We start from the raw sequence: 72,089 nt of genomic DNA, 5'->3' as shown, positions 1-72,089 counted from the left end.
AAGGGTGATTGTCCACCTCCTTCAGCCTGCTGCATTATCTAAAATGGCGTATGTGCTGCCTCCTTGCAGAATTGTCCCATCCTCCCAGAATTGTCCCATGTACCTCAATAAGGAGGTGATTCAGGAGGTCTGGGTGAAGGAAAAGTGTCTTACGTAGTTGCTCGCAAGTTGTTGGCAAGTCAGAAACCCTGTATGCTACCATATGGCACCTACAGTACTGTTCTAGCTACAGCTCACTCCACAGAAGAAGTGGCCAAGCAGACATGCAAATTCAAATTTAGCACCATGGTTGTGAAATCGCCCAGTGGTATGGTAGGGTATCCATCTAATCCTTCAAATGTGCAATGCACCATCAAATGTTCACCTCATGGGACAAATACCGCAGCTATACAACCGGCAGCATGGAAAGGACAGAAGGAGTACTCTTGATGTGTTCCTATGTTGCTCCAGCTACCCAATATCCACGTCTCTGTCTGGTAACCAGAAAGATTCAAAGAAGTTAAACAAAGGCAAGCAGTCTTTCCTTCACTGACTCGAAGATCGTCTTTGACGGTGTTGCCACATGATATCCTCGTCAGTCCGATATCTGTGTCACTGGTGCACAACACCAGCCATTTTGTTGCACTGTACTCTACAGGCCAAGAGCAGAAAAATGCCGATGCTCCTGCAGACCTAGTGGATTGGGATCCTCCTGCCTTTATGCCCTGAAGCAGAGTGTCTCTGAAGGCTGGCACTTGGCAACTGCCGAGGTGATACCCCATCATATTTTTCTCATCATGAGTATCCTCCAAGGCGTTTCTTCACAGACTGTTTTGACCTTCCCCCCCAAGGTCGGCATTCCATCTCATGGGGGAGCCATGCTGCTCATACAGGATGACATTCATAGTCAACCTATCTCCCTGACTTTCTGCCTACAAGCTGCTGCAGTTCGCCTTTTCCTTCCTTACTTCAAGTTCTCCCTTTGTACAGTTCACATCCCTCCACCATTTGATATCAACAGGGCAGACTTCCTCTAGCTTATTAGGCAGCTACCTCTCTCCTTTCTGCTGCTCAGTGACTTTAATGCACACCGTCTCCATTTGGTTTCTGCCAGAACTTGTCTGAGAGATGGCTGACTTTCTCAATCACCATAATCTCTTCTGACTTAATACAGGAGCACCCATCTTTCTTTCAAAATCCACACACTCCTATTTCCATTTCAATATACTCTTCTGTGCTGCCCAGCTTGCCCATCTTCTCGAGTGATCCATTCTCTCTTACGCATACTTGAGTGACCATTTCCCATGTGCTACATGTTTACTGACTCCTCCCCATCTATGTGAACACCCAAATGATAGCTTACTAAGACTGACTGGAGGCTTTACTCCTTCCTGGCAACCTTCGACAAACATCATTTCCCCTATTTATGATGACCAGGTGCAATATCTTAAAGATGTTATCCCAACCTGCAGAATGTTACATACTTCACACTTTCTCTTTACCGCGGCATGTCCCAATCCCTTGATGAACTGAGTCATGCTCAGATGCAATTTGTGCATGGGGACATGCTCTCCACATTTTTAACCATCATCCTATGATAGTAAACTGCATATATTATAGAAAGATGCATGGTCAGTGTCCTTGCATTCCTCAGGATAGCAAAGAAGCTAGCTGGATTCATTCACTAAGTCTTTTAATAGTTCCACTCCATCTTCTGTAATGTGAGACAACCTCCAATGGCTCTCTGGGATCAACATCCATTCACCAATTCCTGGTCTGACAGTAGCAGACGATGTTATCATGGATCCTACTGCTATGTCCAACACCTTTGGCTGCCATTTTGTGAAGATTTTGAGCTCCTCTCAATATCAGCCTGCATTCCTCCATCAGAAAGGATTTGGAGGTGGCTCAAGCGATACCCTTCTCTTCTCAGCATCGTGAGTGACACAATGCTGCCTATGCGGGAGCTAAATCATGCTCTCACTTCAAAACATGTTATGTTGAATTTTTACTTTTTTGCATTTTAAAAATCTACATAGTTTCCACTTTCAATTCATACATAGTTTCTTCAGTTCAGAAGACTAAAATGATTTTTAAAATATTTTTGAATTTTCTTTTGCATGGGTGTGACCCACTGTGATGCTGTTAAACTGCTGTCAAATCTTGTACTAATGAATGTAAAAGCATATGAGAGAGGAAATGTGTTCTGGCCAACCTGTAATAGTTCAGTGTATATCACTCGCTCGATCATCATGTTTTTTTATGTTTATTTACTCTTTTGTAACCCTGAAAATATTCATAGTGAATTCTGTTCATTGAAGTTTCTATTTTATTGAAGGATAATCATGGGTGAACCTAAAGTGGCTAGAAATCCTCTGAAGGCTTTTAAGAAAATAAGAAATGTAGGAAAGCCAATGGTAGATGTTATTACCATAAACAATAAATATGATAACGAAGTGTGTGAACCTAACTATCTTGCTTCAACTGCCCATTGCAGTGAAAGTGGAAAAGTAAGTACTTGGAAGAGGAAGCTAGGTTCAGTTAGTGAAAAGTATGAATATTTTATGGGAAAATCAGATGTGACTGAGAGATTTGATATGTCAGTTCTCAACTTAATTTTTGCAAACTGTGTAAGATGTACTCAGTGTAGTGAAGTTGGTCTGGAACACATTGTAAAAAAATCATGTAGGACTTGCCAGTGAAATGGAATTGAAGTGTGGTAAGTGATCATACATGACAACTTTCTGGAACAGTGTTTCAATAGCTCAAAATGACGAAAATGGTAGCAAAATCTATGAATGCAACATTAATGTGTCTATGCCTTGCATACAATCCATAGGGTGCTACAGTCGGTGCAGTTTCCTGAGGCACAATGAGTCTTCCAAATAGCACTTTAGCAGTAATATCTAAAAATTGTAGATGTCCTCAAAAAACAAAGGTACACTTGAAATAATTTTGCAGCTAACTATAGTGGCAGTAGTGGAGGAATGGAAGTGGCATGTGTTGCTAGCATATTTCAATGTTTTGTTGCGTGTGGTAAAGTGTGATATGTGAATTAATTTGGTGGCAGTGATTCTAAAAGTTTCAGACATCTTCAAGGACTGAACTGGTACACCAATGATGTAGTGTGGAAATTTGTGTGTATTGGACACATACAGAAACGAATGGGATCAAGCCTTTGGTGACTGAAAGCTTCATACAAAAAAACAAAACCTCAGTGATGGCGAAGGATAAGATGGGAAGGGAAGGTTAACTGACAGTGTAACTGACAAAATACAAAACTATTATGTATTTGCTATTAGGCAAAGTACACACAATGTTGAAGTGGAGGTGGCTGTTTGGGTTTTTTTCAACCAACAAAAGTCCCCATCAAAGGAGAAAACAGCTGGTGCAACTACAACCAGGGATTGCTAACTGGTGATGTGCACACCTATAAACATAGTCTGCCTGATATTGTAAAGGGGTGATATAACCTGTTTCCAGAGACTTAGCGGCACCATAACTGTGGAAAAAGTATGCTCACAGAAAAACTCAAAACCCCAATGAAAGTATAAATTAAACTGTATTTTGGTGCCACATGGTGATCACAAACTCGTAACAGACTCAGCATCAAAACATGAAATAATTAGTGTTGCAAGAGGATAGAAACGTTCTGTTAGCGAGAATCAGTGAGCTAGAACAAGAACTAATCAAATATGTAAGCAGTGAAAAGTGGTGTACCGTAAAAAGCGCGTCGAACACACACAATTTAAAATCGCAACTAAAAATGCACTTGTGTTATAATGTATCTACAATGCCAACGGTATCCAGAAAAAGTGTGTCTCAACAAGTGCAGCTTCAGATAAAGAAACTGTTCTGATGTCAGCTGGTAAAGAGCCAATGCAATGTGTAAGTGTAACTGAAGTCAGTGTTTACACGGCAATCAGCGAAAACGAAACTGTAATGAACGATTCCAATAGTGTTCCAGAAGATAAAGCACCTGAACATATGAAACAAAGTTAAGAGTTAAGGAATGCATTACGGAATCTGAAAGTCTTATTAGTGAGTGACGGCCAAGACAGGTACTGCAGAAACATTCTGGACACAAAACTAGACACAAAATATGACATTCAAAGTTTTATTGAACCAAATGCTCCTATCCGTGAAGTTTTTAATCGAATTGACAAATTAGCAGAAGACTTGAACGCAAGTGATACTCTTACATTAATGGCAGGGTTGTGCGATACTGGAGACTCCTACAACAACATGTGTTATCAAGTGTTCTCCAACTCAGTAACAAGACAAACATCATTTTGCATCCAGTTCCCAAAAGATTTGACAAAGAACATATAACCGAAAAAATTGACATGTTTAATCATCATTAAGTTCAAACAGTGAACTGCTCAAAATTTTGCAACAAAAGTAGAATATCCATAAACTTTGAAATGGAATGACTGTCTCGTGATAAATTCACACGTCACAGATTCCACTTGAACAGACAGGGGAAGGAGCAAGTATGCAATAGACTGTCTATGTTAATTAAAATTAACAATCGTACGAACCAGATGCATGTATCCCTGAATCAACCAGTCTACCCGAAGAAATCAATGTTTCACCAAAATAAATACAATGTGAAAACCAGTGCAGTAGAAGTGCCTAAAATGAAACAAATGCTACTTGACAAGTGGATTACCATTAGAAGCACCACAGTACATGAAAGGCAGGGCCTAGAATCCAGGGAACTAGCTAGCAAGAAGACACCACCCACACCTCAAATCAAGGAGGATTTTTTACAGCTAACAATAGTAGATGTAAAAAAGAGGTAAGTGGTCTAGCAAGACACAATATAGTCCCTGTTTCATACTTTAAATTGTTCCATCAGAATGTTCAGTCTCTTTCCAATAAAATGAATGAAATACATATCTTGTTAAATGATATGAGTGATATTTCTGTTTTATGCTTTACTGAGCACTGGCTAAATAAAGACATGATAGAACTAGCACACCTACCTCAGTTTAAATCAGCTGCCACATTTTGTAGAGAAGTACGCAGGCATGGTGGTAGCTGCATATATGTTCGAGAAGATATAGACTTCACTAACGCAACCAAATTTGACAACTTATCTAAAGAAAGAGACATAGAACTCTCTATAGTAGAACTGCCAACTAGCAATTCTGTAATCATCTGTGTATATAGGTCACCAGATGGTGATAAAAAAGTTTTTTATAATAATATGGAAGAGCTGTTAGAGGACTTCAACACTGTTAAAAAATATTATCATTTTTGGAGATTTCAATGTTGTAAATTTAAAGAAGAAATCAATGACATACTGAAGTCCTTTAACCTAAAACCAACTATAACCAACACAACTCGTATTACCACTACTTCTGCAACAACCATAGATCAGGTGTTTGTAAATACAGATAAATATTTCTACAACACAGAGACTGCAAACACTGGTTTTAGTGATCACAATGCCCAAATACTAACAATCTCTATTCCAGGAAACATGAAAGCCCAGAAAACTAGACCTATTGTGAGGAAGTTTAATAATGAAAACATAGATTACTTTTGTTCTCTCTTGAGAAGAGAAATATGGACTGATGTTTACAGTTCAAACAACACAAATGACAAGTTTGATAAATCTATGGCCACATACAAATATTTTTTTGAAATAGCCTTTCCTAAACAAACGTCACTTATAAATTCTGTGTACAAACCAAATAAAGGGTTCACAACAGGAATAAAAATATCATACCAGAATAAAAGGAACTTATATCAATACTCATACCAAACCACAAATCCTGTATTTATCAATTACTTTGAACAATATAAACAAATACTTAGACAGGTTATGACAAAAACAAAGAAAATTGAAAACAACAAACAAATAAAAAATTCCAGGAATAAGACTAAAGACACCTGGAGTATCATAAAAAGAGAAACAGGTACTACATCATTAGCACCCAAAAATATAGAATGTCATGAAAACAACAATAAAATAATCAACCCCACAGTAGTGGCTAATAAATTTAACAACTACTTTTATAATGTAGCACACCACCTGATTATCAAACAATACAACTCACAATCAGACAGCAATACACTCCAGTTAGATACAAAAATTCTTACAAGAACCCTATTCATGTCTCCAACAACACCTGAGGAATTATCTGTCATCATAAAAAGGTTACCCAATAAGTATTCAGCAGGTACTGATGAAACATCAGGTAATATCATCAAAGCAAGTGTAACATCTATCATAAAACCATTAACGGATATTTTCAATTCATCATTTGTGAGTGGTGTATTCCCGAAAAATCTGAAAATGGCAAAAGTGACACCACTGAACAAGAAAGGGGACAAACATGAAGCTGCAAACTATAGACCTGTATCAGTATTGTCAGGCTTTGGTAAAATTCTTGAAAAGCTATTTCTTAGAAGTCTGACAGCCTTTCTAAATAAAGAAAACATAATAAGTGATGCACAACACGGATTCTGAACTGGAAGATCAACACAGTCAGCTATTTATACCTTCTTAAATGAAATTCTAATTGCAGTAGATAATAAGCAACATGTGTCTGGCATATTTCTTGACCTTAGTAAAGCCTTCGATGTAATTGATCATAATACTCTGTTGCAGAAGCTAGGTAACTATGGAATACGAGGCCTGCCAAGCAAGTGGATACATTCCTACCTTCATGACCGTCAACAGATCACTCAGATAAAATACAAAGACATAAAAACACAAAAAAATTGTAATTTTTACAGTAATGCACAAAACTATACATATGGAGTTCCTTAAGGATCAGTCCTTGGGCCAATTCTTTTAATTCTTTATGTTAATGATTTGTCAGAAATATAACTAAAGGGACAACAGTACTTTTTGCAGATGACACAAATATCCTAATCAAATAATGTGATGAGGAAAGCCTACAAAAAACAGCTACAGGTATAATACAAAATTTGACACAATGGTTCAGAACAAACAAGCTAATAATAAATAATGAAAAAACAGTGACAGTCAATTTCCGAAATTCTCAGAAACTACATCCTGCAAGACCAATTTTTAAAATCGAAGGAAAAATTGTATCATCGGTGAGTGATACAAAATTTTTAGGTATACATATTCAGCAAAACCTAAACTGGGAGACACATCTTAACCATGTAAATAAAAAGCAAAACACACTTACGTACGCAGTAAGAATCCTTACACAAAATACAAGCTGTGCATCTGTGATCACAATGTACCATGGCAGTATTCAGTCACTGCTGATGTATAGCATTATCTTTTGGGGGAACTCCGTGGGTACAAACAAAATATTTAGGCTACAGAAAAAGATCGTTAGAATAATAAACCATGCTAAGTACAGAGGCTCCTGTAGACCAATATTTAAAAATCTCAATATATTGCCTCTTCCTTGCTTATATATGTATGAAATATTAAATTTCACAAAAGGAAGTATTTTAAAAGATGGAAATATCTTCAAGTATAACAGTGATTACCACCCTCGTGATACTAGGTGGAAGCATTACTTGCATGTCAATACAGTAAGTACAAACATTTGTGAGAGAGGAGTGTATCATACTGGCATACTGTTGTACAATCACATGCCATCCTATTTGCAACAGATGCAAAATTTACAAAAGTTTAAAGTGAAACAGAAAGAGTACTTGCTTGACCACTACTTGACCACTGCTTCTATTCTGTTTCCGAGTTTTTAGAGTATCAGAAAAGTGTAGTCTAACTGCTCAAATAGTCTATCATTTTATTTATTTATATTGAATTTGTCATCAATATTCAACATGTATTGAATAATTTTAAATTATTTTTCCTTTCAAAATAACAATGTGTATGATGTTGTATATACTGAACCAACCTGACTTGTCCTACATCGTTCGTGCAAAATATGTACCTAAACATGATTTACAGGACCAATAAAGAAATACAAATACAAATGCATAGCCAAGAATTCACAAGACTGTATTTGTGAGAAAAGGAAACAGTTCACTTTGGTGTGTGTGATGCTGTTCCTACTTTCAATGATGGCAACATTGTAAGGTGCAAAGTATTTCAAAACATAGGAATGAAGGTAGGTTTCAACATGGTATGAATGATGCTTGCCTTAGGTATGTTACATCTTCAGGCTACTGACAGGAAATAGCCTAAAGAAAAAACAAGCAAGAGAACAGAGAGAAAGCTGCTAGAGGAGTTTGTAGAAGAAAAGGTAATCCATCTTATGAATCTGGAATGCACTAAAAAGGTGATCCAAACTTTGTTGCTCAATTCCTAAAAGTTTTATTTTTTCATATACGTTCCATGTTTTCTCAAGATCTGCCAAGCCATTTTGCTTCAGATCTTCAGGAAATGTAATACAGTCCCTTCCACATAACTTAACACAGTCTCTTTCCAGAAACCTTTATATTTCTTTATAAACAAAAAATGGCAAAAAAGTAGAGGAATTTCATTCAAATGGAAGAAATTAATCTCTAACAACTGAACTGAAACTTTTAAAAATTACTCTGTTAAGCCGTAGCCAATACTCCAATAGATAACCTACCAAAATTTCAACTTGCTAGGTCAAATACTTTCTGATTAACCATGTTAAATAAGTGCTGTTTTAACGTTGTAAAGATAGCGCTTTCCAAAGACCCTTAACCCTGTTAAGACATTGATAACTCAGCTGACTCCCGTATTCATTAGTGGTAGCAAAACCTGCAAACATTGAAATGAAAATGTACAGTGGTATCCGAAATAGAAAAGTATGAGGGTTACTCCAAAAGAAATGCACAACATTTTCATAAAAATACAATTTTCATTCTGCATGTGTGAAAGTTTTACAGTGTGTAGATACATCCTTCCCACTTGATTCCAAACTTAGTTCAACCTGTTCCCGTGAGTGGTGCCGTCACAGCATGTCTTCTAGATGGTTGCTACACTTGATGTTCGTCAGAAGCAACATACTGTCATAGAATTCTTGTGCTGTGAAAACGAGACAGTGGGAAACATCCACAAGAGGTTGAAAAAGGTGTTTGGAGATGCTGCTGTCGATCGCAGTACAGTTAGTCAATGGGCAAGCAGGTTACATGATGAAAGCAGGCACGGCAGTATTTAGGATTGTCCCTGCAGTGGCAGGCCTCGTACTGCACACTCTCAAGACAATGTGCAGAGAGTTAACGAAATGGTGACTGCTGACAGATGCATCACAGTGAACGAATTGTCACGCTACCTTGGGATAGAGGAAGGAAGTGTTTGCAGAATACTGAAAGTGTTGGCGTTAAAAAAGGTTTGAGCTAGGTGGGTTCCCAGGATGTTGACAGTGGCTCACAAAGAAACAATAAAAACGGTATGCAGAGAACTTTTGGAACAGTACAAGAATGGTGGAGATGAATTTTTTGGAAGAATTGTGATGGGTGATGAAACATGGCCCTGTCATTTTTCATCAGAGATGAAGAGGCAATCAATGGAGGGGCATGATGCAAATTCAACAAAGGAGAGGGGAGGGGGGGGGGGGGAATTCAAAACCTTACCTTCTGCTGGAAAAGTTATGGCTACGGTGTTTTTCGATTCTGAAAGACTCTTGCCTGTGGGCATCATCCCAAGTGGAACCACCATAAATTCTGATGCATATGTAATGGCACTGAAGAAACTTCAAGCTCGACAGAGTCGTGTTTGACCACATTGGCAAAAGCAGGCTGTTTTGCTGTTGCATGACAATGCACGGCCACATGTTAGTCAAAGAACCATGGAAGATCACAAAACTCGGATGGATAACACTGAACACCCTCCTTACAGCCTGACCTGGCTCCATGTGACTGTCATCTCTTTGAGAAACTGAAAGACTCTCTTCATGGAACAATGTTTGATGATGATGATGATGATGATGATGATTTCCTTGTGCCTTGTGCACACCGCCAAACAGTGGAGCCAACAGGTTGGTCCAGAATTTTACCATGTGGGTATACAGCCGCTGATTCCAAGATGGCATAAGGCAGTTGAGAGGAGTGGAAATTATGTGGAGAAATGAAAATATTGTTCCTAAAGGATGTATCTACACACTGTAAAACTTTCAAACATGTAGAATATAAGATGGGTTTTAAAAAAAAATAGTGTGCCTTTCTTTTGGAGTGACCCTCATACATAGTTCAAGCATTTAACACTGTGATTAGGAAGAACCAGAATTTCATACAAAAATGAATTTAAATTCAGTCTGCTATTAAATTGCTGTGGTTGGCAGCAGTCAAAATCATGAACCTTTACCAATATCTATCCAGTTTTATTAAAAATGAAACTCCTCCAGCTGTGTTTAAGATTTTATATTTATTGGGCTACTAGTTATGACATTGCACCAACGCTATCTTCAGGCACTATATAACAGCAGCATGCATAAAACTAACAATGTCAGACATCAGTAGTGTGAGCTAGTGTACAAAATAAATACATTATAAACATATTATAAATATGATGAATTCATTAAAAGTAGTTACATTTTGTTCATAAATAAGTGAATAGTCAATATATTTAAACTAGTAATTTTATACAAGAACGGGTTTATATGGATAGGTGAAATAATTGAGTATTATGGTGTAGTGATGATATGAATGTTAGACTTTGGTCATCCAAGTAAGTGGGTGACAAGGCATTTCAATGATTGTTGTTAACTTATGTCAACTCTTGACTGGATTATGTATAACAATATGAGAGTTATACTTTGCGTACCTTGCGCTGTACTCTTCTTCAGTAATTAGATATTAGAGGAACTAAAAGTATTTTAGATATGTGACGAGCTGCTTTGATTGACAACACCCTGTTTACTTCAATTTGGAGCATCGTTATGTACTTCATTGTTCTTTTACATTAGATTACCTTAGACCTGGGTCATGGCCTTAGTGAGGCACCGACATTGAAACGGTACATTATGGTGGCATGTTAGCTTATGTTTCTCTTGTTGGAATGAGTAGATTAATTAATTGATTCATATGCATTTATTTTACACCACTGAATACCTTTTAATATATTAACTGGGTTCCAAACCATTCTTCCAGTTCCTCCTCACTTGTGTTTCATATTGTTATGAATGATGATGTTTCAGTAACCTGTTCCACTTTGTTACTTTATAGTGATGATGATACAGTGTTATGCAAACTTAAATCCTTTCCACCTTTCCCACTATTCACTATTTATAAACAGTGGAATCAAACCCAGAATGAGATTTTCACTCTGCAGTGGAGTGTGCGCTGATATGAAATTTCCTGGCAGATTAAAGCTGTGTGCCGGACCAAGACTCGAACTCGGGACGTTTGCCTTCTGCTGACAAGTGCAAGAGCACTTGCCTGCGAAAGGCAAAGGTCCCGATTTCAAGTCTCGGTCCGGCACACAGCTTTAATCTGTCAAGAAGTTTCAATGGAATCATACCTTACATATGTCAGATTGGCAATGCGTATTTTCCTTCCTGTTAGTTAAACTATGCACACAAAGAAGAGTTTTAGGGTATTCTTATTTGCTTTTAACACAATTTTAGTACTGTTTTATGCCTATATTATTCTCTCTAAGAGTAATGGCACGTCACCCAGACTTACATACACCCCCATTTTTATTCTAATGTCTGGTATTGATCTGTAACAGAAATAACTGTGCATAATTAACATCATTTGTACCATAAAAATTGTTAATGTCAAGGTAAATTGCATCTTAGTGAAAATTAATTAAATGTAACTACTTTTAATGAATTCATCCTGTATATAATACATTTATAATATATTATTATTTTGTACACTAGCTCAGAGACTACATGTATGGTGTTGTTACATAGGGCCTTAAGATGATGTTGATGCAACACTGAAGCTAGTAGCCATTATAAAGTCTTACGTACAGCTGGAGGAATTTCATTTTTAATAAAAATTATACCAGCTGTGCCCCACCTTCATCCAGTTTAAATATGGATGTACGAAGAATATCTGAACTACTGGGCTGAGCAACAAGCCAATGTGACAAACCACTGCCACCTATGTTAGAGGCAGCCACAGGTGGAGTATACAGCCTTGATTACTGATTAGCTCCATGTGAGCAAATACGTACCCATCTGATGATCAGTAATAGCCAGGAACCTCTCTCTCCACTCCCCGTGCCCTCCCTCCCTCCCTCCCTCCCTCCCTCCCTCTCTCTCTCTCTCTCTCTCTCTCTCTCTCTCTCTCTCTCTCTCTCTCTCTCTCTCTCTCTCTGTGGTTTTCTTTTTTTTCCGGGTTGCGGGGGGGTGGTGGGGGGGGGGGGGGCGAGGAGGGAGGGAATGTCTCTGGACAGGTGCCTGCATCTCAGCAGAGTGCTGCCCCCTCCCCCAGAAATGCCATTGACTCAGTTATCTGCTAATTAAAATTCCACTAATTGAGCCTCTGTAGACAGGAAACTATTGACTGTATGGGTACCCAACATTATAGGAATAACTTTGAGACTGAGCACTGCAGGGTTTGTGTTGCTGGTTGTGTATTGTGACGTGCGTTACTCCTCTTACACAAAATTTTTGTTGTACAATCAACCATTTTTCATGGGGATCCCCTCAGGTAGCGCAAGTTTAATTATAACCACCATATACAATGTAAAAATGTAGAGTCTCAACCTACTTCCAGGGTGCAAGCGCGAAATTGCTCCTACATATGTCGATGGCTGTCCATGAGTGGTAATTCCCTGCATCATCCTTACTAAGAAGTACTCAATGTAGTAACAATTTTGTTCTTAACTAAACCAGCCACGATTTTGGTAAAATTCATTGGTGTTGTATAGAGTCGAGTGTCTTGCTGGAGTCAAGAAATACTGTATCCACATCAGTGCCTCAAACTCTGGCTTTTTGTGTGAAAAAAGCAAAGTTTTATTTTTGTGTGATTGCTGTTTTTGCAGTCCATACCAGTTAGAACCTAGGACATAATTCTGGTTGATACACTTCATTGTGTTTGATTTCAGAATACAGGGTATTTCAAGAAGTACCAACTGAGCAAAAAAAAAAAAAAAAAAAAAAAAAATCACAGCTATTATGTTATTTGAGATGTGTCCATGAATAACACACTGTTGGAAAAATAAAACTCTTGAGTTTTGCATGGCTCCCACTAGGTAGCAGCACTGTGCATCCACTTAAGTTCTAGTAAAAATGGTGTGCAGTGGCAGTATGTAATAACTGTTTAGCATGGCTTTCATACTAGGTATGGTGTGGATCCTCCTACAGCACAGAGCATTAGATGATGGCATGAACAATTCTGAGAAACAGGTTGTCTGTGCAAAGGTGAATCCCTGGGCCAGCCCCAAGTGTCTGACATGGCCATTGAATGCATCTGCCACAGTTTCACAAAGAGTCGGCAAAGATGTGTTCACCATGTAGCTCGACAGTTCAACATGCCCTCAATGTCCATCTGGCTTGTGTTGCGAGGACGCTTACACATGAAACAGTACAAAATTCAGCTACTGCAAGCTCTTTGTGAAGGCGAAAACAAAAACATTCTGTAATTTCATTCTTGGCAAGATGGAGGATGATAGTTTCCTTCCATGTCTAGTGTTCAGTGACGGGGCAACATTTAATGTAAATGGGAAGGTTAACCATCGTTATGGGAGAATATCAGGTATGGAATGAAAAGGTGTCTGGTCCAGTTTTCTTTGCTGAGAACACTGTTACAGGTAGCACATATCTCGATATGCTTCAGAAATTTTTTTTTCTTTTTTTCCCACAGTTGGAGACTGGTTTACATGGCTTCATTTACCTACAGGATGGGGCTTCGCCATGCTGGCAACTGGAACTGAGGGAATTTTTCAATCAAAGGATTATTCAATGATGGATTCGTTGCACTGGACCAAATGATTCTGCCTTATATTACTGGCCTCCAAGTTCACTGGACCTGACCAAATGTGATTATTTCTTGGGGGGGGGGGGGGGTGTTATAAAGACTCTGTTTATGTTCCTCCCTTACCAACAACAATGAGTGAACTGAGATGTCCCATAATAGCAGCTGTTGAAGCTGTAACCCAAGACATGCTCACTGCAGTGTGGGAACGGTTTGAATACTGCATTGACATATGACATGAATCTCAAGGGGGGCATATTGAAGACCTATAAAAAGATATGAGAAAACATTTTAAGTTTTCTGTTCATCAAAAAACAACTCATTGTATTTGTTTATTAGTTTCAGAAATATAGGCATGCCAAAGCAGATGAATCTTTTTGATACACCCTATATATTCTAGTATTCTGTAATGGATGGGAATCAGTGACATGAAATTAGGTTTGCGGTTCACTTTTGGTAGCCTCCTCCTAGGTGGGTAAACTTCTTTCCAGCCACTGGCCACATTTTTTTCCTTGAGAGATCAACAATATACCATATTAGAATTAACATGGGAGCAATCTCTGCTGTATGTTGTGTATAGAATAATGGAGATTCATTTGGGGCCCAAATCACTTCTCAGGTTTAGGGATTTTTAACTGTTTCTAAATGCCACTGACACAAATAACTGAATCACTCATTTTTGCAGCGGTGTTAGAAGTTTGGCAGTTCATCACCTTCCTTCGAAAAGGAACACTGGGAAATGCACCAGTGCATTTCTGCTTTCCTTTTCTACCCATTTAACAAAGACCAAAAATAGGGGAAAAATCAGGTAGTCACAAATATTTGTACAGTGACAGGAAGGAGTGTCATGGACAACATACTAAGAATTCCCACTGCTGCTGTGTGCTGTGTTGTGCTGTGCTGTGCTGTGCTGTGCAGTGGTGGTGGTGGTGGTGGTGGTGGTGGTGGTGGTGGTGGGAGTTTAAAGGTAACTTTATATGTTTTTTCTCAAACACATCAAAAACCACAATTTCTGGCAGATACAATTCCCAGTACACAATTAAATTACATTAAATATTCTACAATAAGGTACTCCCTAGGATTACTACTGCCTGCATTGCAGGCATTGCAGGCATTGTAAAAATGGCAAATTATTAAAAATAGCATTTCAGGGGTATAAAAGATGTAACTATTAAATGAAGTGGTTTAGGAACAAATATTAAATGTGTGTACCAGTGCAGTGAAGTCATATTCAGAGAAAAATTGTGTTCTGTGGGTGTAACAGGATGTATCAGTGCAAGGGGAGGCAGGTGTCCATATTGGGGTTGTGCAGTTCCCTGTTCCGTAGGCCTGCATATAGGCAAAATCTATATAAATCTCTGCACACTGCTCTGTCCTGTCAAAGGGTAATTGATTATCAGTCATCCTGTATGGCAGCTGCAATATTCTTCCAGGAAATGCGACTTCCCACATTAAAAGTGTTGCTCTTGTATGTTTACAGACAGACTGTACCCCCCAGAATTTCCTCTCCATTCCCCTTTGTGCATAGGCGAAATAACTTGACAGAGGTTACGCTTGTATACTGGGGCTATTTTCAGTTTATCAAGTAAGTACTCGTTTGCAATTGTTAAGTGAGTTGTCATGTATAAATGCCCGACAGCTGTAGCTGTCAACTGTCTACCACACTAAAGAACCTTCACAAAGTGTAATGTGCCATCTATACTTATTAGACAGTGTCAATTTTGTGGCTCCTTTCACTGCCTGGAATACTTTCTGCAGTGTGAGGGGTGTCGAATGCATCACACTGGCCTTAACTTTCTGACCAAATGACGAGGTCCAGAAGTTGAAATTCTTGCCTGCATCAGGTCACCCAGGTGATGTAGAACTTAATGTATGTTGACATAATTCCAACAACACATTACAGCAGATTACTGTTTTCAGCTCATTCTGTGAGTACCAGCAATTATGCTTAAGAGAACAGGACAGGAAATGCTGGGAAAGTATGTAAACTTAAAAGAGCAGCACGTGCTACACAGGATGAAGGAGAATCAACAGAACAGTGTGCAGCAATTTACGTGGATCCTGAGAGTAGCATTTTTTGTGCTGCTATTGACAAACTCATTCATGTGTACTGTGTAGTGCCAATGCACTTTGTGGAAATTAAATAATCCTGGACACCTCTGCACAGTGTCACTGGTGATTTGTAGGGATAGCTGTGGAGTGTAGATACAGCTCAGTGAGACGACCTGTACTTGATTCTTGTGATGTAGTTGGGTACATAGACTAGGGAATCACGTGCTTGACCTTAAATCTGAAGGCCTGCAAATGTGTGAACTGCATGCTCACAGTCCGGCAGCATACTTCTTCTCACACTACCGCCTTCCCACTTCTCTGCCTCCACCCTGTTAAACCCCCGGAACACGATATATTTCCCTTAACCTTTTCACTGCTGTCGGCGCATATACACATCCTGCAAAATCGTTTCCTTGTTCCGATGGATGTGTGTACGTACACCACTCAGGTTCTCCTACAGTGCTGTGGATCTCTGAATGTCTCCTACACTGCTCTTGCCTCACTGTTGTGGTTGAGCTACTTCTGTATCTCAGAAAATAAGAGTGTTAAAATTATTTATTGTACAACAATGTGCCTCATTGTGCGATATCATTTGCAAAAACCTTGTTTCAATAATATCTGAAATCATTTGAGACAAGATGTCTATTAGGACCACACGATTCACGATGTACGAGGACACGAGTGGGCACATCATGTGCGACAGTCTTCTGGGTATAAAACTTGATAACTAGGTAACAAAAAGATATACAGCTCTCCACTGAGTTTTAAATACGATCTCAGTATCTTATCTGCATTTCATTCACTACAATGTATAAGCTAAAACCAGTTGTGCAAGAAAGCTTATGCCATGTATTTTTACATCTGTGAATGCTTTAAAATTCTGTGAATTTGTTGCAGCACAGTAAGTATGATAGAAAATGAAAAGGAACACACGTCTTCATGGAGTGAAGATGTCAGACTGTGAGATGTACAAAAGTCTTTTTTTTTTTTTTTTTTTTTTTTTTTTTTTTTTTTTTTTTTTTTTTTTTTTTTTTTTTTTTTTGAAAGATGGCATAAGAATTTCATATCAGCCAGAATGCCGTCTCTCAGCACGGGCATCAGGCATCAGCATCTGGCGAGCAGTACAGCCAAAACAAATGTTGTCTTTGCACGGAATGCAGAGGGCACATATCTAGCAGTGAAGGGGTTAATATGCTCCACTGCACTTTGATGGCACATTGTAAATATTTGTTCCAAAATCCACTTCATTTAGAGATAAACATTAATTTTTAACCATCAGAACATTGTACTGAGTTCACAAGTAAATCAACTGAAGATAATTGCACCTGTTTCAGGTCTTAGTTTAAGATTTTTTTGTCATCCTTTGCGGCATCTGAAGATGGCCTTTCAAGTCTGAAAACAGTTACGGTTGTTTCATAAAGTGATTCTGCTGAAAATAAATAAAATACCTTACTAACATCAATATCTGGAACTTTTCCATTCCCCACTATGTGGAAACTGTTAATCCTAGACAAAAATGAAAAGGATATTTGTTTTTAGCAAATTTAATGTAGGGTTTTTTTTTGGAAAGTATGTTCACTAGAAGTAGAGTTATGTAAGAAGAATATAGGAAAGTAAACTTTTCAGTACCCCCCACCATCACTGGTGGGAATTTTTAGTATAGATGCTGTTTATAAACACACTCTTCTAGCATTGTAGGAAATTTTGTGAGTGCACAAATTTTCCCCTATTTTTCCTTTGGTGACTGGACTATACCCTCAAATATCATTTCTGTGTAATCCATTAATGTATGTGTGCTAACTATGTTGCCACTGTTGTCATTACCATATGACCAGAATTTGTCTCTTCATGAGAAATCATTAATTATGTTCTGCTACAGTGGTCACTGAAGGTCCCCCATGCCACTAACCATGGTCCTTGCCTAGGCTGTGTGACTTAGGTGGGTTGCTGAATGAGGACAGTGCCATCAAGTAGTTGAAGGAACAGCAGTCAGCATGATTGAATGATGTGGTCTTGTAAAATCAGCCTGCATACCCTTGGCATTCTGATACTGCAAGTTTCTGAAAGCAAGGGGAAATTAGAGCCAACACTTTTCCAGTGAGCATTCAGGTCTACTGCATGACTTAATGATAGGGCAGCCTGTTGATAAAATATTCTGTAGGTAAAATAGTCGTGTCCTCTTCAGGTATTCTGCTGCACTTTCCGTCATTTCAACCCCGTGTCTGTCTCGGTTGCAGTTACAACAAAAATTACAGATCTTAGGTCAGTAGGTTGGACAAAAGTCTCATCATCGCTTGACATTTTGTCAGGCTTTTGTAGATTTTCATCAAAGTCAAATGGCTTCTCCAGCTCATGACATCTTATCTCTTGTCACTAAGGATAAATATTTACTTATTTTTCCATCAATAAAGTCATTATTCCTTTGTTGTTGGTGTTGTTGTTGTTATAGCTAATTCACATTTTAACAGTCAAAAATATCAAAATGTTCCAAAACTGATAAAGAATTACTGCAGAATGTTTGCAGTTGAATAAACATTTCTACAAGATACAAATCCAGTGTAATGTATAACACACATGTGAAACTTGTGCAACAAAGCAGTGGAAAGAGTATTTTTGTGCTACATGGCGCTAATATTCTATTGACAATAAAATAGCATCTGCTGAATGTAATTAGAATGAGAATAAATGAACTAAAATGCACACTTAAAGCATCTTGACGTTGCTTTGCTGTCCTTCCACTGCAGACATTAGGCAAACTGTACCTGCCCACTCCCAGTGCTGCAGTTTACTCTTGTGGATCTTGAACCCTCACAGAAAGTGAGTAAGCTGTTAGCAAATGTATCTTTGGTGTTACAAGGATTATGTAAGCAGACAAAAGGTACTAGTTTCATGTGTCTCATGTGGGGGAAAGTACGAAATTCAGTAGGTGGGTCTCGGATACATTGTATAAACCAGAGATCTTTGAGAGTTTGAAGGAGTGTTAGGCAACATTGAACTAAACCAGGGAAATTAATACAGTAAATGATGAAGAGTTAGGTTTGAGAGATAAAATAGGGAAAGCAGCAGAATGTCACACATGTAAAAAAAAGAGAGAGATTGATTAACGAAAGGAGAAAATATAAAATATGAAGCAAATGAGGCAGTCAGAAGTGAATACAGATATCTGGAAAATAAAATTGACAAATTGTGAAATGGGTAAGCACAAATGGCTGCAAGACAATGGCTAGGCCTAGGCCTTAGAGCCATGCATAATTTGGATAAAGATGAGTTGCTTCTATGGGGAAAATTAGAGACCATTGGAGAAAAGAGAAGCAGCTGAAGGAATATCTAGAGCTCTGATGGCTGGCCAATACCAAACAAAGAAGGGGAAGCTGAAAGGTGGAAAGAAAATATAGAGAATTTGTATAAAGGGAAACAAACTTGAGGACAATATTACAGCAATAGAAATAGTAGGTGAAGATGAGATGAGAGATATGATAATGCAAAGGGAGTATGATGGAGCACTGAAAAACCTAAGAGGAAATAATGTCCATTGAGTAGGTGACACTACATCTGAAGTACGGACATCAGTGGGAGATTCAGCAACGAAAGAATTATTGATCCTCAAGTGCCGGATATGAGATGGACAAAATATCCTTGTACGTCAGGAAGCATGTAAAAATTCCAGTTTCAAAGTAGGTAGGTGCTGACACGTGAATAATACTGAACTGTGAGCCTGATAAGCTATGGCTACAAAATAAAGAATGAATTTCTTACATGGAAAAAGCATTACAACTATATCTTGGAGAGCAATAGTGTCAGTTCTGGAACAACAATACCAAACTAACCACTTACCCTAGAAGGGCTTGAAGAAAGGCAAACATGTGTTCCAAACATTTGTAGATTCAGAGAAAGCTTTTAATAATATTGTCTTTACAACCCTTATTGAAATTTCCAAGGTAGTGGGTGTGACATGCAGTGAGTGAAAATTTATTTATGACTTCAGAAATCAGACTGCAGTTACAAGAGCTTAATGACATAAAAGACGGTTGTGGTCAAGAAGAGAGTGGGACAGGAAGGTAGTTGATCTACAGTTTTATTCATTCTACAGTTACTTTTATGGTGTGCAAACCACTGTGCAGTGGATGGCAGAAGATATTTTCCACTGCACATTGTTGCAGTTTTCGTGCATTCCATTCACATATGTATAGTGGGAAGAATGATTGTTTAAATCCTGTTTACACACTGAATTAGTCTAACCTCATCTTTGTGACTGCTGTGGAAATGGTACATAGTGGGTTGTAGTATATTCCTAGATTTACCACTTGAAGCTCATTCTACCAACATAATAAGTAGGTTTTCACAGGGGAGTTTTTGTCAATATTAAAGCATTTATCAGTTAAGTACTTTCTGAATATTCATGGCACTCTCCCAGAGGTCAAACAAATCTGTGACCATTCATGCTTCCCTTTTCTGTATATGTTAATTATTTGTCACAGTTCCCACACAATGAATGCAGCGTCATTCATAGACTGCCTGCATTTCCCTCATTATCTGCCAATGAACCTCATTCTGTCAACCTACTTTACATATGATTGAGACTCTGTCATTGTTCTAAGAGGGTGATTCAAATGAAAATCTTAAAAGTGTAGTAATATTTTTAATTGGAACAGTGGACAAAACACTTGCATGTCCTTTTTCAATGTAGTCTCCCTGACGCTGAATGCATGTATTCCACAAATTTGGATGTGCATAGATACCAAGATGAAAGAATTATTTTGGTCATGTGTGTAGCCAGTCATGCACTGTGGTTTTCACCTCTTCATCACTTCTGAAATGCTTATGTACCATTGCTTGTGAGTGTGCATTTAACAGGTGATTCACTAGGAGTGTGGTCTGGTGAATGAAGAAGATGTATCAGTCATTCAAATTTAATTTCCTGAATAATCTCAATCTCTTAAGGACTGTGTGCAATTTGGCATTGTCTTGCTGTAGCAGTATTCTTAAAGTCAAGAGTGTTCATCATTTACTACTGATTTCTCAGCATTTCTGAATAAGTAGTTCTAGTTACCATCACTCCACAACCTACATAATGCTCCAGAATTATTCCATTTGCATTCCAGTAGAGAATGAGCATGACTTTTCCAGCAAACACCTGAGTGTTGATATTTTTGGTTTCGGAAATGAGGTGTGTTGCCATTCGTCACTTGAATTTTTCATTTCTCATTGGTGAAAGTGGACCCAAGTCTCATTGATTGTAACAATTTTTCTCAGAAATGCACCTTCACAGGCACTGACGTGATGCTCTTTCGATTCGACAGTCAGCTGACATGGTATCCAACTCAAAAACTTCTTATCGAACTGCAGTACATTGTGAACAATATTCTGTGCTGAATCAATATTAATCTTCAAACTTGTAGCTATTTTGTTCAAAGTCGGGCGTCTATTATCTTTTGCAAGCTGCTCCTCTAACCCAGTGTTCTCATCCGTTACTACACAGTGAGCCTGCACTGGTCTTGGGGCATCCTTAACAGAAATTAGACCGCTTTCAAACGTCCTACACCACTCATACCCTTGGTGCAATTACAAACGCAAACCATCATACTGCACTGTCTTTCTGTTATGAATTTTGATACCACACTACAGAAACAATGCATCGCAGTCTTGCTCATTTGCAGTGCATGTTGACAGGGAAGCAGCCATATTGTTGTGGATGGTGCTGTCTTCTGTCTGTCGTTCTGAACCCCAAGGAACACTACTGCCACCTACCAACCCCAGAGCACAACTTTCCGAAATTTTGTTGAACTTCTAAGGCTTCCCTTTCAATCACCCTCATACTTTGTATCGGTACATCCATTTATCTGCACAGATTCTGATTGTCACTCATGGTACTACAGTTATATAGTAGTACATATTTTCGTTTTGTGAAGTGCACAATTTCACATTGCAAACATTTAAAAACAAGTAGCCAAGCGATATACCACTTTTAAATATTCTAAAGGTCTGAATGAATGTTTGGGCAGCTTCTCTTGGACAATACTTCATTACAGATAACTGTATCATCCACAAGAAGCCAGAGGTTAATAATGTAGATGAGGCCACAAATGTACAATAAAAACGACGACAGTCCTGACACATTTTCCTAGTGCACACCAGATTTCACTTCTACATCTGTCAATAACTCTATGCCAGAGTTAGCACACTAGCTGTGTGCTTCCTATCAAAGAATCCTCAGCCCAGTCATAAATTTTTCCTTACTCTCCAATGGTCCTACTTTTGATAATAACCATAAGTGTACAGAGTCTTATGCATTTCAGAAATAGAGAAGTACTGAATCTACACGACGTCATTGACCCAAGGCTTTCACTTGAGTGCAGTGGACAGTATGTTGAGAAGATGAATATCAACAAAGCAAAACAATGTAATGGTATAGAGGCAAATTAAATCAGGGAATTATGTTAGGAAATGAGACGCTACAAGTATTGTGAATTTTGCTATTTGGGCAGTGAAATGGTTTTCAAAGCAGAAGGGCAATTAAATGCAGACTGGCAATAGCAGTTTATGAAAAAGAGGGCAGGTTAACATCCAATTTCAGTTTAAATGCCAGGAACGTTTCTAAAATTATTTTACTGTAGTAAATGATGTGTGTGATCAGCATTTCAGACGACAAGAGAATAAAAGCTTTTGATGTGTATGTAAGAATGGTGTTGACCAAATAACAAATTAGCAGATAATGAAATGAACTGGGTAAAAAGAAAATTTATTGAATAACTTCGTTGAAAGATGGGTTCAGTTGAAAGGACCCAATGAGAGCTATCAAGGAATTGTCAGTTTGGTAATGCAGGGCAATGTGAGGTGTAAATATGACAGAGGGAGATTAAGGCTTCGGTAAAGAAAAGGGTTCAGATGCAAGTGTGTGGTAGTTTCGCAGAAATGAAGAGGCTTGCACAGATTGGACTTACAAGGAGAGCTGCATCAAACTAGTCTTGAAGACAGGAACAACAACAACAACAACAACAACAATGGAAACAGTCATTTCAAGGTTTCATGTTCCGAACTTTTGAGAGTGAAACGTGATTCCTTCAGTAGCTCTCTATCTACAGCCCTATACTTTATTTTTTACCTGCTATGGAGTAGTACCTGCTTCCATCAAAGCTGCTGCACAGTGATTGTGTATGGCAGAGCATCCATCCCATCACAAGCTGTTCTTCTAGGATTTGAAGAACAAATATCTTGAGCTGGAAAGATAATATACAAAGAAAAAATGAAATATTGGTGGCAGGCAATGAAAACCTCATAAATACATTTTGTTAAATTTTTCAGTTGAAGCAAAAATAGTTTCTGAAAAGAATACTATAATGTAATACAGGAAGTTGCTAAATGTGTAAATATATAAGAGAAGCCTAGTTATTGACAGATTAGAGAAATCCATGCTGTTTCAAAACACTCTTTGATTATGGAGTTACTGGTTACCGGAAGCTAGTTTTCACAGACAGATGGAGTTAAGAGGCCTAACATCGATATGTGAAATGTTAGTTTGACTTTTATGACATGAAAAATTGCCAAATACAGGTCTTGTTGCCTTGGGAACACTGAAGATGGCAGATGGGACAGTTTGAATTCATGGAAGCTGTTTGTGCAACATTGAATCTGTTGAATCCTTCACTTGTTGGGTGTCCATAAAAGGGCAGTTGTAATAGTAGTAGTAGTAGAAGAAGAAGAAGAAGAAGAAGAAGAAGAAGATGAAGAAATCTAACAGTGATGTAATGATAAGTTCTGTGAAGTTTGGAATGTAGGAGATGAGATACTAGTGAAAATAAAGCTGTGAGGGCAAGCCATAAGATGGGCATGGATCCCTCAGTCAGTGGCACTTGCTTACGAAAGGTAAAGCTCCCAGCTTTGAGTCCTGATCTGGCACGTAGTTTTGATCTGCCAGCAAGTTTCATGTTTGTAAGTTGTACCAATATAATGATGAGTTTGGAAATCATTGCATAATTTGTACTGTTATAGTGATTAAGTGTGTCTCATTAGACGTTGCTTCATGTAATGTTCACATTGAAACTCAGGTCATTGATAGTGAGACACTTGTATCTATAATAATTACTGAAGGTATAAGGGCAACAAAAATTAGTATAATGATTAACATGTTCAGTAAACTACACATATATAGGTAGTATTATTATTTTAAATGGGGACCTGGTAACATATAACTCTGGGGAGGAGGATGTAGTGGAACTGTAGCTGAAGCTTAGGATAGTTGAACTAGTACTGGATAGATAGAATAGTTTGTGATGGGAGGTACTGTGCACAGTTTGTGGTCTCTTTAAGAAACTCCAAAAGAGACTAACATTCTACGTAGTACAAATAAAACAAAGCGTAGTATTATAGACAGGGATGTTAAATTAATCTAGGTGGCTGTTGAGAGTAATGGGATGCCTTCACTTATTACTGTAACAGAATATTATTCAAAGACATCTCACAAAACACAAAGAAATTCCAGTCAATTGTAAAGGCAGTAAGTGGCACAAAAGTTAGTCCAGGCACTTATGGACGACACGGGAAATGGAGTGGAGTGTGGCACATGAATAGCAGAAATGATGTGCAGTGTTTCAGAATGTTCCTTTACTAAAGAAAATCCAGGAGTAGTGTCCCTATTTTACACTGATCTCCAGGAAGGGTAGGAGAAGAGATCCAGAAAAGACAAACACAATCACTGTAAGATACCTTGAGATAACTTGTACAGAATGAACCTCCCCCCCCCCTTGCCCTCCCTCCTCCCCCCCTTGCCCCCCCCCCCCCCCCCCCCCAAGGCAACAGGTAAGGATTCCAAAAGTATCAGTCCTACAGAATGCAAGTTCTGCGTTTCTTGCACACTGCCCTGAAAGCCATGGCTCAAGGCTGTCAGGTTGGTGCAATATTTCTTGACTTGTGAAAGCATTTGACAAAAAAATGAAACAATGACCATATATGGCAAGGCTAGTCAACCTGTTTTTACCTTCTGTTGAATTTTTTATCTCCTGTTGGTAATAAAATTTTTTACCCACCCATCAGTTCTACAGTAATGGTGACTTATAAACTAAGAAAGTAACAATTATGTAACAATAATTACTTAACAAATACTTTGTCAGAATTTTATGAAAACCTAATAGAATACCTGTTGGTGGGTGGTAGTGATCTGATTGACTATCACTGATATATGCTATCCATTGAAGATTGTGAGCAGATGGAAGATTTCTCATTAGGCTGGTTGCAGCACATTATTTCAAGTAGTGAGTCATCGCCAGATGTAGATGTATCTTCAGGCTCGTCCAGGGATATATGTTGGGGCTCCTGTTGTTAATGTGGTATATTAATGAACAGGGAAATAGTATTAACAGTAATCTCAGTCTTTTTGCAGGTGTTGCAATTACTGATAATAAAGTAGTACATGATGAAAGATGCACAAACAAGGTGTGTGAAAAAAAGTAAAGAGACTGATTATTTATCTACCAAGTTTTTATATTTCTTGAACAATAATACTGTCCCTTTCAAAGTAGCTCCCTTTGACAGCTGTACCCTGGTGGAGTCATCACTTCCAGTCTTGATAGTGGCAATGAAAGGCTTAAACTGTTACAGCTTTTAATGTGATCAGTCATGTTCTTTTGAATGATCTGCAAGGTCCCAAAATGATTTCCTTTTAAGACATTTTGCAGTTTCAGGAAAGAGAAAAGTCACAAGGAATCTAATCAGGAGAATGGGGGGCTGTAGAATACTAGGAATGCCTCTTCAGATCAAAAATTTCGTGATGGAAGGGGTTGTGTGACATGGGGCATTGTCATGATGAAGCATTCATTTGTAATCAGTGTCTAGTCTCCCTTGATTCACACTTTTCCTGGGCCTTTCATCTTTGTAAAACAATTGACAGGCAGTTTTTCCTGGAGAGAGTGTTATAACTTCAAGTTGAATAAATATATTTCAAGGACGACACAATACATGTAATTCGCAGATCAAGTAAACAAAGTAAGACGTGTGTACACTTTAACAGTCAAATCAGAACTGAGTCCGAGTCTAGCGGCTGGCCGCTTAGGTGGCCTTGCTGCAGTGGCACTTTGAAAGATTGGCGATTCACAACACTTTTCCCCCTCTTACAATTTTTGCACAGATCTTGATGGAGGTGGCCTGTAGACTGCTAACATCCATAGGTGTCGTTTGACTGGCCATAAAGCCTTGAGGAGGAGGCTTCCCGTATGGACGGATGTGTCCCCGATGATAACAGGTTCAAATGACAGGAGACGTGGGGGTTGCATCTGCTGGGGCCCCATGCACCAATCTGCCTGTTGCGGCAAGTCCGGTTGTTATAACAGGAGACAAGGGTGATGTGTCCGCGTCCGTAGGAGAAGGAGGCAAGTAGAGTTGTTCTGACATTTGGTTCCTGCATGGGCACATCTCCTGTTGGCGTCAGTTCTTGTGGTGGCACTGAGATAATGGTGAGAGGACTGTGTTGTGAGTAATGAGATATTCCAGGATCCCGAGTGTCAGGTAGAGCCGAAGGTGGTGTAGCGGCATCCGGAACAGGTGTTGCCGGCACACGAGGCTGAAGCTGGTCCAAATGACGCACTGCAACACCCGTGTCCATCTGGATATCGTACAGGCGTCAGCTACAGTGTTGTAAGATGCGGCCAGGACTCCATTTTGGCAGCCTGCCATATCCCCATACCCATACACAGTCGCCGGTGGTGAACTGGCCAAGCAAAGGCATCCGCGGCCGTGAGGTGGGAGGCTGCAGAAGAGGAAGTAGCATGCAGGGCAGTCGGCCATGTAAGTGCTCAGCCAGGCTGTGGTCGCCAATGGGGGTGAAATGGTAAGAAGCCAGAAATTGGAGAAGCACATCATCAGCAGCAGAAGAAGTCAGCAGTTTCCTCATATGAGCCTTAAATGGTCAGACCAGATGTTCAGCCTCACCATTTGACTGTGGATGGAATGGAGGGGCCATGATGTGCATGACGCTGTGATGGGCACAAAAATCAGCAATATCAGAAGAGGCAAATTGTGGGCCATTATCAGTAACGAGAGTAGAGGGAAGGCCTTCCAAAGAGAAAATGCGAGCTACAGCTTTTGTGGTTGCCACGGTGGTAGGCGACGGGCAACGGACAATGAAAGGAAAGTTAGAGTAGGTGTCAGTAGTGAGAAGCCAATAAGCACCTAAAATAGGTCCCGCGAAGTCAGCATGAATACGCTTCCTGGGCTTCTCAGGCGAAGGCCATGGTGACAAAGATGACTTCGGTGCGGTGGCCTGTGACGCACAAGGGCCACAGGCAGCGACCATATGTGCGATATCTGAGTCAATGCTGGGCCAGTACACATGACAGCGCACCAGAGATTTTGTGCGAGAGACACCCCAGTGCCCTTGGTGAAGGAGACGCAATACCGAAGCCTGCAAAGATGCAGGTACCACAACACGCAGTGAAGCATTTTTGGTGGAAAGGAGGATAACACCATCCCTATGTGTGAGGTGGTAACACAAAGCGTAGTAGTTCCGCAATCGATCAGAAGTCTTAGCGGACATATGATCTGGCCAACCCTTCTGAATACAGCGTAAAACCTGGGAGAGGGTAGGGTCAGAACCCATAGCAGCCACCAGCCACCAGCCGGTCCCCAGTGAAGGGGAACCAGTCCACAACCCGCTGCTCGGGCACATCCAGGTGGAAACACAAGAGTTCATCCCTATCGAATGCCAGATCAGGACCCATGGGAAGGCGAGACAGTGCATCAGCATTTGCATGTTGAGCTGTCAGCCGGAAATGAATCTCATAATTGAAACGAGACAAGTAGAGAGCCCAACGCTGGAGGCGGTGTGCAGCCTTGCCAGGAAGTGACGTTGATGGATGAAACAAGGAAACAAGTGGTTTGTGGTCCGTAACATGATGAAATTAGGATCCATTGAGGAAAACACCAAACTTATGAAGAGCATAAATAATGGCCAAAGCTTCTTTTTCAATTTGAGAATACTTTTGTTGGCCATCTGTGAGCGATTTGGAGGCATAAGCAATGGGTTGTTCAGAACCGTCAGAAAAATGGTGGGCAAGGACTGCACCAATTCTGTATTGAGAGGCGTCCATGGCAAGAACAAGATGTTGGCCAAGTTGATAAGTAGCCAGGCACGGGTCCTGTTTCAGCATAGTCTCCAATTTCTGGAATGCCACATCGCATGACACGGACCAGTGAAAAGGCATGTTTTTATGCAACAGGCAATGCAACAGCTGAGCCACCGAAGCAGTAGATGGTAGAAACCTGTGATAGTATGCTATTTTCCCCAAGAAGGCCTGCAGTTCCTTAACAGATGTAGGGGGGGTAGGGCATCGATTGCAGCGACAGTTTGCTGAAGTGGACAAATACCATACCAAGAGAGTTGAAACCCCAAGTACGTGATAGAGGCTGGAAAAAAATTTTGATTTCTGCAAATTACACTTAATGCCAGCAGTCTCTAAGACATGTAAAAATGTCGTGTTGGCAGAAGAGCCAACACCTTGTTACTAGAGGAGCCCGAAATGCACGCATCTTAGCTCATGCAGGCTGCCGTGAGGAGGGAAGAACTATACTGACATGGGGTCTGGAACATGACAAGGAATTAGAATTCAGAAAGCAGATGTAATTAGTTTCATACTTAACTTTAATCCATTAATGATGAACATCGCTCTTGACAGTACATGAGTCACAATATTATCTGTTCAGAAGACATAGTAACTGAATATGGCGCCTTGTTAGGTCGTAGCGAACGATGCAGCTGAAGGCTATGCTAAACTGTCGTCTCTGAAAATGCTAGCAAAGTTGGCTGTACAACTGTGGCGTGTGCTAGGGCATCTCTCTAGACTAGACCTGCTGTGTGACGGCGCTCTGTCTGCAATCACTGATAGTGGCAACATGCCGGTCCAACATATACTAACGGACCGCGGCCGATTTAAAGCCTACCACCCAGCAAGTGTGGTGTCTGGTGGTGACACCACAAAAAGTGTGCAGAGATTCTGAAGATGTTCTTCAGTGGTGGAGACATTGACAACAATGTAGTCCATGTAATTTATACACCCAGGGACAGTGAGCAATAATTGTTCCAAGAATCGCTGAAAGAGAGCAGAGGTGCTGGCAATCCCGAATGGCAATCGTTGGTATTGATAGAGGCCAAAAGGCATGTTAAGGACCAGAAACTGCCGGGAAGCAGCATTGTGGGGAAGCTGATGATAGGCTTCTAACAGGTCAAGATTAGAAAAATACTGGCCTCCAGCAAGTTTAGTGAACAGTTCTTCAGGTTGAGGCTTAGGGTAAGTGTCGATGAGGCATTTAGTATTTACAGTGGCTTTGAAATCGCCACAGAGATAAATATCACCATTGGGCTTAGCAACGACAATGACAGGAGAGGACCACTTACTGGAAGTGACAGGAAGCAAGACCCCTGAAGCGGTGAGACGATCCAGCTCCCGTTTGACCCGATCACGAAGGGCCACAGGAATGGGCCAAGCCTGAAAAAACTTAGGCTGAGCAGTGGATTTGAGCATGATATGAGCTTCAAAGTCATTTGCACAGCCTAACCTAGGACAAAAAAAGGACAAAAATGTCATTGACAAGGAATCCAATTGAGCATAAGGAATAGCATCAGAGACGATATTGACAGTCATCTATGGAGAACCCAAAAACACTAAAGGCATCGAAACCAAAAAGATTCTCCGCATTACTATGGTCGACCACAAATATGGGAACAATGCAAACTATAGATGTAAGATACCTCAGCATCAAGTTGTCCCAAGAGAAAAATCTTCTGTTTATTGTAAGTCGATAATTGCCTAGTGACAGGTAGCAGGATTGGAGAACCCAATTGAAGATACGTCTGAGAACTGATGATAGTGGCAGCAGAACCAATATCCACCTGCATGCGAATATCCCGACCCAGTATTTGGACAGTGAGGAATACTTCCCTGAAAGGGAAGAAGTACTATTGACAGATAACAAAGAAGCAGAATCAGCGTCATATTCATGAACATCATGTATGCGGTCAGATTTGCAAACGGATGACACATGACTCTTCTTTGTGCATTTGTGACACATGGACCAACGCTGTGGACAATCCTCTCGTGAATGTTTTGTAAAACACTGCGTACATGAAGGAAGTTGCCGTGGGGTTTGCTGCAGTTTCTTAGAGGTTTGTTTACGGCTAGGCTGAAGCTGCACTTGGGAGCATACTGCGGCCATGTCGGCTAGTGGGGACACACCGCATGCTTCGTCAACAGCTCACAGAGATTGTACATCCCCGATGTCACCCTATGCCTCTATTTGTGCTCATGCAGCGCGAAAAATTTCAAAAGACTGAGCAATGGATAGGACTTCATCTAGAGTCGGATTTGCCAACTGAAGGGCACGTTGCCTGACTTCTTTGTCGGGCGCCGACCAGATAATAGCATCCCGTACCATGGAATCGGCGTAGGATTCTTTGTGAACGTCAGTAAAATATCAACACTTTCAACTAAGGCCGTGAAGTTCAGCAGCCCAAGCATGATAGGATTGATTCGGTTGTTTTTGACAACGATAAAAGGCAACACGATAGGCTACCATATGCGTATGCTTTTGAAAATATACGGACGGAAGTGAGCACATTTCAGCAAAAGGACAAAGACGCAAGATCTTTCAAAGGAGACAATTGCGACAACAACCGATACATTTGAGGTGAAATTCATGAAAGGAAAAGAGATTTATATGTTTGGTTGTCCAAGACATGAAATGCCAAGAAGTGCTGTCGAAGACATTTTTCGTAATCAGACCAGTCTTCCGCCGTCTCATCGTAAAGAGGAAAAGGAGGGAGAGACCATGACAAGAGACACCCCGCATTGGATGCCATGACAAAATTACGAATCGCATTTGTGAGAAGTGTTTGCTGTTCAATGAGACCTTGCAATAGTTGACTTAATTAGCCATGGAAACCTGTGGGTCAACCATGAAAAAGAAAAATTCACTACCTCGTCGCCAATTGTCCGAGTCTAGCGGCCACTGGCTGGCTGGCCGCTTAGGTGGCGCTGGTGCTGCATGGCTGGCAGACAGCGCCGCATGTGGAGGACGCGCGTAACTGTACAGCGGCACTTTGAAAGATTAGTGAATCACAACAGAAGGGTTGTGGAAATCTCTGTGCCACTCCTCACTTTGCTGCTTTGTCTCAGGATCATACTCCAAAATCTAGGATTCATCACCTGTGATCACATAACTGTATCATTTGTGGTCATTGGTAGGCCTCTAAAAATCAGTGCACATATTTTTTCTGCTGAATTGGAGTTTTTAGCACCATTTTGGTGCAAACATTTTACATGTACAAAACTTCAAGCAAAATTTGATGTATGGTGAAAGTGTTCAACAAGTTGCCCACCATCCTTATTGTTAAACGTCAATTTGATTTCTGACGAGTGTACAAACATTAGACTTTTTGTTAGTCTTTGAAGCTGAAAGTCTCACTGAGTGAAGTTTATCTTCAACTTTTTCTCAGCTTTCCAGAAATGATTTGTGCCAGTGAAAAAGGGGTGCTCTTGATAAGAAATGTTCCCCTTAGGCCTGTTTCAACTTTTCAAATGTCACATTTCTGCATTCCACACATTAAACTGTGCTGTTCCATATTCATAACACACAACAAAAACCCAACTTTGCTGATAGCACTCTCAAAGATAATGTGACAGCTATACAGGTCTGTAATTTGGACTGAGCATCTGGAAGGTATGATTACACCAATCCACACAAGAACAACAACACAGCATTGCTAGATCACTTGCAGTGTTGTCAGTCTTATTGCTTTTCCCACACACCTTCCATCTTCAATGAAATGTTGCTAAGTTTTAATAGAACTAACATTGTGTAACATACTGTCAAGATTTATGATATTAGTGATACTACTCAAAGTTGTTAAAGACTTGGACGCTATGCATGCACAATTTAAAAAATCTTTTTCACCCTTCTGATTTGCATGGTGCATTGTGATAATTATACGGAAGTACACAGCCATTTTCTGTATCAGTTTGCTGTCATTCATTAGAAGATGAACAACCTTAAGTACAAGTATTCTCTTATGATGAACTAAAATTATTATAATCTGCTTCAGAAATACTTTCTGTTCATCCAAACAAACTTATACAATTAAACTGAATTTGTATTTGTACTTCTATGAACTGTGAAGCAGTTTGGTGATTTCTTTCGAGAATCAGTTTCTCTCACCACGTAAAACTAAAGTGACACACCTCATTGCTGTACATTGTCGTATAAGAAGTGAGCAAATATTAAATCCTTTCTTCAACTTTTTAAACATGTCACATTTGTATATTGCTTTAAATGTCTAGAAATTTAAAACTGAGCACTTCACATTATGAAGAAATGTAGTGTCCTGTGATTACGCTGTCAGTGAGTTGTGATCTGAATTGGTCAACATGTACAGATACATGTGTAGCAGTTTGTGGAATGATTACTTAAGCATATTCATCAGTGAATCAAGTGGCAGACCTTTTCACAAAATACTAGAGAACTAAGTAAGTCTATATAAGAGACTGCTTGCAGAACTCACATCAGGCATGTGGAAGCTGTATCAGAGATGAGTAACAGGAATATTGATTATATAAAGGGAAGGGTAGCAGAGATAGTGACAGGTAGGTGGACACATGGAAGGATATGATGGATATACTAACTGGGGTGTTCAGTAGTTCTGGCAGTTGTGCCAGTGGAGAAGAGATGTACAAAACAAATCTTATCAGGGATACAATCAGAACCGCTCACTCACTGAAACTGACAATCTCTTTTAGACAATTTACCACTCAGCATTCGCTTGACAAATTAAATGAAGGAAAGGTGCTTTGCCTTCTTCATTAAACATCATTATACCTGTATTTTCAGGTTATTTCAACATTTACTGTAAAATTTTTAATGATTTTGTCTTTACTTTTTTTGCAGTTTTAATATTTTGGGGTCCTACATCCCAACTTGTGTATTTCTATACCATCAGTGTTTAATTTCTTGAAAGTGCTGAGTATGCAAGGATAATTGATCATTTCCTTTCACATAATTTGCTGTCAAATGTACAGTTCGATTTCAGAACTGTGCTAACAACTGAAAACGCTACAATGCTATATTACACTGAAGTGCCAAAGAACCTGGTACAGGCATATGTATTCAAATGCAATTATATGTAAACAGGCAGACTGTGACACTTTGGTTGGTGCCACCTATATAAAAGAAGTGTCTGGAGCAATTGTTAGATCGGTTACTGCTGCTATGGCAGGTTATCGAGATCTGTGTTTGAACGTGATGTTATAGTCGGTGCACCAGCGATGGGACGCAGCGTCTCCTATGTACTGATGAAGTGGGGATTTTCCTATATGATCATTCCACAGGTGTATCGTGATTATCAGGAATCCAGTAAAACATCAACTCTGACAGCTGCACCCGGAAAAATATCCTGCAAGAAAAGGACCAACAACAACTGAAGAGAATCATTCAACATGACAGAAGTGCAACCCTTCCACAAATTGCTGCAGTTTTCAATGGTGTACCATCAACAAGTGTCAGCATGTGAAACATTCAATGAAACATCATCAGTATGGACTTTCGGAGCTGAAGGCTCACTCTTGTATCCTTCATTGCATGACACAAATATTTATGCCTCGCATGGGCCTGTCATAACTGACATTGGACTGCTGATACTGGATACATGTTCCCTTGTCAGATGAGTATTGTTTCAAATTGTACCGAGCAGATGGACGTGTATGGGTATGGAGACACTCATGAACTTATGGACCCTCCTTGTCAGCAGGGGACTGTTGAAGCTGGTGGACACTCTTTAATGGTTTGGGAAATTTTCTATTGGAGTGATATGTGACCTCTGACGTGTCTAGATATGACTCTGTCTGACCACCTGCACTCATTCATGCCCATTGTGCATTATGACAGACTTGGGCAATTCCAGCAGGACAATGCGACACACCACGTTTCCAGAATTGCTACAGAGTGATCCCAGGAACACTCTTCTGGGCTTAAACACTTCCGCTGGCCACCAAACTCCCCAGATATGAGGATATCTGGGATGCCTTGCAACGTGCTGTTAAGAAAAGATCTCCATCCCATCGTACTCTTACAGATTCTTGGTATCAGTTCCCTCCAGCAATACTTCAGATATTTGTTGAGTTCTTGCCACATCCTGTTGCAGCACTTCTGTGTGCATGCAAGGGCCCTGCAGGATATTAGGCAGGTGTACCTCTTTCTTTGGCTCTTTGGTGTATTTCCTCTTTGGGGTACTGGATGGATAAAACAAAAGGTTTCAAACACTAGTCACCTTACTTAATTAAGGCATTTGATTGTGTCAATCACAAAATTTAGCTCCAGAAGTTGGACCATTGTGGAATGTGGGGAGTGGCTCACAATTTGTTGATCTCCTTAAGAACAGAACAGAAGATCGTTCTTCATAGCACTGAGAATTGCTACGATGTGGAATCAGAGTGAGGCACAGTTAAATGGGGGGGCAACATAGGGTCAGTTCTGAGGCCACTCCTGCTCCTTATTTATATAAATGATGTGCCTTGTAGCACTAGAGATCAGAGGCAATTCTAGGTCAGTCAAGCGGTGGACAAATGATGTGGTGGGAAGGCAGTAAGGGAGTAAGGGGTTTGGGGGAATGGAATATCGCTTAACAAAAGAAGAGTTGGGGGTCCTCCACAAACAAAATGTTAAAATTTGGTGTTGCCTAATGTAGTTTTTGGTAACTGTTTTGGAGTTCAGGGTAAAATCATGTCTACAGAATGTGTGTGCCTAGGAAAATAATATGATTTGACACAGATGTCTGGCGATTTTGAAGGTTTTGTCCGGGGTCAGCAGTTTGTTTTGGCAGGCATACCCAGCATATTTAGCTTTCTTGATTATTGTAAGTGGTACTCAAATGTGGGTCACTCCAAAAGAAATGAACACTATTTTCTTAAAATCCATCTTTTATTCTAAATGTTTGAAAGTTTTACAGTGTGTAGATATATCCATTAGGAACAATATTTTCATTTCTCCACATAATTTCCACCCCTCTCAACTGCCTTACGCCATCATGGAACCAGCGCCTGTATACTCACATGGTAAAATTCTGGACCAACCTGTTGGAGCCACTGTTTGGCAGCATGTGCAATGGAGTCATCATCTTCAAACCTTGTTCCACAAACAGAGTCTTTCAGTTTCCCAAGGAGATAATAATCACATGGAGCCAGGTCAGGACTCTAAGGCAGGTATTTCAGTGTTGTCCATCTGAGTTTTGTGATCGCTTTCATGGTTTTTTGACTGACATGTGACCATGCATTGTCATGCAATAGGAAAACATCCTGCTTTTGCTGATGTGGTCAAACATGAATCTGTCGAGCTTGAAGTTTCTTCAGTGTCATCACATATACATCAGAATTTATGGTGGTTCCACTTGGCATTATGTCCACAAGCCACAGACCTTCAGAATTGAAAAACACCGTAGCCATAACTTTTTGAGCAGAAGGTGTGTGTTTGAATTTTTTTTTCTTGGGTGAATTTCCATGATGCCACTCCATCGATTGCCTCTTCGTCTCTGGTAAAAAATGATGGAGCCATGTTTCATCACCAATCACAATTCTTCCAAAAAATTCATCTCCACCATTGTCGTACTGTTCCAAAAGTTCACTTCATACCATTTTTCTTGTTTCTTTGTGAGCCACTGTTGACATCCTGGGAACCCACATGGCACAAACCTTTTTCAACGCCAACACTTTCAATATTCTACAAACACTTCCTTCCCCTATCCCAATGTAGCGTGACAATTCGTTCACTGTGATGTGTCTGTCAGCAGTCTGTCTGTCTGTCAGAAGGGGTATACACTTCTTTCCCCCTAAGGTAAGTCTTTCTCCTCCCAGGATTGGAATGACTCCTTACCCTCTCCCTTAAAACCCACATCCTTTCGTCTTTCCCTCTCCTTCCCTCTTTCCTGATGAGGCAACAGTTTGTTGCAAAAGCTTGAATTTCATGTGTATGTTTGTGTTTGTTTGTGTGTCTATCGACCTGCCAGCACTTTTGTTCGGTAAGTTACATCATCTGTGTTTTTAGATATATTTTTCCCACGTGGAATATTTCCCTCTATTATATTCATATCATTAATGAGAAATTAACATTGATGAGTGTTAAATGTGTAGAAGAGAGAAACTAACTTTGTGATGACTATAGATTGGATTAACTTACATTTACTTTCATTCCAAGTGATCCATAGCTAGGAGATACTCCAGGATGTAGAACATGTCAGAAAAACAATAATACGTGACAAATATTTACATCTCAAATAAATAAGCTAATGTCCATTCCACAGGTCCCAAGTGGAATGATCGTCATTCTTTAATGAACATTATATGAAAGAATCATTTTACAAATACTAATGCACTGAATTTAAAATAAAAAAGTTTTTTTTAAATTTATTTATTAGGTGATAAACGTGTAATACAACTACTAAAATATTTACAATGAACACATTACTGCACTTAAATGGCGAAGTTAGATTACACACACACACACACACACACACACACACACACACACACACACACACGCACACACACTTACAATGAACACACAAATCAATTGGGTCTACTGAGAAATTCAGCAATGGAATAGGAGGAGTTGGCCACAGATAAATTCTTTAGGCTTCTCTTAAACTGAATTTCATTGGTTGTTAAGCTTTTTATGGCTGCTGGCAAGTTATTGAAACTGTGTGTTCCTGAATAATGCACACCTTTTTGCACAAGACTAAGTGACTTTAAATCCTTGTGAAGATTATTCTTATTTCTAGTATTGATTCCATGAATTGATCTGTTGGTTTGAAAAAGTGATACCTTTTTAATGACAAATTTCATTAAAGAATCAATATATTGGGAAGCAGTAGTTAGTATCCCTAGTTCCCTAAACACATTTCTGCAGGATGTTCTTGAGTTCACACCACATACAACTCTGACTGCACGTTTTTGTGCCCAGATAACTTTAGCTTGGCCTGATGAATTACCCCAAAAAATAATTCCATATGACATTATGGAATGAAAGTAAGCATAATATGCCAGCTTTTTCACTTTTATATCCAATATGTCTGACACAATTCACATTGCAAATAGAGATTTATTAAGATGCTTCAGCAGTTCTGTGGTATGCTTTTCCCACTTGAATTTATTATCAAGCTGTAATCCCAAGAATTTAACACTGTCCATTTCTTCTATTTGCTTCTCGTCATACGTTAGGCATATACTTGTGGGACACCCCTTACAAGTTCTGAACTGCATATAATGTGTTTTTTCAAAATTTAGTGACAAAGAATTGGCTAGGAACCAGTGATTCATGTCCACAAATATTTTATTACCTGATCTTTCTAAGACTACATGTGATTTGCTATTTATTGCAATGTTTGTATCATCGGCAAACAAAATAAACTTGGCATCTGGTAATGTTACAGATGAATGGTCATTGATATACACAAGAAAAAGTAAGGGCCCAAAAATGGAACCTTGTGGGACCCCTAATGTAATTAGTGTCCAGTTGGATGATGCCTGATAGTTTGATACATGTCTCTTTCCTAATATCACCCTTTGTTTCCTGCCAGAGATATAAGATCCGAACCATTTTGCAACATTTCCCGTTACACTATAATATTCTAATTTACTTAAAAGGATATTTTGATTTACACAGTCAAATGCCTTTGACAGATCACAAAATATACCAGTTGCCTGAAATCTTTGTCTAGTGAATTAAGCACATTTTCACTGTAAGTGTAGATAGCCTTCTCAATATCAGAACCATTTAGAAATCCGAACTGTGACTTTGACAGTATGATACTTGAGATAAGATGGTTATGAATCGGATTGCGCATTACATTTTCTAAAATTTTTGAGAATGCAGGCAAAAGTGAAATTGGATGGAAATTTGATGCTATTTCTTTATCTCCCTTCTTAAACAGTGGCTTGACATCAGCATATTTTAACCATTCAGCAAATATTCCACTGTTAAACAACTGGTTACACAGATAGCTTAATATTTTACTTAACTCAGAATCACATTCTTTAATTAGTTTGTTGATATTTCATCATACCCCCTAGATGTTTTTGATTTTAAAGATTTTATGATGGACATTATTTCTGCTGGGGTAGTGAGGGTCAAATTCATATTATGGAAGTTACTTGAAATGTCTGGTCTGAGGTATTCCATAGCAGCATCTACAGAACCTGAAAACTCCATCTTTTCCGTAACAGTTATGAAATGTTTGTTAAATAGGTCTGCAACACTAGACACATCAGTCACCAATGTTTCATTTACTCTTAATGCTATTTGTCCCTCTACATGTCTGGTTCTACTGGTCTCCTCCTTCACTATATCCCATATTGTCTTTATTTTGTTATCTGATATGACTTTCTTTTCTTTGCAATATATTTGCTTTGATGTCCATATTAAAGTCTTTAATATTTGCAATATTTCTGGTAATGTGCTATAGCATCAACATCAGAACTGTTTTGGTTTGACAGATACAGTTTTCATTTTGTTTTACAAGATACCGCTATTCCTTGAGTAATCCATGGCTTCTTTGTAGACATTGCTCTAACTTTGGTACATTTTTGAGGAAAACAGTGTTCAAATAAGGTAAACACTTTATTAGCAAAAGCGCTATATTTTTCATTCATGCCATGAGCACTCTAAACACCAGTGCAGTGAATGTCTCTGAGGAGTGTCCTAAAATAACCAATTTTTGGCTTATTGAATACCCTCTTGAGCTCAGATTTAACAGATTTTATATCCTGTTCAGTGTTAACATTTAACAGAAGGGACTGCATGTCACAATCTGAGAGGCCATTGATTCTTGGTTTTGTAATATAATTTTGTTCGTTGGACTTTTCTATAGAGATACTATCAATGGCTGTGTGAGAGCAATTGGCTACCCTAGTGGGAAACTTTACAGTGGGAATTAAGTTGAATGATAGTGTTACTAACCCAAATAAGTTCTTATTGGTAGAGTCTTTAAGGAAATCTACATTGAAACCACCAGCAACCACTATTTCTTTGTTTTTGGTTGTTAAATGGGCCAGTACAGCTTCAAGGTGGTTTACGAACAGATTAAAGTTACCAGCAGATGCTTGATATACACTTAATATTATGGAGGATTTTTGGTGAAATTCTACTTCTGTTTGCACAGCTTCCATATGCTGTTCTAGGCAAAATTTATGAATGTCTATGTTCTTAAATTTATGACAGTTCATGATAATTTTGGCAATTCCTCCTTTCTCCATTTCGGATCTACAAAAGTGAGATGCTAACCTAAACCCTGTAACACTTAAAAGTTCTATAACAGTAGTCACATGATGTTCAGAGAGGCAGATTATGTCCGCTGTGTTTGAAGACTAATTCATCTATGCAGATAATTAATTCATTAATTTTATTTCTCAGTCCTCAAATATTTTGATGCAATAAAGATAGCTGACATTTCACATTGACTGAGTTAACAGTGGGTAAAGTTAGAATATCTGCTGAGTGTTGAAAATTCTTAACCGATGGCTGTTTATGCTGATGCAATAAGCTAGAATTATGTTTCTTGGTTTCTTTCTCAAACTGAAGGTTTGTCTAAGTCCTAACCTCTCTTAAAATTTGCTTTCTTTCTATCCTCCCTACCCTAAAAAAGGGTCTTTTCTGAACCCTATAACCAGTGGTATTTTATCACTCATGACAATGCCTCTCGCCCTTTAACTTTCTTGCTATTTTCCCAGAAAGTTTACCCTTCCCCTTCCTGTTGAGGTGAAGGCCATGTCTAGTATAATCCCACCTATTGAGAGAATCAACAGGAACCACACCAGTGTGTGATCCTGCACCCGACATAAGCAACCGTTCCAACTCCAAATTAACTCTCTTGATAGAAGAGTTCAAATAAGGTCGGTCATGGCACCCAAGAACAGATACAAACTCAACACTAGTATGCTTCAATAGTGATGCAATCTTTGGCAGTTCACACTCTATACTGTACCCAGGATCTCTGTCAATACTATTACCTGCCTCACCAACTATAACCACGGAGTCTTCCTTAGTGAAATCTTTGCAAAGTGATCCTAAATTCTAAATCCTAAATCCTCTGTCACCTGCTCCAGACCAGCACTAGGTTGAAAAAAAAAAAATTGGCAACCTGGTATTCTGATCCTAGTTCATCCTGAAAAAGTTGGCCAACACCTCTTCCATGGGAATTAGGTAGTAGTACGTGGAGGCTTCTGAAAAACGATGCAAAGATGAAGTCAGAGGTGCCAAGAAATTTTGTGTGGAAAAGTGGGTTAAATAATATATAAAAAAAGTAAATAAAAATATAGTTTCCAAATTGGCTGAAACGGAGAAACAAAGGGAAGAGATACAAAATCAAAACCATAGATTATATAGTATACCAAACAGTCTTTCATTTGTTAGTTTTAAGAAATTTAATAATTTTGAACCCTATGAGATAGGGCATCCACTGGATTTCAATATGGAATTTAATGATTTGCCTGAAATGTGAAATGGTAAAGAGAAAATATAATTTGTGAGGGGCTTTTTGAAAGGGGATGCTTATGGATGGGCAGCTCACATAGCTGATAGTTGTACTTCATGCCAAAGCTTTGAGGAAGCGTTTTTAGATGAATATTGGTCAAAAGAGAAGCAGCAGAGAATTTTTAGTAAATTTTGGGGGAGGAGAGAGATTTGACTCTAGGAATGATACTGTGAAGGCTTCTGTCAGCTTTGGACATACAAACTGAAATATTTGGACAAAGAGCTAGGTAGTGAATTAATAATTATGGGTTTAGAAACTTCAGAAACTTAGACAATTGCTTGTACCTGCCCCTATGGGTAATATCAGTGATTTCTTGAATTATGTTGATAAAGTGTAGAGGGTGAAGCCATCAATGGAAGATGGTAGGAAGAATTTTGATGACTATAATCAATCAAGGAGAGAATTTCAGGTAAATAGGATGAACAGAACTAATTACAATAGAAATTCAAGGAATGGTTGGGTGGAGGATAGCCAGAATGGGCACAGAATTGGTAGGAGAAATTCAAGTAAAAGAAATTGAGGAGATGGCTTTAATTCTGGATCAAACCATTTAAACTAGATAATGCTCCAGTTTTGGATTGCACTAGAGAAGGTAGTGATGTAGAGCCAGTTGTGTATAATTGTGCTGTGATCACACATAAGGGTAATGTAAATGATAGAAGACAAGTGTAATTTATAATTCTAATGAGATGTTGAATGATGGTGTGGGTAACAAATGTTCATTCTGAAAAAAGAGAGGAGGAAGTTATTGTAATAAAATAAAGTGATGAAACAGAGCATGTTGCTGTTGCTCAGGATGTCCAAAGTGTCAAAATGGATGTTAAATTTTTAAAAGAACATAAAAAATTCAGGTGTTCTGCTTTGTGGTCTAAACGGCAAACAAGGATCAACCAATTTGCCAAGTATTTGAGGACAGTATAAGTGGTAGTGGGTGTAATTCTGATAGTAGTTTTAATGATGATAGCAGTGACAAATCCAGTAGTGATGAGGGTTAGGTATTTCAATTTATAGTTGATAATGATGCCCCTGCCATAAGTAAAGAAAGAGTAGAGGAGGATGATATTAGGCCTAATGAAGAGTCAGAGTTTGAGAGAGGTAATGAGGAAAAGGATGATGCTATCTGTCATTTTACTGTGTCTGATAATCAATTTTGTAAGCAGGATGATAGTTTTTCCAGGAAAAGGATTAATGAGGATTTGTTGTATGAAGAAGATCACATGATAAGTTAAAAGGGAGTGAAGCACCCTGTAATAACAGCAAGGGTACAAGGTATACAAGTTAAGTGTGTACTGGACAGTGGTAATGATTTGAATGGCATTTCACAGACATTTTTTGAATCTATCAAGAACACAGAGGTTATAATAGTGATGTTCATTTCTGGAATAAAAAATTATTGGTGCTAGTGGCAAGCTATCAAAGAGTGTGAAACAAGAGATACTGTGAACAGTGGAATTGGCAGTACAGCTGTTGGAGTGCAATTTCTTGGTGATTCAAAATCTCAGCATTGATGTAATACATGGTATTGGTTCCATGTTGAAATGGTGTGTAAATGTAGATTTTTTGCTAGTAGTGAGTTTAGCTTTAAGTTCAACGGAAGTAGGGACGAAGTATCATTTTTGGAAGATGTGAACAAGTGTGTGGAAACTGAATCAGTTTTGCCATTAAGAGTTTCGACTACAGAGCAGGTTACTGAGGAATAAGAGGAGGAGAGAGTGAGATTGGAGAGAATAAAGAGAATTGAAGATGTTGAAGGTATTACAAACAATCAAAGGGAGGAATTAATGGGTATTCTCCCGAGCAACTGTAAGGCATTTTCTGACAGGCCAGGTTTGGTAAAATATTTTGAGTGCAAATTAAAGTTTAAGGATGGTTAACCATTTTTTCAAGAAGCCTTATATTATTCCACTTTCAAAAAAGGAAACAGTGAGAAAACAAATTCAAAATATGGTCTCATGGGGGATTATTGAAAGGTCAAACAGCAGGTATAATAACCCACTTATGGTCGTAAAGAAGAAGAATGGTGGTTCTGAATGCCAGGAAGTTGAATGAAATTGTAAAAGAGGAGAGTGACAGACCAACTTAAGTAGATGAAATTTAGCAAAAGTTCCATGGATGTAAATTTCTGACTTCTTTTGATGTGACTCGTGACTGAGCTATTGACCAATAAAATAAGTCTATGTAGATGATATCCTAGTAGTGAGTGCAGAATGGTACAAGCACTGTAAGGTTATGAATGAAATACTGACAACTATGTATAGAGGAGGTATGAAACTAAAATTAAGTAAATCTTAATTTGTAAAGAAGGATATTTCATTTTTTGGACACAGGATTAACAAGGAAAGTATACAGCCTGATCCAGAAAAGTTTGCTGCTATTGCAGATTTCCCACCCCCCAAGGAACAAGAAGGATTTTAAAGCTATGTTTGGCTTCATATCAGATTGGTCATTTAACCATCCTTGCCCTGGTAATTAGTTGAAAAACGATGTGGTGTAGAATTGGACACGGTAATGTGGAGAGGCATTTCAGAGTTTGAAAAAAAATTAGTAAATAGTAAGAAGTTCGGACATCCAAATATTTCACTGCCTTTTTGTATGAGTACTGATGGAAGTTTATAGTGTTTGGGGGTAGAAATTTTCCAATTAATACTTACTGAGATGAGGGTTGAACACACAACTATTGCTTTTGCTATCAGAACATTACAGCCACATGAAAGGAACTATTACATTCCAGAATTAGAGGCTTTGGCAATTACTCCTGGGTTTCAAAAGTTTGAGTACTATTTGCTTGGACTTGAGACCATAGTGTATATAGATCATAATGCTTTGATAAATGCAGGGTCCAGGGTGAAGCACACCAATTTCACTGTGTGGGCTGCGTATTTGCAACAATTTGATTTGGATGTAAGATATGTAAAAGGAAAAGCCAATTTTGTGTCTCGTGCATTATCTCACACCAGACAAGTGTATCCCCAATGTTTGCATAGTAGAGTAATATTGGAGTATGTGTATGTGGAGAAAGTGTTTGCACTGCAATCACCGACTTAATGTAACTGCGGCGGAATAAGGGGAACCTGGCCGCATTCACCAAGGCAGATGGAAAACAATCCACAGGCTGGCTGGCACACTGGACCTCGACATTAAACTGCCGGGCAAATTTGTGCCAGGGACTGGTATGCTTTCCCATCCAGAAAGAAGTGTGTTAGATTGCACGGCTAACCAGGCGGGCTTAAATTGGTACTTTGGTTAAAGAATTTCTGTCTAAAACGTAAGGTAAGCAGAAAATGAAAAGTGTGAACATATGAGGAGGATAATTAACATCTAAAGTAATCTGCTGATTGGTGCAGCAGTGGAGGCAATATGCAGTATGATCCATCTTGGATGCCAGGTCTTAATATTAATTGTGGTATAATAGATGTGTTTGTCTTCAATGGCATCAGTATATTGAGATAACAGTTTACCTACAGAAGTGTGTCATGGTACAGCCTCATATAACATAAGGAAATTACAACTTTAAACATTGTTGCCTAGAGTAATTTGTGGAAATAATAAGCAAGATTTGTATGTATATCACACTTCAAGCTAAAATGTTGAGTAATTTGATGGAGAAAAGTGAAATAATAGACATTCTAAGTGATAATTTTGTCTGGTTGGTAATGAGCATTAAGTTTGCCATAGCATAAGAATCTTTTACTTTGGAGTGTTTTTCAGTAGAGTCAGTTTTGCATTAGGTAAGCAGAGCAGGTGTTTATTTATTAGATAATGAAATAATAAAAGAGTGAATAATGTTATTGACTTAAGGGTTAGGGAGCCTGTCTCTGCAGTTGGTATATTTTTTAATAATGTGCTCCACTAGTTAACTAAGTGAGAATGCAGCTGACAGACATGCTTGAGTAATGAAAAAGATAAATGTATACAAACAAATATGGTGTAAATATATTAATGATCTAACTGTGAAATAAGCAACATTGGGTACTGTTTATATTGTGCAATTCATGACACTGCAGCTGGGAATGAGAGATTAAAAGAAAGAGTAATATTTACATGTCATATAAGGCTCCATTATTCAATCTATATGTTATCTGGAAACATCTATTTGTTTTCTGAGGAATTCTGAGATAAAAGTGGATACTGAAATGAAGAAAAGTAATTTTGCTGATTAGCTGATAACTGTGATGATAGACTGATGTAAATATTCTGACAGGTCAACTATTAGGTAAAATTTTGTGATTTTTGTGAGGATTTAATTTTCAGTTTGAATGAGACTAGTGCTTAGAGTTGATTAGAGGAGTGGGGCAATGATTTGGTACAACTTCCATCCCCAGAAATTTTGATTTGAATAATAATTAAGTTATCATCATATAAGTCTTTTTCTTTTTGTAATGTAAGGATTAGTAAATATATACTACTGCACATCTTGAGTTTTTGCTATTTTGCAGTTGGGAAAGAGACCCACATCTTTCAAGTTTAACCATTTTCAGGCAGTTATGACTTAGAGTAATGTTTTGTGGTGTAATGTGCACTTTATTTATAAAAAATTCTAATCCACACCTTGCGTACTATAGTCAATTTTAGTGCTAATTGTTAAAATGTTATGAGAACTATGTGATGTACTTATTTATGATTTAAGAACTATTATTTGCCATTAGTGTTAAACTTTTTTCTTCTTTAGACTTAAGTTTCAAGAAAACATAAGTGTAGTAAAGTAGTGTATTTTGTCTCATTTTTTAACGTGCTGTGGTGGAGGAGAACCACTTCCATACTAACTGCCACTTGTACCTGTTGCGGGCATGGGCGACTTGATGAGAAAGTGCGTAACAGCTCATTAAAAGTGTGAAAGTGCTTCTGAAAAATACCAAACATTGAGCAAGTGAAATTTTCTGCCTGAAAGTGAACTGGAATGCACAGTGCAATTTAACTTGTTGCAACCCATGGGAATTTATTATTTGAATCAAGTGATATGTATCTTAGAATGTAACCTTTGTTTACCCAAAAAAGACATCACATATGATGAAGATGCTTAACTGTTTTTTAGAAGTATAACTTGTAGATATCTTATGTAAATGTACACTACACTGTATGTAAATATTTTGTATGGGGTTTTTGTATGGCCAGTTCACATAAGTATAAATTTGAAAAAAAATTTGAACTGTGGTTTGGATAAAATTTCATATGTTTATTCTTTTGTGTGTAGAATTTTAACCCACTGTCTGGGGTCACTGGTGGTCAGTAAATTGCCCAGTTAGCTATTTGCAATATCTATCTACTCAATCCAATGAGGGATGATGCGATGAAGCAATTCAGGATAATTTTTCTTCCCCTCTTGTTTTGCAGTGTGCCTCTTCTGACTAATTACCATTAGCATACACGAGTATAACCTGCATTTTCATATAAGAAAAAGGTTGGCTCCCAGTTTTAAAAAAATTTAACACCCGATCTTATTTTGTGCTTAGTGTTATGTATGTAATTGATATGAAGATTTTTTTTGCCTATTGCTACTTAGTATCCTTCATCATAGGGTGAAATCAGTAATTGTTTTGTAAATTAAATTCTGTTGTTGACATATAAACAAATATAAATTCTGTAATAATCTAAACATTTGGAAGACAAAACACTAGCATTCTTACGTATTTATTTCACTCTATTCAAAAACTAGTTATTAAAGCCACCCCTTAATTAATTCCACAGTAATTAACAGTTTGTTAGAAGTATTGTATATGTAACAGTATTTGTTAATTTCATGATTTAAACAACTAAATTGACTTAACCCTCACCACAGTAGAAACTGTTGAAAAGAACCAATTTTTTATGTATTCAATTAATTTAATTACTAAGTTTTAACCCTTTAACTGCTCTGGACATTTTAACAAGCACGCCTTTGCCCCTGTCCCTGTCCCAGTCGATCAATCAATCTACTGTGTAGAAAGGTTTATTTACTAGTATTCTGTACAACTTAGCTTTGAAGATATTGACAGGTAACTCCTTTAAATCTATACTTAACTTATTGTACAACTTAAGTCCAAGAACTACATATGAATTCTGTGACTTGGATAGTCTTTGATATGGTACATCTAAACATGATTTGTTCCTGGTGTTATGGCTATGCACATCCCTTCTTAATGATATATTTAAAATATTGTTCCTAACATACAATAGAGCATTATAGATGTAAAAGTTTATTACTGTCAGGCATTGCAATTTAACAAACAAGGGTTTACAGTGTTCTAACTTATCGGAATTGGTTATTATTCTTACTAATTTTTTTTGTAAAAGTAGAATGCCCTTTATGTGACTGCTATTGCCCCACAATAAGATTCTATATGATATAATACTTTGAAAGAAAGCAAAATATGCTGATCTTATATAACTATTATGGACATTTATTTTTATGTTTCTAATTAAATAGATAACTCTTGAGAGTCTGGCAGATAAATGTTTGACGTGTGGTTCCCATGTCAACTTGTTGTCTACTAAAACACCTAAAAACTTTCTACTTTCTAAGTCATGATTCTCTCTTAAGCAGAAGGAAAGTGCCTGGGTCTTACTTTCATTTAGTAGAAAACCATTTGCTCTAAACCATAATGAACTCTGAACAAAGGTATCTTTAACTATATTTTTTAGTGTATTTAAATCTGAGCTTTTATTTAAAAAAGTTGTGTCATTGGCATACTTTTTTGTGTGAGAGTTTACAAAAGATGGCAGGTCTTTAATAATAAGTAAAAACAATAGAGCTCCAAGTACTGAGCGCTGTGGCACGCCAGACCTAACATTAATCAGATCTGACTACTTCCTGTTAATTCATGCTACTTGTTGGCAGTTCTCAAGGAAGGATTTAATCATATTTATGCTGCTATTAGCAAAACCATAATAGGATAGCTTATTCAGTAAAGTATCATGGTCCAAACAGTCAAACGCTCTGCTCGGATCACAAAATGTAGCCTGAGCAAATCCCCTAGCCTCAAACACATCCAGAACAAATTTTACAAGCATGTGTCGTGGATTTACCTTTCATGAATCCATATAGTTTGTCACTGATTAAGTTTAAGTTACCTAAATACATACTAACATGATTATACATAATTGTTTCCAGAATTTTTGAGAAAACAGAAGTTAACGATACTAGTCTGTAACTAGCGGGACAGTTCTTATCACCTTTCTTATATACTGGGACCACTCTAGATATTTTTAGTACATCAGAAAACTTGTTTTCAGCTAGACATTTTTTTTACACAGTAGGTTAAGGGATCAATTATGCAGTCAATAGTATCTTTCAATAAGTTACATGATAAATCATAGTAATCAACACTATCTGAGGCTTTGAAATTTTTAACTGTTTTCAGAATTTTATTGGTACACACTTCTGTGAAGTTGAAAATGCTCTGGTGGGGCCTTTCAAAATAGTTGTCAATGAAGTTATAGGCATTTTCTAGAGGTTTGTCTATTGAGCTGCACATTTCTCAAATAGATTGGACGCAGAATTTATTGAATTCATCTGGGGATATGGCAAAAAGTCTGTTTCTTTAGTGTGTGCCACAAAGTTAATTACACTCCAGACTTTTTTGCATTTATTTCTAGACTTTTCAATGAGGGCTGTATTATATAGCTTCTTAGCATCATTAATAGCCTGTCTATAATTACACTTAGCTCTGGAATATAATTCTGTATGTAGTTCAGATTTGCTGTTCTTGTACATACCAGAATAGAGCATAACAGTGTCTTTCATTTGCCATAACTGTGGCATATACCATTCCCTGTTTTTCCTTCTCTTATAACAACTACTATCTTTAATATTTAGCACCGCCTACACAAAAGTGTAGTAACCTAGATCTCAACATTCCCTGTGAGAAACTACACTTTGAAACATCAGGTATAGTAATTGAGTGCCTTAAAATATTAGTAGTAGTAGTAGTAGTAGTAGTAGTAGTAGTCCACAGGTCACCTAGTGGCAAACACCTTCAGAGCACACAGTGACAGGTACAAAGGCATGCATGTTAACACATCCAGAACAGTTAAAGGGTTAATTGTAATTTCTGCAAATGTAACTTCGAATAATGTGTAGCTTCAGCACGTATTATTGTGAGGATATATAAGGGCCCAATTTTAGGTCCCAAGACAGTCAGTCCATGGCTGAGTTTAAGAAGAGAAGTCCGTGTTGGTTAGATCAACAACAATGTATCAACTTAACTGTGCAATAAGTGTAACAAAATTAGGCCATCTGTTAAAACAATGACAATGTCTATTCCACATGTACCTGATTATTCTGGAAGAACTGTGAATTACATTTTTACTGCTCATAGATATTCAACACTAAACTATTGTAACAGTATGTTGATGTTTGCCTGAAAACTATTAATGAGAGTTATCGAAAGTTAAACAGTAGTGCACTGGCCATATTAAATGTGTATATGGGAGGTTGTGTGAAGTGAAAGTAAACAACTCTTAATTGCAAATGTGTACCTGTGGGCTTCATTATTTACGGCAGACAGTACTGCATTTCCAGCCCCTATTTTTGCAGCTAGTACATCGACACAGAAGACAACAAATGAAAAAATAAAGAAGACAAACTAGCACATAATGACTCCTTACAGTGGCTCCAACAGCTTTGCAAGGACATGATCTTTAACTGGATACCTGGCCACATCAGGATACAGGGAATCGACATGGCCAACAGAGCAGCCAAGGAAGCATTTTGGGATGGTGGTGTCTGTCAGAGTCCCATCCCTAGGCATGCTGTCATCTCATTATCGAACTGTCTCATCACGTGTCTGTGGGAAACCTGTCTGTCACCTTCAGCCATTTAAACTGTGGTTCCCCAAATTGATCGCACAGTCATGACACACTTTAGACTTCGTGTCACCCTCTAAGCTGGAAGCAGGTTCTGCTTACCAGTCTGTGCACTGGACATAGCCCTTCCCCAAATGGCTTCCTCTTCTTGTGGGAGGATCCATTACTCTTAGGTTTGTGGCGTCATTTGCATCCAAGTGATAAACTTCTGGACAAGACTCCTAGATGACCAATTATAGGAACTGGAGAACATGCTGTGTGTCTACCCAGTTGTAAAAGCCTGTATAAGAGAAAGGCACCACTCATATATAGTGGTAGGAAGGTTGGCACCCACACACATGATAGGAAATAGTATTCTCACTCGCTGTTGAGGTCTTTAAGACTATTTGTATTCTTAACTAGTTCTAGAGAGTAGAATTATTTGTCAAGCAGATAAGATTTCATTTTGTTTGTATTGAGTTTTCTTACCTATTAAATTCTTTGCATCAATATGTAGGTGACACATTTTTATGAAAATATGTCACTTTCTTCTATGCCACACTTAGGCCAATGGATCACTTAGTCATAAACATGGAATGATTTGGCTTCATGGCTGCACCCACTTACTATGCTCAGGGGACAGGCTTCATGAGGGGAAATGAAGAGTCATTTTCATTAGTGATACCCATTTATTTTCCCATACCTTACAAGATGGTACAGACAACATTTGTCATTAATATCTGTCTGTACAGGTGCATTGCACTGACAGTATGGCTCGATCAATGAAAGCAGAGGCTATACGCTCCGGTGGTGAGCCGTGGCATGACCGCATGAACCGAAAAGGCCGCGTCTCTGAAAGTACAGTTTTTTGTGCAGCTGATGGAGGCTTGTGACTTTCATGGGTGGGAAAAATGCATCACTAAATGAACAGATGCATGCCATGGATTGAGCAAATGTGCAACACTGCATATGTTTTTGTGGGGAGCCATTTTAACCCATGTGGTTGGCACTGGGGAAGATCAGAGACATTTTGTGTAATGTTGACCAGCTCACACTGCCCACATGCTTCATCCTGTGAGAGCCGGAGCACAATGCACTATTGCCAGAATTTGCCATAATGGGAAAGTTGTGCGCTTGGGCAGTGTGATTGCTGGCACTCTGTGCTTGTCGGCTGTGCTGCAGTTATGCTCTTTAAGTGTCTCTGTGGTGTGGCTGCCACCCAGATCCCCCCTCAGGGAGAGGAACTCCAGAGCTGGCTAGTGAGAATCTGCTCCAATTGACCTCTCTGCAGAGGTTGAGCAGCTGCCAGACACCTAATGATGGGCTGGCACTGTATCATCACATCATCTCCTCTTTGTTGGAGAGCTATCTGGATCTGATGATTCATCATTTTCTTTTTCCATTTAAATTCTTAGATTCCCCTTTTTTCTGAATTGAGCTTGTGGGCTCTTGATGAAAGACAAGCAATCATTGCCCATTGGAAAGGTGAGTGGAGCTGCAGTGGTGGCACCCACAGCAGCTGCGGGGAGTGTGGAAGCTGCTGCACATGCACCAATCACAGGAGAAACTGCACCTGCAGAAGATTGGTAGCGTATACTGTGGCTGCATGTGGGAGTGTTCCAGCAGCTGATAGAGTATGGTGATAAGTTGAGACTGTGAGTACTGGGCTGGCCAGAGGCAGGCAGAGCTGGAGCATTTCTCTTGTCCAGCACTAAGTGCACCCATTGCTTTTTCCATGGTGAGATCCGCTTGATCAGCTCTTTCTGCAGTTGTTTATATGATGAATGCATTGGTAGGTCAGTGTTATATCCTGCACTTAAGCCATGCATTTCTGGTACAGTTGGTTAATTACAAGCTCAAATTTTGCAAGGTAACAGGTTACACAGATGTTCATGAAGACAGCCTCTGTTTGGCCAAACCGTATTAGAAGGTCACAGGGCCAAAAAGGATGTAGCCTGCCCAACACCCATACAGTGCTTGTGGGTGCTCCTGCAATTGTAGGAGGCATCAGTGTGGTGGAGTTTCCTGCTCCAAAATTTTCTTTGGCTGTCTGAGGCTGCACGATGCCGGATTGTGTAGGGCATGATTGTATCTCCCTCTACAGCCTGTGGTTGTTTGCCAGCAGGGCTTGTCACCATCTTACCTTAGTCAAGTCATACCAATGATCAGCCAGCTGGAGTGGCCGAACGGTTCTAGGCACTACAGGCTGGAACCGCGTGACCGCAACGGTCGCAGGTTCAGATCCTGCCTCGGGCATGGATGTGTGTGATGTCCTTAGGTTAGTTAGGTTTAAGTAGTTATAAGTTCTAGGGGACTGATGACCTGAGCTGTTGAGTCCCATAGTGCTCAAATCCATTTGACCATTTTGAACCGATGATCATTTATCATCTCATTTAGTCTCAGATCACATCAGAGTCACCAGTGATGGGGTATGTTGTTAGCAGTGCCTACACATAAGTGTGCAGTGAACAGGCTTTACTGGCATGCCCATACATGATGCTTGTGGGACAGACTTGGTGACTGGAAATGATGAGTCATTTTTGTCAATGACACATTTTTCCATATCTCGCAAGTTAGTACAAACATCTGTCATTAATGTCCATTCATATAACCATGTTGTACTTGCAGTTAGGTCATATCAGTGTTTCAGAAGGTTTTACACTCCAGTGGCAAGCCATGGGTTGACTGTGTGAACTGAGAGAGTAAAAGGCTGCATCTCTGGAAGTTCACTTTTCAGCACATCCCACGGAGTGTCGTGACCTTCGCAAAAGGTAGAAAAAGCACCAGGAAATGAATGGATGCACACTATGAAATTAATGAATTCACAATTCTTCATGTATGCATTTGTGGCGAGACTCATTAGTTTGACCCACATGGTTTGTGACGAGAAATGTCAGAAATGTGTGTCACGTCACGTTGACCTGCTCGCATTGCCCGCCTGTTCTGTGCCTTGTCGACCTGCAAGTTACACACTGTTGCCAGACTTTGACATAATGGAAAAACTGTGTGTGTGTGGGCCACATGCATGCTTGGCACCAGTGACTTGTCAGCGGTGCTGCAATCACACCCTTCACGCGTTTCTGTGGTGCAGCCACCACACAGCTATTTCTGTCATTGATCATTACCGACAAATCTCATAAGGAATTAAATAAGTTGGAAGCTGTCAACACCACACCCATTCAATTTCAAGAGCTTTTTGGAAAAGTTTCTAGAGTGAAAACCATGCATTACCTTTATTACATGCTTCTATTCAGAACACACTTTCATCATCAATGAGACCCCTGAATATAAGATCGTAATGCAATAGTGAATGAAAATATCTTCAACAGTTTGATCTTAAGTTGAAAATTTCTAAAATATTTCCGTTTTATCTTGGCTGTTGAACTAGTTGCTCAAGACAGTTTCTGGAAAATGTTCAAAAAACTTCACAAGCTGGGTTGTTGATAACCACTACAGTCAAGCCATCGATGCACCAGTCTATTCTTAAACAGCAAAAGTTGCCTCCAGCTAATGAAAGACGTGAATTTCCTATGCTACTGAGTGTAGTCCTCCGTGAATTTTTCTAAAACTACTGTGGTGGAATCAGCTGTCCAGTAAAAACACCTGACAAATTACTTTTCACCTAGGCCTGCTACTCATGTCAAGGTAACTTCAGCTACACCTTTCCATCCTAAATGGTTTAATACTTTTGTGAACATCAATGAACACTCCCTCCTATGGTGTCCAATGCCTTTGCAATAAATGTTCCATGCGTCATTAAATATTTCAGACCTTTCTGCTGCAAGTTTTTCACCTCTCAATCCCAAGAACAATTTGAGTGTGAGAAATTCCTGGAGAGGAGTAAATTCAGAAACTTAACTTCAACAACACACTGGTTGAATTTTGGCAGTTTAAAATATCCTTATTCTGGAAGCAGTCTGATTAGACTATCTGCAAATCAACTGCCAAGTGCTTACCAGAGGACCTCAAATTACCACCTAGATTAAGACCCTTATGTACACTCCACAAGTGCTTTGTTAACCAAGTAGCCACTTACTTTGAGTAGTGCACCCCTTCCTATCAAGGGGAGTGCAACTCTCCATCTGATAATGCAGGTTTAGAGATCAGAAGCTACAATTGCCACAGTTGACAAAAGCTTTGGTTGAAACACATCACCCAGCTTCAAAACAAAGGATGCTGATCAATTCTGGTAACAATGCTGAAAAATAATCACACTCAGTCACTGGTAAAAGTGGAGAGGTGAGAATCCTTTGATTGACCAGTCTTCTTATTTATAAAATTTGCAAGTGAATAGAAATTATTTGCACTAGCCAACCTGCCATTGTATTTGCAGTAGTCAAATAATTTGTAATCTTACCACATACAAATTTTGAAAAACTTATGATTTTCAAGTGCTCACCTAATGCAATAATATAACGTAATTTGTTTGCAAAAACACATAAGTGAATCAGTGTTTCAAGGCAAATGTAAATCCGCCATGGATGTGAGAATCAGAAAACGAAAACTGATATCTGATTGTGAATCAAATGACAATGGTAGGCTCAATACAAATACTAAATTTGGTTTTCTGGAAGAAAAGAATTTAAGAGGGTGATTTGCAAGAATAATTACTCCATTTCTGCAGAAACAGAGTAGGTTTATTTGAACTCCATATGACCTGCATCGTTGGAGGTATATCTGCATCCTCAGCAAACCACCGCACAGTGCTTCGTGGAGGGTATATTGTACCACTACTAGTAGTTACCTTTCTTGTTCCAGTCTCAGATGGAGTGAGGGGAAAAACTGAGTATATTTCTCCATATGAGTCCTAGTTTCCCATATGTTGTTTCATTAAATATTTGTTGGCAGCAGTAGGCTAGTTCTGCAGTCAGCTTCAAATGTCAGTTCTCTTAACTGTCATGTTGTTAGAAGTGCATGTCTTCCTGCATTCAGGGACTCCCATTTGGGTTCCCAAAGCATACCCATGACTCTTGCATGCTGATCAGACCCACCAGTAACAAATCCAGCACCCTGCCTCTGGATTGCTTCGATGTCGTACTTCAGTCCAATCTGGTGCAAATCCTATTCAGTTAAACAGTACAAAAGTGTAGGTAACACTACTGTTCTACATGCAGTCTTCTTTGCAGATGAACCGCACTTATCTAATATGCTCCCAGTAAACCAAAGCAGACCATTTGTCTTCCTTACCACTAACTTCACAGGTACTATGGGATGCTGGGGCTTGTAAAGTCTGGTACCATTTGGGAGGAACAGGAAGTTACTTGTTCATAGTAACAGTATTTCACTTTTTCATCATGTTACAAAGCTCTGAAATGTGAAGCAATGAAAAATACTATGTGAAAAACCTGTTACTATTCAGGTGCATTTTTAAACAGTTAAAATTTAAAATAACATGGGGAGAGGATTATGTGTGACATCATTCTGAACTGCTTCTTTCTCAGGAATAAACATGTGAAAACTGTTGTAAGATACCTTTATTTGTGTAGGAGTTATGATCTATGAAATTTTGGGACACTTGTCAAAGTCAGCATTACAGCATATGCTCAATATGACGTTCATTGTGCCAGTCCAGTTTTGCGAGTCATGCTGCACACATCACAGGATCTGAGGCTCCAGCTGTAAGATCAGGATCCTGTGGTGGCCATTCAATAAAACCCGTCCTACTTATCAAGTGACCTCCAAAATATTTCAGCCAGAAACAGTCTGACTTCAGTGGCTTATTGGGGAGGTGCACAGTCTCATTGGAAGGTGGTTGGGGAATCACCCTCTGATTCATCAGTGTTGGAAGCACATAACCATGGATCATAATAAGATACTTCACACCATTCAAGGTTCCACCAATAAACACTGGACCCACGATTCTTGGCCCAAATCCCATGACAGATGATCAATTTTTGACCATTAGCACATGTCTAGGGATCCACGCACCAGAGTGTTAGCATCTGACAAGTATAAATGATTTACTTCTCCTTGTACATAAAAATTAACTTTGTCACTCAACAACACCTGTCATATGAAGTTTGGATTCCTATTACACTGATCAAAAGCCCAGTCCACAAATTGCACCTGCCAATCAGAATCGCCATCAGAGATGATACTGAGACTGTAGCTAATACAGGTGCCACAAGTGTGTTTGCAACACACACAGCTTTAAACCTTGACACCAGATGTTACTGATAACCAGTGCATGCAGTGATGTGGACTTACCACAAAGAGTGACAAAATTTCTTACCATCTTGTCATCAGTGGTTGTTCTTCGATGTCCAATACATGGCTTGTCAAGTAACTTGAATAGTGTCGTGTGTGAAACACCATTTCTCTCAGGATGCCGGACATTGAAGTCAGCAGCAATCACTCTGGTACCTCACCCACCACTCATTAACACAAATTCAATGTGTCCCTGTGTGTGCCATTGTGAATCAGCAGACTCGGGAGGATGTCGTTATCAGGAAAAAGAAAACTGGAGTTTTACGGGTCGCAGCATGGAATGTCAGATCCCTTAATCGGGCAAGTAGGTTAGAAAGTTTGAAAAGGGAAATGGATAGGTTAAAGTTAGATATAGTGGGAATTAATGAAGTTCAGTGGCAGGCGGAACAAGACTTATGATCAGGTGAATACGGGGTTATAAATACAAAATCAAATAGGGGTAATGCAGCAGTGGCTATAATAATGAATAAAAAAAATAGGAGTGCGGGTAAGCTACTACAAGCAGCATAGTGAATGCATTATAGTGGCCAAGATGGACATGAAGCCCATGCCTACTACAGTAGTACAAGTTTATATGCCAACTAGCTCCGCAGATGACGAAGAGATTGATGAAATGTATGATGAGATAAAAGAAATTATTCAGATAGTGAAGGGAGACGAAAATTTAATAGTCATGGGTGACTGGAATTTGGTAGTAGGAAAAGGAAGAGAAGGAAACATAGTAGGTGAATATGGAATGGGGACAATGAATGAAAGAGGAAGCTGTCTGGTAGAATTTTGCACAGAGCATAACTTAATCATACCTAACACTTGGTTCAAGAATCATAAAAGAAGGTTGTATACATGGAAGAGCCCTGGAGATACTAAAGGGTTTCAGATAGATCATATTATGGTGAGACAGAGATTTAGGAACCAGGTTTTAAATTGTAAGACATTTCCAGGGACAGATGTGGAATCTGACCACAAATTATTGGTTATGAACTGTAGATTAAAACTGAAGAAACTGCAAAAAGGTGGGAATTTAACGAGATGGGACCTGGATAAACTGACAGATCCAGAGGTTGTATAGTGTTTCAGGGAGAGTATTGGGGAATGATTGACAGGAATGGGGGAAAGGAATACAGTAGAAGTAGTATGGGTAGCTTTGAGGGATGAAATAGTGAAAGCAGCAGAGGATCAACTAGGTAAAAAGACGATGGCTCGTAGAAATCCTTGGGTAACAGAAGAGATACTGAATTTAACTGATGAAAGGAGAAAATAAAAAATGCAGTAAATGAAGCAGGCAAAAAGGAATACCAACGTCTCAAAAATGAGATCGACAGGAAGTGCAAAATGGCTAAGAAGGGATGGCTAGAGGAAAAATGTAAGGATGTAGAGGCACATGTCACTAAGGGTAAGATAGATACTGCCTACAGGGAAATTAAAGTGACCTTTGGAGAAAAGAGGATGACTTGCATGAATATCAAGAGCACAGATGGAAACCCAGTACTATACAAGGAAGGGAAAGTAGAAAGGTGGAAGGAGTATATAGAGGATCTATACAAGGGTGATGTTCCTGAGGACAATATTATAGAAATGGAAGAGAATGTAGATGAAGATTAAATGGGAGATATGATACTGCGTGAAGAGTTTGACACAGCACTGAAAGATCTAAGTTGAAACAAGACCCCGGGAGTAGACAACATCCCATTAGAACTAATGACAGCCTTGGGAGGGCCAGGCCTAACAAAACTCTACCATTTAGTGAGCAAGATGTATGAGAAAGGCGAAATACCCTCAGACTTCAAGAAGAATATAATAATCCCAATCCCAAAGAAAGCAGGTGTTGACGGATGTGAAAATTACTGATTTATCAGTTCAATAAGTCACGGCTGCAAAATACTAACACAAATTCTTTACAGATGAGTGGAAAAACTGGTAGAAGCTGACCTCAGGGAAGATCAGTTTGAATTCTGTAGAGATGGTGGAACACGTGAGGCAATAATGACGCTACGAATTATCTTTGAAAAATAAATTAATGAAAGGGAAACCTACATTTCTAGCATTTGTAGACTAAGAGAGAGATTTTGACATTGTTGACTGGAATACTCTTTCAAATTCTGAAGGTGGCAGGGGTAAAATATAGGGAGTGAACGGCTATTTACAATTTGTTCAGAAACCAGATAGCAGTTATGAGAGTCGAGGGACATGAAAGGGAAGCAGTTGTAGGGAAGGGAGTGAGACAGTGTTGTAGCTTATCCCCAATGTTATTCAATCTGTATATTGAGCAGGCATTAAAGGAAACAAAGGAAAATTCAGAATATGAATTAAAATCCATGGAGAAGAAATAAAAATTTTGAGGTTCGCCAATGACATTGTAATTCTGTCAGAGACATCAAAGGACCTGAAAGAGCAGTTGAACAGAATGGACAGTGTCTTGAAAGGAGTATATAAGACGAACATCCACAAAAGCAAAACGAGGATAATGGAATGTAGTCAAATTAAGTCAGGTGATACTGAGGGAATTAGATTAGGAAATGAGACACCTAAAGTAGTAAAGGAATTTTGTTATTTGGGGAGCAAAGTAATTGATGATGGTCAAACTAGAGAGGATATAAAATGTAGAGTGGCAATGGCAAGGAAATCATTTCTGAAGAAGAGGAATTTGTTAACATTGAGTATAGATTTAGGTGTCAGGAAGTCGTTTCTGAAAGTATTTGTATGGAGTGTGGCCGTGTATGGAAGTGAAACATGGACGATAAATAGTTTGGACAAGAAGAGAATAGAAGCTTTCAAAATGTGGTGCTACGGAAGAATGCTGAAGATTAGATGGGTAGATCCCATAACTAATGAGGAGGTACTAAATAGAATTAGGGAGAAGAGAAATTTGTGGCGCACCTTGACTAGAATAAGGGATCGGTTGGTAGAACATGTTATGAGGCATCAAGGGATCACCACTTTAGTATTGGAGGGCAATGTGGAGGGTAAAAATCGTAGAGGGAGACCAAGAGATGAATACATTATGCAGATTCAGAAGGATGTAGGTTGCAGTAAGTACTGGGTGATGTAGAAGCTTGCACAGGATAGAGTAGCATGGAGAGCTGCATCAAACCTGTCTCAGGACAGAAGACCACAACAACAACAAAAACAACATGCAGTGATACAAATGTAAAGTTGAATAATATAATAGCCATAGCACTGTTATAATGAACGATGTCATCAACACCCACTGTCATTCGTGTTGAAGCACCATATGCACCAGTGTCACAGTGGCTTGTGAGCTGTGGAAGTATGAGGTGAGAAAGTGTCCTACTGTGTTCATGTAGTATTTGAAAGAACTGACTGTCCCTTGTGTGTTAGTCTTGTCGTGGTTCACAAAAGCTGCTGATAACAGATAGGCAAGTGAAAATACAAGCACACATGATCTATAGCTTATTTCTTCACAGGAAGACATATGCCATAGTCACTAATTCATCATGTTGTTGACCGGCTTTAACTGTCCCTGCCCCATTGATGAGTTTTATTATCTCCGTAGTTCGACTCTGTCTTAATGTTGACTAAATCTGTCGAGTGAAAGAGGGGACAGCACAGCTGATGAAGAAAATGTCACCTATGGTGATCATTCACCAGTAACTGACGCTGTCTGACTGCTTCTCGTAATAACTCTTATTCAGAACTCCTTTTTACAATAGTTACAGTGATTTATTTCTGATACCTATGTACAGTCAGCTCTTGAGGTACTGCCTACTTCGTTACCAGCCATTAAATTGCTTCTTCTTACTTTCGCTGTTATACACAAGTTCCTCATTATACATTCTTCGTTTTTCCCTCAGAAGTCCAACAACCATGTCGGAGTATCCCACCACCGTGACTCTGGACCTCCCTGTAACAACGTCATCAGCCTCACTGTGTTTGCTCCATGGCGGCCGGCTAATTGCTGCATCAACGAAAGTCCGCTTCGGTTGCTGGCTCGGTGTTTGAATTGTGTGCACAAATAAAAACCAAATTCTTGCACAGTATTTATGCACATAACTAAGAAATCCTAACCCGCAACTCAATTTTATCATTTAATTAGAATTTGTGCTAAGCCAGGAGTGATAGATGGCGCATGCAACAGACCACTTGTCGACTGTTACACCACATATCCCCCCTGTAGCCCCAGCCTTCACAAATCCTTTGACATTAACTATATACAAAATTATAATATTTATATAACCTTAAACTCTGCCTTGCATAGAATATCTTGATTACTTGCCGCATGTCCGTGTATTATTTCCCATGTGGTATTTCTTACCTTTACCATACCTACTTTATATATAAAGTCTATTCATTCATTATTTGTTTCATTAATCATTCTTACAGCACAATGTCTATCATATTATTGTCTCAAATTCTAAGTCATTATAGCGTCATTAACTAGAGTTCTTAATTATTAATCACACAGTTTCCTTTTCCTTACACACCTTTTCTCATCATAACAATTACACACACATGTGAACTTTGCTCTACTTCTGAATATGAAAATTTTGTCATAATTACTTCAACCTTAAGTTGTGGTACCAGAGGTTATACTTTACATTCTTCTTTGTTCCTAGTTTGTTCAGCTCATTTTAATACACCTATGATTATTAAACACACTTTAGTAACCAGTCAACTTATAACAATAAATTGTACTCATTATGAATTTTACTAATTTTACTACTGGTTTTCATAGCTTAATTGTTCTACACAAAGGTTGCTTTGTATTAATTGCTGTAGAGATTGAGGAATAGGTACAGTTATTTAAAATATTTCTGCTAACGAGATATATTATATCATCATTATTACTGTAAATCATCTTTCACAGCTAATATGGAGGCTAATTTGCCTGTCAGTTAATGCAATTCATCTATTAATATATTCATGGTGGTGGATAACCATTCTACACCTGGCATTATATCCCTAACAGATGAAGAGCACTGCCCTTCTGGGTCCTGATAGCATCGCATTTAATAATGGAGAGCCTGCCTCTTGGGTCAGGTTACATCTCCTTAAATATATCTATATGTAGGTATCTCTCTTTTCTCTCTTTTGAGGTAAGACCCTTCCATTCTACAATATTCCTAATACATAATAACCGAAACTGCCAACCTTGTAAGACTATGTTTCCTAAACCACGTTTCCCCCTTATTTATAATTTATCTACATATATCCCTTCATCTCTATACTTAAACATTCCTGTACCTGCCTCCATGTTTAAATAACATTAGCCTCAAGCTCTTTTCCTTTAATTTTTAATTATGGTTGTTACCAGTCAACTACGTAATGATGTCTAAGTATCTACTCTCCTGATACTCCTCCCATTAAGGAGACATCATTTCGTGTATTATTAACAGTGTGCACAAGCTTGATCATGTAAATCCTATATCCCCAAGTAATAAATAAAAATACACAGAGAGACATACCCACTTCCTCAGTCAGTAAAGAACTTAGAAAAAGAATAAAAAAAACTATGTATCCATGTTTACTATGAATAGCAATTGTCTTCTTTAATGAATGACTTTACATGTTCCAATTTGTATAATCCTATATCTTTACCTGTTGCATGATCTATATGTTCCACATTGTATAATCTATATCTTTACCTGTTGCATGATCTATTAGGTATACTGCCTTTGAAAAAGGTATGTTTAATATCTCGTATGGTCCTTGGAATCATAAAAAGAATTTCTCCTTAGAACCAGTTAAAGCTGAATGATGTGGGTGAGATCTTGGTAGTACTTTATCACCCACTTTAAATGCAGATGTAGGTCGACACTTATTAACTTTTTTAAGTCTATTGTCTGCACTTGGTAATAACCTCTACATGATTTCTTCATTAATAAGACATTGTCTGTTTAATGTATGTTGTGGCCATGGGAAACATTTTAGTAATGGTTCTCCTACAAATGTCCCCTGTAAAACTTCAGTGGGTACTAAACCCATTGATATGTGTGGCAATTCATTAAGTACTGTTTCTAATTCCTGTAATCGTAATGCCCATTTAGTATGTTTATCGTAACAATACATTTGAAAGTATTGCCCTAGTTCCTTCATAACTCTTCCTGCTGGATTGTATTCTGGATGGTACCTTGAAATTTTTATGTTTAATTGACTCCCACACTATGAAATTCCACAATGTTTTACTAATAAACTGTGGGCCATTATTTGATGATAAACGTTTTGGTTTTACCACATTGACGAAGTATTTCTGCAACAAAGCTGCCTTTATAGGATAAAGTTTCACACACTTAGACCAATAGTCCAATGCTACTAAAATGTATTTTACACTTGCTCTACTAGCTGGTAATGGACCATAAAAGTCTAGTGCCACTATGTCCAATAAGCCCTTAGGTATTACAGGAAATAACTTACATTGGTGTATCCATTTACCATCTTTTGCTTCCTGGCATAACTCACAACTTCTAATTACCACTGTTACCTTCCTTGACATATATTTAAAATAATAAAACCAATTTAAATGTCTGAAACACGTTTGAACTCCAAAATGTGCATACCCCTTGTGTATGTACCATATTAGAGCTTTTACTACAGTGTGAGGGATGCATAATCTCCAATCATTTGTTTGTATTCTGTTTCTCCAAAATAATACATCCTGAGTCCATAATCAATGTTCCTTAGATGTTGTTGGTACTATATCAACTTCCAAAGGTCTTACTATTGGACCAAAATAATCATCTTTATATATATCTGATTTGATCCTACCCTATAAGCTATTCTCTGTTATTTGCTGACCTTATAAAATAAACTGTAAAAGTAGATCTTGGTCCTTCTGTTCAATCTTCTATTTGCATACCTAATGGCAATCTTGACTAAACATCTGGAATAATATTGCATTGTCCTTTGACATAGTGTATTGACATATCGTACTCCTGAAGAAACAGTGCCCAGCGCATCAATCTACTGTTGAGCTGCTTACTCACGATTCGAAATTGCAAAGCCTGATGGTCTGTGTATACATGAAAGTGTGTTCTGCCCAAAAGGTAATGAAATTTATGGATTGCCCAAACCAAAGGAAGTAACTCTTTTTCAGTCATACTATAGTTGATTTCATGTTTATTTAATGCACGACTCTCGAAAGGCAATGTGTAATGTGTCCCATTTGTGTTGTTGAAATCACCTTGAAACAACTCTGCACCCAACCCGTACTCAGATGCATCCGTTGACAAACAAAATTCTAAATCTGAATGAGGATGATGCAGTATTTCAGACGTCAATATTGATTGTTTGATATCTTGGAAAGCCTGTTCCTGATTGTTTCTCCATATCCATGCCGTTCTAGCCTTTAGTAATCATAACAAGTGTGGATTATTCATCGATTGTCCCTTTATGAAGCATCTATAAAAGCCTACTAGTCCTAAAAATGACTTTAGCTGTTTGGAATTCTTCAGTGATGGACATTCTGTTACCACTTTTAATCTATCTGGATTCAGCGAAATTCCATTTGGTTCTACAATATGTCCAAGAAACGTTACAGATTGTTTCACAAATGACGATTTTGATAGTTTTATCATTATTTCTCTCTGTAGTAATGTATCTAAAATACTATGTAATAAACACACATGCTCTTTCCAGGAAGCTGATGCTAACATTAAATCATCAACATACACTACTATTTGTTTCAATAATTCTGGGCACAAGGCTTTATCTAATGCCCTAATGAAAACAGCTACACTAATATTGAGTCCATAAGGTAATACTTTGAAGTGATAACTTCATCCATTGAATAAGAAAGCTGTGTATTTATGTGCATGTTTCGATAACGGTATTTGCCAGTATCCTTTATTAATAATGTATTGTTAAGAAAATGTAAACACACTGCATGTTTATACAACCAGTCGGCCCCTAAAAAAATTGTATCATCAGATTTCTTGTGACTGAAAATGTGTGATGAAATGTGTAGGATAAAATAGTACAGCATAGCCTTGTTTCTTCTGTTACTACCTTACTTTTCTTTCCATCTATTCCTAGTAAGTGGTCTCCTGTAACTGGTAATACTAGACATTTAATGTGTTTTCTCAATTCTGTGAAAACTTCTAGTGGTATTATACTGACATCACCGAATAAGTCCAGCGCAAATGAAATTGCATAACTTTCCACATAGTCTTGTACTGTCAGTAATACAGTTGGGTGTGTAGAGGTATTTTTAATTTGTTCCATTAATAAATCATCCTTAATACCATTGTGTTCTAAAAAATTTACACAACAATGAACATCAGTTGGGTCTGAAGCACTTACCTCACGTTCTGCGAAGCAACCCTCTGCCCATAACGTACCTCGTTTTCTGAATTTGTGGTCTGTTGATAGTAATCATTATCATTTCTTTGACCCTTAAAGCCCTTGGATCATTGAACCCATTGTTGTGATCTATTGTTATTACTATTTCTCTCTCCTGACCTATGATTTGAATTAGATGAAGCATTATATCCATTCGGTAGCTGCTGTATTGTATTTTGTATGTTAGAAGTGTGTTGTCTAGTATTATATATATATCTATTTGCTCTGTCTGTTTGCTCTTTATCAAACATATCCAGGTGTTTTAATACTGTCAACAATTGTGTTAATGTTTCCCAACCTTTACAAAAAACTTCTTTTTGTATCTGTACTGGCAAACGTGTTAACAATACATCAGCCAGTTGATCCTCAGGTATAGGATTATCTAAGTATCTTCTTTTCATTAAATGATTTTGCACATATGCTTTCAATGTTCCCTTATGCCTCTTATAGAATGGTGGATTCAGAAGGTACTTCCGTAACTGATCTTGAGCTCTCTTTGACCAAAACCTTTCCTTAAATTTATTTCCAAAGTCTAACCATGAAGTAAATTCTTCCATGTGTGTTATTCCCCAATCATGAGCTTCATATTCCATATATTCCATTACAAAATCGATCTTACATGCAAATGTCCAGGTCTCAGGTAATGAACTAGAGAAAGCCTTTAAAAACACAATTGGATGGGTCTTACCATTAGATTTAAAGTATGGAAAATGTTTCACTAAATTATTGTTATGCTCAATAAAGTGACATTCTTGGTTTAATTTAGACATTTTTAACTGTTCTAGTTCATTTATCTTATCACTAACGTTTATCAATACTTGATTCTCTACCTCGTTTTGTAGCTGTGTAAAAAATCAGGTAACTGGGACATAACATTGGTCATTAATGATGTTATTTTACTTTGCATTACAGCAGTTGCTGTAGAGATAGTATACACCTTATCCACAATGTCAACCTTAAAAGTACCCCATATGTTTGTTAAGGTCGTTACTGGTTTTTGGATATCTGTAAGCAACTCAGTTCTAATCATATCTAGGTTAGAACTGTTTTCCGTATCCCACTCTCCCAGGTTTTGATTGATTTGTTTTATACTTACCTAAATTAGTATAAAGCTTATTATTATTTTCATTAATTTGTTGAGTAATGTAATCTTGAATGTCAGTTTTAAAAGATTCAAGATTTTTCATATTTGCTTCTATTTGGTCATTAAGTCTTTTATCCAAATGTTGTTTGAAGTCATTTAAAGTCTTAGCCTGTTGTCAAATTTCTTGTTTTGTTCATCTGCAAAGTCAGTGAAAGCTTGTTTCTGTTCCTAATTTAAATTCTGAGCCTGTGTGTTTGTAAAGTTCGTGAAAGTTCTGATCAAATAATTGTTGCATTTGTTGTAATAGCTGCTCGATATTTGAACTCATATTGCGTGTTAATATTGGCATGTAATAGTAATATTATACTAATAATACAAATACATAATGGAATGGACAGTGTCTTGAAAGGAGGATATAAGATGAATATCAACAAAAGCAAAACAAGGATAATGGAATGTAGTCTAATTAAGTCGGGTGATGCTGAGGGAATTAGATTAGGAAATGAGACTCTTAAAGTAGTAAAGGAGTTTTGCTATTTAGGGAGTAAAATAACCAATGATGGTTGAAGTAGAGAGGATATAAAATGTAGACTGGCAATGGCAAGGAAAGCGTTTCTCAAGAAGAGAAATTTGTTAACATAGAGTATAGATTTAGGTGTCAGGAAGCCGTTTCTGAAAGTATTTGTATGGAGTGTAGCCATGTATGGAAGGGAGACATGGACGATAACTAGTTTGGACAAGAAGAGAATAGAAGCTTTCAAAATGTGGTGCTACAGAAGAATGCTGAAGATAAGGTGGGTAGATCACGTAACTAATGAGGAGGTATTGAATAGGATTGGGAAGAAGAGAAGTTTGTGGCACAACTTGACTAGAAGAAGGGATCGGTTGGTAAGACATGTTTTGAGGCATCAAGGGATCACCAATTTAGCATTGGAGGGCAGCGTGGAGGGTAAAAATCGTAGAGGGAGACCAAGAGATGAATGCACTAAGCAGATTCAGAAGGATGTAGGTTGCAGTAGGTACTGGGAGATGAAGAAGCTTGCACAGGATAGAGTAGCATGGAGAGCTGCATCAAACCAGTCTCAGGACTGAAGACAACAACAACAACAATACACAGTACAGAAATCACTGCCTATCATTATATCTTTTTCTTTTTCTCTCTGTTTTCTAATAAACATTACTGTATTGAAATCACTTTTTATTCCAAATATCACTGATCACATTATAGTAGTTAATTATATTTAAACAGTTGTAGCTCACCAAATGTGAATTGTAGTGGTTGGCTTGTTGGCTAGCATCGTCTGCTGGTGTGTCTCGGCTGTAGCACAGCTGGCGTTGTCTGCTCTGATGTAATTAACTTCTTTGGTGATATAGCTGTAACTCGTAGCATCGCTCACTTGTTGGTTGTTCTTGCTGCCTGACTACTTCTCGTAATAACTCTTATTCAGAACTGCTTTTCTACAATAGTTACAGCAATTTATTTCTGATACCTATGTACAGTCTGCTCTTGAGGTACCATCTACTGCGTTACCGCCCATTAAATTGCTTCTTCCTACTTTCGCTGTTATACACAAAGTTCCTCATAATACATTCTTCATTATTTTCCTCCGAAGTCCAACAACTGTGTCGGAGTATCCTGCTGCCGCGACTCTGGACCTCCAGCGAGTAACGTCATCAGCCTCACTGTTTTTGCTCCATAGCGGCCCACTACTTGCCGCATCAACGAAAGTCCGCGCCAGTTGCTGGCTCAGTGTTTGAATTATCTGCACATATAAAAACCAAATACTGCCACAGTATTTATGCACATAACTAAGAAATCCTGACACGCAACTGAATTTTATCATTTAATTAGAATTTGTGCTAGGCCAGGGGTGATAGATGGCGCATGCAACAGACCACTTGTCATCTGTTACACCACAGGCTGTTGCAGCAACTTCCCTATAGTACTCATCCCACTTGCTGACATCACAGGAGACATTTGGTTCTTAATAGATATCCTTTTTATCCAGCCACCTGTCCCTTACTCTATAGAATGATTCAGCTCTCTGAAGGAATTTTGTAGCTTATTGCCCATATCTAATGGTCAGTAAGCTGAGCATTTGAGGTAGGGTTGCCAGCTGGCATTAGTGTTACATTCAATTGCATATTTTGTCCCAAAAGCTGGACTACCACTTTAAATAGAACTGACCAGTTGTGTATTTTCACTTTTTGATCAACAATTACTTTGAAGGGATACTAACATTAGCTGCAATAAGCTATTAAAATAATTCAGTAGCTAAAGGTGAAAATTTGTGCCAGACTGTGACTCAAAGCCAGAATTCCTGCTTCACATAAGTGTTTGCCTTAGCTGTTTCAGCTATCTGAACACTCTATCTGACCCAAATTCACAACTTCAAGCACGCTAACTGATAACATCCTCACTGCATGTGCACGATAGGGTTCAAACCTCTAGTGGGAATATGAAAATTGCTGCAAACATATCTTGTATGTGGGATAGGTTTAGAGTTTGGATCAAATGAAGGGTGTGCTCAGGTAGCCAGAATGTTTTAGGTGACTGCTCATGTAAAGCAGGAAATCTGGTTTTAAATCCTAGTCCACCACAAATTTTTAGCTTTCACCAGTGAATTGTTTCAATATCCAATTGATGCTGATATTGGTATCTTCCTCCAAAAATTGATAATTACAGTCACTGTATCGAGAACAAAAGTATGTTCTGCTGGGCATGTCTGATGGAACATGCCACACATATGTAATAAGTAGTCACATTTGTGATATCAACATGCAACATGTTTAATGGGGAAAAAAATTGAACAGCCTTGTAATTAGGCAGCTATAGTATCAACTAAGTGGTCTGTCTTCCGAACTGTTTAGCCTTTTTCCTAAGCTATTCATATGTCAAAATACTTGTTCCTTATTAAAGAAAATAAACAATTATCTATCCTACAGAGACAGAAAACTTATACGCAATAACTTTGGTTACTTTAAATGAGAAATGGATACTGAAGTATAGCTTCTTATATTTTTGTAAATCTAATTAAACATATTTTAAGAAGAACTTTAGTTTTCTTGGAAATCAGGTTCCGGAATTTTTGACAGAATAATTTTAAAGTACAGGACAGTGTTGTATTAGTTGATTTCAGTTTGTGTTTTTTTGTGAAATGAGTACAGACTTTAGATGTTGATAATAAGTCTGGGAATTGCATAGTAATATTCTGCCACTTTCAATAGTGCTTAATGAAAATGAAGCTGCAGATTGAAAGAAGCTGTCGTTTTAGTGTTTCAGTATCTTTTTACATGCAGTTGTCTATTCTTTTTTTTCATTAAACTCATGAAATTTTTTCACTGATCAAAGAAGTTGCCAGTACAGTGTTTAATGTTCTCTGCTTGAGAATGTGCCGAGTTCTTGACAGTTGTACCCAGGTTGGTTCATCAGCTAATGTCATTAGCTGTACTGCACTTTAAAAATATAGGGGTTCATAAAAATTCTTTGTTAGTGAAGACCATAAATATAATTTTTGATACGTAGTTCATAATAAATGAGCTGTCTTCAGATAACAAAATTTTTAGTGTTAATCAATAATTGATTGAATACATTGTCATAAATTACAGCTGTATGCATTATACAACCTTACAATGTTTTCTGATCCTAATTTGTTTGCTATTTGATATTAAAATTGTATTAGTTATCAGTAAAAAATTATATTTATGATCCTTACTAATGGATTTTCTCTGAATGCACAGATTTCATTAAATGCAGATCACTCATCTCCAGTTCGACTGTCTGTGGCAGCATGGTTTTTTTCTTCCATTACCTGGACCTAGCTGTGAATGCACTGTGGCAGATCATGGGTAAGAAAGCTATGCAGAAACGTACTGTACTGAAACTTCCACCAGGCAGCATACAATGTAACTATTCCAAGCATCAGAAAAGGTCTTAATTTTGAATGAAAGGTGGAAATAATGGCAAAACCTTGGTATATTCTGGAATTTGATAATTTACACATTCACTGCCAAGCCCATGATAATCCAAACACAGTCATGCACAAACCCTTTCATTCATGTTAGCAAGTTTATGGTAACATATTTCCCAAAACCTGAACAGCTACTAAGCACAGATTGTACTTAAATGAAAATGCTTGCCATACTATTATGTTTATCGACATCTAATATACTCAAGTTTTCAGTCAATGAACTGCTCAATATGCCACGTAGAATTACTGCCTTTTTTTCATACACAAAATTACATTCATTGCCACGCAGCTGGACTGCTGTGTCATATTCAGACACAGTGGAGTTATTGATAACAAAACACAATAAGGGCATTAACATAAACTAGTTAAAACTTTTGATAAAGTGTTACTGCCAACTGTTTGAAAGATGTTGCAATGCTTGACATCTAAAAACATAGCAAATTTGTACTCTACTCCATTCACAACTGTAGGTACATAATTAACATAAATAAAGGCGAAGAGGGTCCAGGACAGGACGCATTTCTCTCCCAGACACTAATCCACTGGTATTACTAAATGACTAACCTGGTTCATGATACCCAGCACCAGTTGCATGTTGCCTATGTAATGGCTTCCAGGACCAATGAAATTTGAGTTTCAAAATTTCATAAATATCTTTCAATTTCAGCCAGTAATTAAATTCCTGCTATGGTCTACTCATTAGGAGGTATAATCTTAGGTCAAATGTTGAATGGTAACTGTTGGAATCTGGCACCTCATACAAATACCTGGGTGTAATCCCTCACAGGGATATGAAAAGGAAAGATCACGTAGGCTCAGTTGTGGGTAAAGGTGGTAGACTACAGTTTATTGGCAGAATACTGGGGAAGTACAGTCAGTCTATAGAGGTGATAGCTTACAAATCACTTGTGTGAACAGTTCTAGAATATTGTTAAAGTGTGTGAGACCCTTACCAAATAAGTCTAGCAGGGCATATTGAACGTATACAGATCAGGGCAGTATGAATGGTCAGAGGTTGTAATCCACTGAGGGAACTGACCTGGAACCCTCTTGAAGATCGACACAATTGATTCTGAGAAAGGCTGCTGACAAAGTTTAAAGAACCAGCTTTATATTATGACTTTGCAAATGTACTGTAGTCCTCTCTGTATTCCTCACATAGGGATCATGTGGATAAGATAAGAATAATTACTGCATGCACAGAGGTGTTGCAAAAGTAGGTGTGTACCCACAGAAACACAGTTAGAAATCCGAAACTAACAGAGTCTGAACTCAAGTTTATTTTTTATTTGTTTCACATATAACAGGTTGTCAAATAAGAGAATACATAAAAGAGAATCAATAACAAAGAGTAAAAAGGTAGGTATGAGAATCACAGTTGATGGCTCTCTTCTCTGTGACTCCCGTGCGAACTGTGGAGAACAATCTCTGTGGTTGGCACGAATTTTACGAGTCAGCTGCGATCGACGTGTGCGGTAGTCACCACATGAGACCCCTTGGTGAGAGTGGAGTTCAGATGTTCCTCTCTGTAGCGGGCAGGGAAGTGCACTTGTCTGCCTGAATGCGTGGTGCATCAAGGCTGCTGCTTTACTGACTGCGGAGGTAGCGGAGTGGGGTTCTGCATCGTTGTCTTGTGCTGATCGCTGTGCGATGCTGACATTGCCAGAGTGTCTTGAAGTATATAAGCAGGTTTCACTATACTTGGTTCCCATTCAGTACTATGTTAAGGTGTGTGCATCTCTGCATATCACGCGATGAGGTCCAGTGTATGGCGGGTGTAGTGGTGGTTTGACGCCATCTGTTCGTAACAATACATGCGTGCAAGTTTTTAAATCGTTGTGCATGAATGACACCGGGGCTCCATGTCTGGACTCTTTCGCAGGTTTGACTTCCTTGATCATTTCTCTCAATCCTTGTAAATATTCTGACTGGACATCTGCATTCGGTACCCCTGAGTCGTCAGCAAACTCTCCAGGCAGACATATTGTTTCTCCGTAGACAAACTCTGCCAGGGAGGCATCCATATCAGGTTTAAAGATTGTCCTAAGATCTAACAGTACAATGGGTAATGCTTCCATCCATTTAGTACCGTGGCAAATGAGGGCTGCTTTTAAGGTACAGTGCCATTTTTCTACCATTCCGTTGCTTGCCGAATGGTAGGTGGTGTTGTGGTGATGGCAGTATTCCCAGAATCTTGCTAACTGAGCAAATAGTTCAGATTCGAACTGTCATCCTCTATCAATTGTTGTGTGGAGTGGGTAGCTGATTCTCGATATCCAGGTTGACATGAATGCCGTTGTCAGAGTTTCCACCAAGATGTTATCGGTAGGTATTGCTTCCGGCCTGCATGTATACCTGTCAATGATTGTTAGCAGGTAGCGATTACCACCTGATGGTGGAAGAGGTCCAATGACATCCAGATGAATGTGCAAGAAGCATGCCTTGACATCCGGGAACTGTCCAATTGGAGGGCGCATGTGTCTGCTCACTTTGAATAGCTGACAGCGTGGGCAAGATCTAGTCCAGTTACGGCAATTGGGGTCTATTCCTGGCTATACAAATCTTTCGGACACCAGTCTGGTCGTTTCTCGAACACTGGGGTGAAATAGGCCGTGGAGACAATCAAACACTCTTCTGCGATGTGTGATTGGAACGTAAGGGCGTGATCGATCATGTTGTACGTCACAATGTAGTCGTATATATTCCCAGGCACATCGACTAGCTGTAACTTCAATGCCGTGTTGTCGTCACTCAACAGGGTGTTTAGCTCATCATCTTCCTGCTGGGCTTGTGCTAGTTTGGCCACAGTTACAGACTGTGTTATACTGGATACCTGTGACAAACAATCAGCTACCACGTTAGTTAAACCTGCGATGTGGCGTAAGCCTGTGGTGAATTGGCTTATGAACTCCAATTGAGAATACTGCCTTGGGGAGTATTTGTCACTGTTCTTGTTGAATGTGTAAGTCAAGGGCTTATGATCGGTAAAAATTACTTGTGGTCTGAAATGTTTGATCACTAAATATACAGCCAAAAATTTTCTATCGTAAGCACTCCAGCGTTGTTGTGCTGGTGACAACTTGTGCGAATAGTATGCTAGAGGTTGCCATGTGCCATCCACCAATTGTTGCAGGGCTGCACCAACACCAAACTGGTTAGTGCCACCACCAGTGCCAAAGGTGCTTCTAGTTTATTGTGTGCCAGCAGTGCGGCCTGACCCAGGCTTTGATGTGTCACTTCGAATGCTGCATCAGATTCCTCATTCCATTGCATGGTTGCATTGCTGCGAACCTTTGGGCCAGCTAATAAAGAGTTTAATGGTGCCTGCTGTTCAGCTGTCTGTGGTAGATGCCTTCTGTAAAAGTTTAACATGCCTAGGTATCTT

This window comes from Schistocerca serialis, chromosome 4, assembly GCF_023864345.2.
Source record: "Schistocerca serialis cubense isolate TAMUIC-IGC-003099 chromosome 4, iqSchSeri2.2, whole genome shotgun sequence".
NCBI classification, from domain to species: Eukaryota; Metazoa; Arthropoda; class Insecta; order Orthoptera; family Acrididae; genus Schistocerca; species Schistocerca serialis.
The sequence above is the reverse complement of the archived record's forward strand: the minus strand, read 5'-3'. Positions refer to the sequence as shown.